This window comes from Triticum urartu, chromosome 3 (assembly GCF_003073215.2).
Source record: "Triticum urartu cultivar G1812 chromosome 3, Tu2.1, whole genome shotgun sequence".
Taxonomy (NCBI): Eukaryota; Viridiplantae; Streptophyta; class Magnoliopsida; order Poales; family Poaceae; genus Triticum; species Triticum urartu.
In genome coordinates, this window is record NC_053024.1 from 486,555,442 (window position 1) to 486,627,174 (window position 71,733).

Consider the following 71,733-nt stretch of genomic DNA (forward strand, 5'->3'; position numbering starts at 1 on the left):
CCAATAGGATATGCTGATTTGCCAGGTACTACACCGTGGAACACCGTATTAGACGGTTTGAGATTTTTATCTGTTAGTCCCATACGACGGAAGGTCTCATAGTACAAGATATTAATGTTGCTCCCCCCATCCATGAGCACTTTGGTGAACTTGTAACCTCCCACCTGAGGCGCCACCACCAGAGCCAACTGACCCGGATTATCAACCTGGGGAGGGTGATCCTCTTTGCTCCATATGATTGGCTGTTCAGACCAGCGTAGATAACGGGGCACGGCTGGTTCAACAGAGTTGACCGCCTGCCTTTGAACCTTCCGGTCTCGCTTGTCCAAGCTAGTGGTGAAGACATGGTACTGCCCACTATTCAACTGCTTTGGGTTGCTCTGGTAACCTGACTGTTGCTGCTGTTGGTTGTAGCCACTCTGGTTGTTCTGACTATTTTGATTATTATGTCCGCCCGGATTACTGTTAAATCCTGAACCAGAATTTCCTCCACCGTAACCCGGCCTGGACCCTGAGCCACCGCCGGAGCCGTGATCATACCGGAAAGCATTAGAATTCTTGAACTCCTGCATAATGAAGCAATCCTTCCAAAGGTGGTTTGCTGGCGCCTCCTTCGTCCCATGTCTTGGACAGGGCTGGCTCAGTAGATAGTTTAGGCGGTCCGGGTTAGGGTTGGGTGCCCCATTGCGATTTTTCGGTTTACCCTTGCGTCGCTGGCCATTGTCCTGCGTGTTGGTATTAGCCACAAAGTCCATGTTACCATCCGCTTTACGCTTGCCTCCACCACCATTGCCTGCCCAGTGATGCTGCTGACCTTTGGAGTTGTTGTTCCTCTTTCCCTTCCCTGCCTTGTCATCATTAGATTCGGGATCCTTGGTACTATCAGAATCAGCATACTTTACCAAAGCAGCCATGAGGGTCCCCATGTCAGTGCAATGACGCTTCATCCGTCCCAGCTTTAGCTTTAGGGGCCCAAACCGGCAGTTGCCTTCTAAGGTTAATACAGCGGTGTCAGCGTTGATGCGGTCTGATGAATGCAACACTTGTGAAACCCGACGCACCCAATGAGTCGTCGATTCTCCTTCCTCCTGGACGCAGGCTGCTAAGTCCACTATTGACATAGGCTGTTTACATGTATCCTTAAAATTGCTGATAAACCGGGCTCGTAATTGGGCCCATGAACTGATAGAATTAGCCGGCAAGCTTTTTAACCAAGTACGGGCCGTTCCTTCAAGCATCGTGGTGAAGTATTTCGCACACGCCGCGTCATCCACATCAAGCATCTCCATGGCCATCTCATAGCTCTCCACCCATGTCTCTAGAGGTTGATCCGCCGTGTAATTTGGTACTTTACGCGGGCCTTTGAAATCCTTGGGCAGGCGCACATTGCGTAAAGCGGGGATAAGGCAAGGCACCCCCAAAGAACTAGAAGTAACACCAGGTTCGATCGAGATAGTTGGACGAACCAGCGTGAGCTGCCGAGCCTGATGCTGTGCGGCTAACTCAGACTCCTTGCGCGCTCGGGCCCGGTCCACCACTTCCTGAGCGTTATCAGCACCACCTGCCGGGTTGTTGCCACGGGGTGCTCCACGTCGTTCATTACTCAACACTGCCAGTTCATCCATATGTCTGCTATAGCTCCGGCTTGGACGGGGGGTTGAGTGGATCCGGTCATGGCTGTACGAGTATGCTTCCTGTTGGACCAAAGCTGTCCTCAGAAGCTCCTTGACCCATCGCGTTTCTACTGCCTGCGGCGAGTCACCTTCAATTGGAATGGCCTCCAACAGTGCAGCAGCGGCGACGAGATTGTCCATTGGGTTGGAGTAGTGACCCGGAGGTGTTAAAACAGCCTGAGGTATAACGGTGTTTTGACGAGGCGGGTCCATCCGACGAGGCTGAACCGGTGCTCCGGTCCCAGGATCTTCCGCCCGGTTTCCCTCCAGCGGATTACTGGTTCCTGCTCCTGGGGTGTTGAAAAGGTCTCTGGCCTCGAAAACCGGAGGCAAACGGGATCGATACTTCCTCCTCATGACTTCCTGCGACGCGCTCTGGTCCAACATGAGCCTGTAGGCTTGTGCGTCTAGAGCGGCCCGCTCTGTGGCCATCCTGGTGTCCTCAGCTGCCAGATCCGCCTTAGCCTGGGTGATATGTTCCTTTATCTTTGCAATCTCCGCGTTGTGGACGTCCTGATCCGCCGGATTAGCTTCCGCCATAAGCACAGCCAATGCATCAAATAGCTCTGATAGAACTTGAGCCGGCGGGCGCACAGGGCCTCCTGCCCCGGCAGCCGTCGCCGCTACTGAACCGGAGGTTGTTGCCGCAGCGGTCGAAGAATGAAGCGCTGCTTGTGTGCCGGCCATGAATATTCCAACTCGGTTGGGCAGATCAGAGGGGTCCGGAATACTGTCGCCATCGGAACAGCCCCCAATCTGGCCATCTTGTAGCCGATAAAGAGATTCGGTTTCTCCGGTCGATGACTCGTCATTGGAACAAACGACGGTCTCGCTGCGAGATTCTGATCCATCCTCATAACTTCCTCCATGGATGACTCCTACGAAGGCACGCTTCATGGCCGGTTTAACCCGGGCGGATCGCGCACGCTGAGCCGTCTCGACGAGGTCGGTGCAGATGTCCGGCTCAGGGGCCGGTTCACCGATCTTGCCAATGAAAACGTGAATGCCACCAAAGGGGACCCGGTACCCATACTCAACTGAGACGGCCTCGGGGCCCCAGCCTGCGTCGTCGATGTAGAGCTTGCCGCGACGACTCTTAGTCATTCGGCCTATAACGTAGCCCTCGAGTCCTTCAAAGCGGCCCTCCAAGAACCTGAAACCATCGTGCGATAGCCCCACGGTGGGCGCCAACTGTCGTGGTTTTGTCACGGCAGATGTCCTAGAGAAAGGACTTAGTCGTGGAGCCATCGCGACGGGTTAGCTTGAAGGGGTTAAAGCAGACACAGGGATGCAAGAGAGTTTATACTAGTTCGGCCCCTTCGATGAAGGTAAAAGCCTACGTCTAGTTGTGATGGAATTGATGGGGTTTCGATGACTAGGGAGCAAACAAGCTTCGCCTATGTCTCGAGTTGTTGTCTGCCCTTGAACCGCCGCCGGGTCGTCCCCTTATATACACGGGTGACGCCCGTCGGTTCACAGAGTCCCAACACCGGTCCATATTCGTATCCGGGTTGGTCTCTCCTTATTCCTAACTTACAATACAAGTTTGTATACAAATGCCGGTTTACAGCTACAAGTCTAAAACCGACCACGGGCCTTAGGCCCTTGTCTGTCTTCTTGGGCTTTAGCACTCTTGAACTACTGATGAAGTTGACCCAGCCCAGATAGGCCGGTTTACGCCCAGCGGTAATATCCCCAACAGGATCCAAGTGAGCAAGAGGGTGAGAAAATCTTACTTTCCGGACTGCTTGGCGGATTTTTTGTGTTGGCAGAGGGTCTGAACCGGAGGAAAGGATAATTACCTCTGTATCGTCAGCTTGGCTGCCCTCTGCGTCCTCCTGATAAATATCAATGTCAATGAGGTGCATGAAAAATGAACCAAGACAATCAAGTTCTACCTCTGCTTCCGGTTCATCAGGGTCGTCATCAAGCTCTAAACCGATGGGTTCAGTTGCCCTCCTCTTCGCAGTTTTGTTGACAGCTTTCGTTTTAGGTCGAGAAGGTTTCACCGCTTTCTCCTGTGATTTCTTTTTCCAGAAAGGATCATCACCCTGTTTAAAGGATGGGCAGAGGATATTAAGAGTTGAACAATTCAAGGAATACCAGATATAAAGTGAAAGAAAAGCAATTCTTACAGCGGACGGTTTGTTCCGTGTATAGAAGGGACTTAGCCCGGTTTTACTGCAGACAGCTTCCGGTTCATTCAGCATTTTCTTGACGGACTCAGTGACTTTATCATCTTTTAGCTGAATGTTAATATGACGTTGAGAGTCTTTTAGGTCACCAGTGTACTCGCACATTAAACTGGAGTGGCGACTTAATGGCAAGATACTCCAGGTCAGCCAGCAACGAACAAAGTCCACACCAGTCAAACCATCGGCCATGAAAGCTCTAAGCTTGGCGAGTTGTGCTGCATACGAGGCATGTTCCCTGGCAGTTAGCCGTTGCGGAAGTGGATGTGTATTGGTAAGCCGGTGAGCACGATAGCCCGGCAGAGGATTCTCATCTTCGGGGGAAGTGTCCTTACAATAGAACCAAGTTTGATTCCAATCCTTTGGGTGGTTGTGAAGTTTGGCGTGAGGAAAGCTAACATCCTTCCTTTTCTGAATAGAGACGCCACCAAGTTCAGTGTTGGGTCCGTCTACGAATTCAGTGCGACGGTTGAAGTGAAAGAAATCCCGGAACAGCTCGACAGTCGGTTCTTCTTGTAGATAGGCCTCACAAAACACCTGAAAGTTGCAGATATTGGATACATAGTTGAGTCCAATATCTTGAGGGTGGATCTGAAAGCTGTCAAGTACATCACGGAAGAACTTGGATCCAGGCGGTTTAAAACCACGGCCCATGTGATCAGCAAACACTACTACTTCGCCGTCTTTGGGAGTAGGAGGGCATTCAGGACCAGGAACTCGCCAATGGATTTCATCCTTCTTCGGCAAGGTGCCAATTTTGACACATCCATCCAGTTGTTCCTCGGTAACCCGGGAAGGGACCCAGTTACAGGAATAGAATTGTTTGGCCATTGCAAGTGAAGAGCTGGAAAAGATTACTGCCGGTTTATGATTCATAATGACAATGCATAAAGTACAACAGGTTGAGGAAAAAGGAATTTAAGCATGTAAAATTGATAAACCGGAGGAAGTTATAAATCGCCTACGACAGAGTGTTTATAAATGGTAAAACGATGGATGGTTTACAAGGGGACTAATGGCATATGACAGATTACTTTCTACAAGGATAAACCGCCTATGCAGGTAAGGAAGACACAGATCTAAGGCAGAAATGACTAAGTGAGGAAAAACAGGTTTCATAAGTTTGCATTGGAATTTTGGATCTACCGTGAGTCAGGAAAAGAAAAAATATCTAGACCTAAAAAAAGTTTAGTCCTAAAGCAGTTCACAAAAGGTCCATATCAAGTTCTTATGTGCTTAAAGTTTGGTTCGATGGCGGAGATAAGGAATATCAAAGTTACTGCACAAAACGTATCAAGCCTGAGGTCTGCTATCTAGGGACTGACAAAGAACACGGAGAGAGCGCCATGAACTCGTACGAACCCTAAGTGGATCTACAGAGGAGAGAAGGGAGAGACTTACAGCGGCTGTTGAAGTAGCGGAGGGGCGCCGCGTTTCTCTAGTGCGATCAGGTCGATGCAGCGGCCGATGGTGATGTAGAGATGAAGCTCGACGACGACGGCGGCGCTCGGGTGCGGGAGCGTCGCAAGGAGGAAGAAGAGATGGAGAGGCGAAGGAAAGAAAGGGAAAGGGATCCTCCACCTCTATTTATAAGGGTAAAGAGATAAGCGACAGGCGTGGGAATCGAGGAGCCCAAATAAATGGATATCTAACGAGGTTGTCGTTTCAATTGTTGGATGTTCATAAATGAAAGGGTATTTTTTTTACTTTAAATGAACAGATGACGTCACGGCGGTTTACTGCAAATCCGGAGGATGACGTCAGGGCGGTTTACAAGATCTATGCGAAGGTGCAAGGGGAGGAATTTTTCTAAGTGTTGGAGATTGACATGAATAAGTTCAAATCAATCTGGAGCCTAATGTTGGGGATATTATTACTGGACATAAACCGGCCAGGAGTGGACGGGTTAACTCTATGATGATTAGAAGCCCGGGAAGACAAAGGATGGTGGCGCTTTATGAAGGCCCGAGGCCCAAAGGCGGGTTAAGGCCTGTAGACATAAACCAACATTATAATGTAACTTGTATTGTAAGATAGAAGAAATAGAGACCGAGTTGGACACGATGATGATCCGGCTTGGGACTCTGTAAACCGGCGGGCATCGACCTATGTATATAAAGGGGCGACCCGGCGGCAGTTTAAGGAGGACACACAACAACTCGAGAATTCGGAAAAGCGGATTCGCTCCCTGGTCATCGAAACCCAAGCAATTCCATCACAACTGGAGTAGGCTTTTACCTTCATCATAAGGGGCCGAACCAGTATAAAACTCTCGCGTCCTTTGTCCGCTTTAACCCCTTTAAGCTAACCCGTAGCGATGGCTCCACCACTAAATCCTTTCACAAGGACATCTGCCGTGGCAAAACCACGACAGGAACAAACACAAATCCGTGGTGTGTTTGCCATGACAGTGTGGATTTAATCGCCATCTTCGTGGGCAACCTGGAAGTGCAATTATTTGGGACAGAAGGAGGAGAAAGAGGAGGAGGTTGGAGATCGACATGTTGGCTCGTCGTGCGTTTTCCGTCGATCGAGAGGGGGGTGGGGGCGCTAGAGATCTGGTCTGGCAACTAGAGAAGGAAGACGATGGAGATAGGTGATCGAGGGATAGGAGACGACGGCGGCAAGTCGCACTGGGGTTCGAAGGCAGATAGAGACGATGGGCACGTTAGGTTGTGCGGGAAGCGGGGTCGTTCGTCCGGACGTGTGGACGATTGTGCGACACACCGGACATGCGAGTTGTGGCTGGGTGCGCCCGGACGCCGTCGTGCGGGCAGGGTTGTCTCCGTGTCACACAGGGCATGCGGCACAACCCCTAAATGCCGCACCTGTGTCAGTTATCGTCGTCAAAACTAAATTAGCAAAGTGTCCGAACAGTGATAACTAACAACGCGGCTTTATCACCCTGTACTGTAAAATGCACTCCGGCCCACGACCATCCCCATCACCGGCGCCCGGTGCGCCCCCGTCGTCGTCCGCAATGAATAACGGGTGATGCAAGGTCGGATCATCGTGCAACCGCGCACTGCCGCGTGCTCCGTGGAGGATCGAAATTTGCACATCCAGTCGACGCACCTGTCGTCCCCGCCTAACACCCTCACTTGACTCTCACGCGCTACGATCGCGCCAGCTTAGTCGGCGCGACTCCACCCAGCCCCCCACCTCCCCTTCTTGCTCATCCGCACCGCCGCGATGCCTGCCCTCCTCCTCCTCCTCCTCGCCGTCCTGCTCCTCTTCGCCGCGGCCAACGGGTACCCACCCACCTGCGGCAACGCCACCTGCGGCGGCCTGACCATCGCCTACCCGTTCTGGCTGAACTCCTCCTCGGCCTCCAACTGCGGCTACCGCGGCCTCGGCCTTGCCTGCGAGGGCAACACCACGCTGATCCTCCCCGCCCAGTCCCACCACCGGTACAGAGTCTCGGGCATCGACTACGACACGCACTCCGTCTTCCTCGTCGACGACGTCGAGGCCGAAGCCCTCAACACGGCCAGCTGCCCGCACCTCCACTTCAACTTCACCATCGACGCCGGCTCGGCGCTGCAGCTCACGCAGTCGGACTCCAACATCACCTTCTTCTACAACTGCAAGAGGAACGCCTCATGGCCCTCTGCCGTGGAACTGACCGGCTGTCCCGACTACAACGGGAGTTCGTACGCGTTCGCGGGCGATGGCTACACGGACGAAGCGAGCGAGTACGGGTGCGAGGCGGCGGTGGTGGCGCCGGTGCTGGACGCTCATAAGAAGGCCATGATGGAGGCGCCTCCTGCGGCAAGATACGTCGAGGTGCTCAAGGGCGGGTTCGAGCTGAACTACAGCCCGCACTCGGAGCAGTGCGGCGCATGCGAGCGCTCCGGCGGATGGTGCGGCTACCGGCACAACCAGACGCACGGCGGGGTGGGGTTCGCCTGCTTCTGCGACGGCGGGCCCACGGCGGATCAGTGCGGTACGTATGATGCTTTCTCTCCTCCCGCGCGCATTACCTCTTCCACTGTTGCTTGCTTGGGTTTCCAAAATATGCGTTCCCTTTTTTGTTGCCAATGTCTAGAACGGATAAGATGATCCTGAACATTCACGCTATCTGATCTTCGAGCAGAATCAAACTTCCGGAGCTAGCCGTCCATAGCAATCTATTGCGCGCTCGTACTAGTTGCCTAAAGCCCTGAAGGATTCGAGTCTCTGCCAAAGCTTCTCTTCTCATAGAAACCAGAAGCAACAGGATCGTCGAAGTCAATCATTAACGCACCGCAATCTAATCAAGTCCTTCTTTATGAGCTTCCCGGTAGGTGTTTCCCGGTGGTCCGTTAGAACAGCAACAAGCGTTCAAGTCCACAAGTTGCAGCGACGGAGGCAGCAGTGTGAGTCACGCACAGACACACGACCTGACAGGCGACTCCCGAGGTTGGGTTCACAACCCGACGGTAGCTGGGGAGGGGGGCCCTGTTCGCGGATCGACGTCGATAGCTCAGCCCAGTGGTGACCGTCGACTGCTCCGCGTGGAATTGATCGCTCGCCGGTTGCTTCTTACGCTTCGCCCCGACTTCCGTGGACGATCGAGGAGTTGCGTTGCGTTGCGTGGGACGGTTGGCCAGGATTGCCTCCCGTCTTTCGATCTTCTGCGGCCAATTTGGAAAGTTTGGTTGGGTTGGTGCCGGCATCCTCGAGGGTTTTTCTCGCGTTCATACTTCGCACTGACATCGCGTGCGCCGGTAATGTGGCGCGTGTCGCTGTGCAGTAGTACGACTGTATAATTGTAATTGTACCTTGGGCAGTGACCACGCATCAACAGACGACGGACATCAGCGTCTCGTACCTACTGGGCTACTGCTGCTACTACAGTAGGACTACCAGTTAGGTTGCACCCCGCTGTCAACGAAATAAGTTTTGCAACTTCCATCCTCCAAAATCATACGAGGGGAGAGAAGCTAATCTCAGGGTGCGAAAAATATGTTTTAAAAAGCTGAACGGCCGTTGGATTTCGGATGGATGCTTCGGATTGGCCGTACCTAGCTGGTGATGGTGAGGCCTCTGTTCATTTTTTTGAAAACCCATTGGCTAACACCTAAACTCAGAACAGGTCCCTTCACCAGCCCCCACTCAGCAAATCTGGAGCATCCGTCCGAGATTGAACGCTCTGCATTAGGTTTTTCTATTTTTGCACCATAAGGTTGTTGCTTCTATTGCATTATTATTTTTTCTGAAAAAACTTCCGGTCTATTCATCAAACATCATGGCAGTATAAATAACATAAGGAGCAATAAAATTACATAATCTGACTAAAAGTTTGGTACTATTGTCACCCTATCTATACAAGAGAATGTTTCCTTCGACAACCCGCGGACCTTTTGATTAACAACAACATGGATTAACCAACTAGATAAGTTTTTCTTTTTCAAAACCGATACATCTTGCACAGACATCAACTTTGAGGCCACGTCCCTACCGAGCTACCGATTTTTCCACCCCAGTGACAAGAGTTATCACTCTATACAAGATGAAGGTTTTTACATTTTCGGAACCGCCGCTCCGGCTTCGTACCTTCGCAGTACAAGTGTGCGCACCTACGAATGGGCACCGCCCGATGGAGGAGTTCATGCCCCAAAGGTAGCCCAATCTTCATAGTGTAGGATCAAATACAAGAGGGTGACTCGTTACAAGAAGCAAGGGTACTAGTTGAAGCTTTCTAATGTGCGATGCGACCAAAACGATGGGTGAAACGGTCCAAAGTTGCAACAACTTCAACCCGTTGTTCGACGCAAAACCACAAACCGGAACTAACCCACATAAAATAGTCGGGGCCATAAATCATGAATTATGGTAAACTGGAGGTTTCCTCTCACAAATCTAGGTAACTAACGAGAGTAATGGTGGTAAGAATCTTATGTGGTCTTGATGCATAAGGTTGTAGCTAGATGATTTTGACAAAAAGGTTTCTAAAAGGATGGAGTAGGGAGGTATTCCAAAAGGATGAATAGAAGGGGGTTTTATAACCATGGGCAAACTTCCCCACCACCCCCTAGCTAGGAGTGAAAAGAATCCCTTGGCATGCACCTAAGTTCAGTTAAGAAGGAACAACCATGTCAATGGAATTATAAGACAAACTAAAGTTAAGGTTCACCTAACCACTTTTTTTGGCGTGCCTTCTTGTGATTGACCCAATTTTTTTTGGAGTCATGTTAGTGTAGATGATTGTCCTCGCCACGCGCACACATGTACTGAAAACACATACCATTCAAAATGACGATCTGCCAAAAAGAGACCAATGTCGGCACTCTACAACAAGATAATGGTTTATGGACTCTTTGACCTCACTTGCACATATGCATTGAAGTTGCGCACTAGTCGAATTGACAACTCTACCTCCCAAACAACCAATGCCAAGACCCTATAACACATCAACAACTTTTGAAACCACCACTTTGGCTTATATGTTGGCCATAGGACCACCTAAGCAGCCAAAGCTGACAAACCAACCAAATCATGGCAATTTGTAGAGACACCACTGCTGCTTTTTCTCGCCACACCGCCCGGGGTTAACTCCTCCATCACCCTCACTAGTAAGAGATCCTATTACAGTAGAATCTCGTCTGACTAGGTCAATATCTCTTAAGGTAGCACCTCCAAGGAGGAAGTGACGACGACGTTGTTACTGCCAGCTCTTGCAAAAACTATATATTTTGGCTTTTGCCCTAAAGATCCACAAAACATCGTGGCAGGAGATTTGGCAAAGAGGGCCCGCGATGAAGCCTCTAAGGAGGTGAACAATGCTCATGGTCGCCCTATTCACGAGTCTCAACGAAGGTTGATCAGTGTTTTCACTCAAAGTTCTAGCACTCACACAACCGATGCAATCCACACTGGTTATCGCCTAAGGACTTACCAAGTTGGTATACTACATAGGAAGGGATATTTGTTAAATAATTTCTATATTTATTATATTTAATGTGCACAAACACCTACCGTGGGAGTGTTATCATCATTACAGAGGTCATAAGGGTAGTACTAGGATACAAGTGAAGGAGACCGCTGCACAAGTTTTGAACATAATGTCGATAATCGTCCACCTAATGGCAATTATTAAGCCAGGGGTCTGCACTGAGGTTGAGATAGTTAAGGTTTGAGTGGATGGATCACTCTAAACCTTTGGAATGGGACGACCAATCTGAAAGGATCTAGATGTTGCCTAGAGGGGGTGAATACCCATTTTTATAGCAAGTATGAATTCAACTTAATTTCTAAGCTGGAATTGGACTAGCCTGATTATTTTCAAACACAGTATGTAAATATGATAGGCTCAAGTAAGTGCACCAATAAGCCATGTACAGACAAGATTTTCTTTAACAAAAACAAGCAAAAAGTTCAAACTTTACACAAGATATATCAATAGTAGCAAGTACGATTGGCCTACTTCTACACTTGATATATCGTATAGCCCCTTGAATGTTTTAATGGAACACGGTGTAATATTCATATTGCGGAATGGAAGTTGGGGGGGGGGGATAGACAACTCATGTATTTCCTAGGGTTCAAATATCCACTGATATTCCAGCCTTCATCGAGGTGCATGCGGGTTGATGACCCTCTCTTAGTTCACTCTCCTCTCGGGGGATTACTATTCAATATGCTATGGATAGTTGACAATCTCTACATCAACTTAACAAACAACTTGGGCTTCTCCACAAGCTTCACAAAGAGATCATCAAACCAATACTACATAAACATCTGGGAGGTGGTGTCCTCCAACTGAAACAAGCTCCCAGACTCTCACTAGAATCATTACACATGCAATGAGTGCAAAGCTAAGTGAAGGATTGATTGAAGTCTAGAGTGGTGAAATAACTAAAAAAACAAGCCCTAATCAATTTTTAAGTTGATGATAGATTTTAAGATTAGCTAGTACTCCCTCCGTCTGGAATTAATTGCCACTGAAATGAGTGTATCTACACACTGAAACGCGCCTAGATACACTCATTTCATCTAGTTAATTCGAGACGAAGGTTGTAGTTTCCTAGAACATCCTACACATGCAAGTCTTGAAAGAGTAAAGAGTGGAAGCTGAACTTGCAAGAATGTAAAGGGATTCATGAAAGGAATTGCAAACACTGATCATCGCAGATAATTGGCATTATCCTACTCCTTGTTGGTGGAGATTCGGATGCAAAGTCCTAAGACTTGGTACCACAAAGGTCAAAGCATTGGCAACATCACTCATAAAAAGCACACTAAGTGTTTGCGCACCTATTCCACCATGGGTCGATACCACTAAGATCAAAGTCTCACTCCGGGCTCGATCTTCACACAAAGCGGGCAATCTCTAGCCTTCGCAAACTTATTGGTTTCTTCACACCTTGAAGGCCCCCAAGCACTCCTAGTCAATCTAGGAGGCGCAAACCCACTAAAAGTAACAAGATAGAGGTTGCTTGGTGATGAATACCTCTCTTGTGCTTCAAAAGGTAATATCCTCTACACTCAAACCTCACAGAATGAATACATAGGGTTGGGCGGTTGGTTGTTTTAAAGATAAGCTTGGAAAACAAAGAGAAGGGAACAAAATAATATAGCATTAGGGTTGATGTAGAATGCCCTTTCAAATTCAACACAAGACTTGATAGATACTGAGTGGAATGATGGGGTGGGTGCTGGCACTACATATAGGTTGGACCAAGAAATGTGACCATCAGACGAGTTTTTGCACAGCTTAGGGGTTTCAATTTCACTCGGAGGTACCAAAAATAACTAAAAGTGGCATCTTTACATAGGCCCGGAGTGTCCGGCCGGAATGTTCCCGGAGGCACTGAATGGAAATGAAACAGAGGAAACAATTATTGTATGTTGTTCAGAGGATTCATCCAGCGGTGGTTCAGAGGTTTCGAACGACATATATAACTCGTTTTTCACTGCTTCGAATGATCCAGATGAAAAGTGATTAGAGGGTCTCATTGGCCCACAGAACAAAGGAATTAACTCGCTAAAAGAGCCAAATGCTCCTGATGAAAAGTGGTTGGAGGGTTCAAAGAAATGAATAATGTAGAGAGGTGGGCAAAGGAAATATGGGACTTTTGAGGGGTGGAGTTTGGTCTCTAAGCACTTTGCAACAGAAGTTTCACCTTACTAGAAAACCAGTATCCTCTTTTTCATAGTATCAACATACCTAAGGACTCAATGGGATCTTAGACACTAAAGGCTATGAAATGCCCTTAATCTTGTTAACACTTGTCCATGGAGAAAAGAGGGGTCAAACCATCTTCCTAACTTGTCTCTTGTGGCACCTAAGGTGGTCACCACTTAAAATAAATATTACTCCTTCTGTTCCTTTATATAAGGTGTATTAGTTCTTTCCAGAAATTTCACAATGTAAGGTGTATTTCTCTTTTCCTCGTAGTTTCCTATGTGTGCCCTTCCACCATCTATTACATCCCTTGGATAAAAAGTACTACGTAGTTCCCAATAGAAAGGTAGTAAAAGAAAGAATCTCTCTCTCCCTGATTTCATGCACTCACATCTCTCTCCCATCCCACCGATTGATTTTATTCTGGTGCAGCGAATTTAGTTGCCTTTTATTAGGCCGCTGGTTATTTAGTTGCCGCTAATTAACCTACTAACTGCCTAATTAGCTGAGGGTATTTTTGTCCAAAATTCCCCTCAATTCTATTCCTTGGTCACCATGCCCAAAAAAATGCACCTTATATAAAGGAATGGAAGGAGTACTCCATTTAATCAACTTATCATAGATCATAAAAACACTAGGGGCAATGGATGCACTTCCACAAAAAGCAACTTATGATGTAACCTCACACTATGTAGCTCATGCAATGGGTTGATTGCTAAAACAAAGGGGGGAATTCACATCAACCCCCCCCCCCCGGCCGAAGGAAGACATAAATAAGGGCCCAGATTTATGCCTATCGAGGTGTCTATATGCATTCTAAAGGCTTCGGAGGACCGAAGTTCCGGCGATGTCCATAAGTTTCTGGACTCGCCTGGAGTCCCAGCAAAAATCCATCCAGAGGTTCTAGAGAACTAGAATGACCAACACAAAAACGCCATAACTTTCTCATACGATATTGTTTTTAAAGATCTTGGCCTTGAGCCACCATGACCCACATTGGCGGGATCGAACCCTAGACAGGGCCGCTCCACTGGACCGAGCATGCAGTCGCATTGTGGCAACAATGCGTTAACTTGATGGTGGCCACCACTTAAGGATACCGCTCATGATCAGAGTTGGATCTACGCCCCTAAGGGCCAGATCAGGTTCACCCCTAGCTACCGGCATAGCTACCGGCAGGGATGACCCACCACCTTTTGCAACGTCATCCGGGTCGAGCGTCTGGACAGGGTCCCCCATTCCGCGACCTTGGTAGTACACCATCATGCCATGTATGGCATTGGCTCATGAACATAGCCTCGTAGATCCCTGTGTCCTTATTCCCGGTGGCGCGAACCGTTTCTGCTCCATCCCAAGTCGTGTGTTGCGGAAACGGTGGCCAGTGCAGTGCTAGCTAGCTACCGGCCCCGATATGGAGGGGCAGTGGACTTACCCTCACCCGCCTACATCTACAAGGGGAGGCAAACATAAGCACGTGAAAGGATGCCAGGGACGTGATCACCGACGACATGTTGGTCTGCCTATGGCGACATCCGCAGAATCAGTGGCAGGGGAGTGGCTCCCACCAGCACGACCACCCCTCCCTTGAACTAGTGGCGGGGAGGCGGCCAACATGATGCCAGCAACTCAGGAGGACGGGGCGTGATAGTGTCGTCGCCATCGCCATGGGAGATGGAGACGATCACCCTGACTTTTCCGATCAATTGGTTTCGCTATCTATCTTGGATTGAGGGATCTTTTCATCCAATGAATAGAATCCAAATTAATGAGAATTTCCCCGCAAAAAATGAGAATTTTTACCATTAGAATCATCATCCAATATAATTCCATATGATATATATTTGTTAATGTGAAAAGTTTAGGTTGTTTACAATGAACTTGGTTAAACTTTACAAAACTTGACCTAGGCCAAAGCTAATAAGCAGAGCATATAAAAACGGAGAGAGTATATCCGAGAATGTAATAACGCACGCTTGACGCGTTTTCAGTAGGTAGCAAAAATGCCTTGTGCAGAAAGGCACATAAAAAAAATATCATACTCAAGTCTCAAGTAGTACTACGATCGGGCTGGAGGTCAAGTCAACTAGTGAAGCCATGGCATGACGCGGGAGGCAGCCCATCATGATCCATTCATTCATTTTGGCTTTTCTCTCAACAGCAAAGTGACCCAAGACGAGGAGACCGACTTTGCTTCGGTCTTCCGCGAATCAGCTCCACGCTAGTCCTAGCGGCACACCAACCAAGCAAAATTTCCACCAGACCCGGTCGCGCCCGCGATTTAAATACGGCGTCGCTCGCCGGAGCCTGTGGCGTGCAGGACCGAGCAGAAAACAGCCAGCCAGATTCGTCTTCCTCCTCTCGCCAATGGCTCACCTACCACCACACTCGCTCTTCCTCCTCCTCCTCGCCGTCCATGTCTTCCTCGCCTCCCATGGCTCCCCTCTTCCGCCGTCCAGCACCTACGATGATTCCATTTGCTCGGAGTCGTCCAGGTGTGGCGGCGTTGACATCACATATCCATTCTATCTGTCAAACGCCACTGGAGCAACCCCTGATTACACACCCTACTCATGCGGCTACACCGATTTGAAGATCTTCTGCCAAGGCGAGGGGAAGACCGCGATCGCAACCCTTCAACTCGGCCGAGACAAGTTACACAACTACACCGTCCAGAACATCTTCTACGAAAATCACGCCATCATTCTGAGGGACACTGAAGCCTTTATTAGCGGCGGCAAGTGTCCCACGGTCACCCACAACGTGACATTCGACAGGGAGTGGCTAAACTACACCGAGTCCTTGGAGGAGCTCACCTTCTTCTTCGGCTGCCACTCCACGGAGAGCGATCAGCCGGCTCCTGATCCTCCGCTAGACAAGTTCCAGATCGACTGCAAAGGGTTCAGTCCGCCTCCAGGCAGTGGAGACGGTTTTTCCTTCGTCTTCAGCTCTGAGGAAGGCAACGTTTCTCGGGAGCACGAACTGGCTGAGTACTGTAGGCAGAAGGTCATCGCGCCGGTACTCCAGAAAGATGCTGTGAGAAGTGGTCTGCTCGTGTTGCCGAGGGAATATGGCGTCGTGCTTGGACAGGGCTTCGAGTTGGAATGGAAGCAGAGCAAGGATCGGCAATGCGAGCTGTGCGAGAAATCTTATGGACGCTGCGCCTACAACGAGAAGAAGGAATTCCTTTCTTGCTTGTGCTCCGGCGGGATCTGCAAGAGCAATCCAAACCCTCCATCATCAGGTAAGTCCTTCACAACCGGTCCTTCAATTTCATTGCCGTTTGAAAACAAAAATGCCCGAAAAACGAAACCGAGAGCGTGTCTGTCGGTTTCGAAAACAGAATAGCGCGTGAGAAGCAGTAATATTTGCTCGCCATTTCGTCAGTGGACAAGGACGGTTCCCGACCTTTTCCACGCCCCTTGTTCCCTACCATGTATCGAAACGCGCCAGCTCGTGACTGCGGGGTTCATTATCATCAGGCGGACCGCTGCCTCCAGTGGAGCTTTTCTTCTTTTTCTTCTCTGAGTTTTCCGGGTTAAAGCATCTCGAGCCGTTGGAGCCCCCAGGACAATCGCCGGACCAAAAATAGCACGTCCTAAGAGGCAAAATATTTTCGCTGGATGAAATGCGAGTACGTTTTTCCAGTCGTTGGTGCCCCCAAGACAATCGTCGGGCAAAAAGTGATTAGGTGGGTTAGAAAAAAGGAGGAGTGGGGGAATAGGATTGGCTGTTACTTCCGCCGGCGCCCTCAAGAGAGGCCAGTGCGTTGTGTTTGGTCTGGGTTTGCCGGCGCTAATTTGAGGTCTTGGGAGGGAGGGGGGGGGGGCTTCGGGGGCACGGCCGGGCCGTTTTTTGTCCTTTTACATCACCGGTGCAAAGAAAATGGTCTGGAGGGGCGGCTCGAGATGCTCTTATGTTAGACAAACACGTAGTACCTTCATCTGCAGTAGGTCTTCGGAAGAGTTTTGACGTGGTCCTTATTCTTTCTTGGGTTTGGCTACGGCACATCTAAATACATCTAGATATGGTACGTCTAGATGTGCTGTTCTTTTTGTAGCTGGGAGGGATCCAGCTTGGATCACCACCAACACCAGGTGCACTGTTTTTACAGAGACTATTAAGAGAACTTAGCGATTCCCAAATTTTAAAAACCTGCTGTGGAAGACAAAAGGGTACATGGGCGACTAGCTAGAAGCCTTTCTTCGACGCGGCTGGGCCAATAAACTGAATAAAGTATACCACACCAGTCTCCACGGAACAACGACGGGAGGTAGCAGTACAGCAGACGACTTGCGTGGCACACTCGCGTTATGTGTGCGCGAGACCGGACTGGTCAAAGGTTTGAGCAAGAGGGGCCTTCCAAGCCAGCCAGCCGCCGGAGAAACTCGCAAGGCCTCCGCCACTTATAAACGCGGAGGAGGAGGAGCGGCAAGAAACAAACGGCCCGGTGCAGACAGCCACCAAACCAGAGGGGAAGAAAAAAGAGGCCCTCGTTCGCCTAACTCCATTAGCCCATAGCCATGCCTCTCTTGATATGCCACCGGCTGCTGCTGCTTCTCCTCCTCTGGGTCGCCGCCTCCCATGGCGATTCATCGGATGATGGAGCTTACGACCCCTCCATGTGCCTGAATCAAACTTACACATGCGGGGACGTGAGGATCAGCTACCCGTTCTATCTCGTCGGGAAGACAAAAGATCTCAGGGGCAACGACAACTCCTACTGCGGCTACCCTGGCCTGGGGATCCTCTGCGACGACGACAAGCCCATCCTGCAGCTTAGCGGCATCATCAACTACACCATCAAGAGCGTCGACGGCGCAACCGCAACCGTCTCCCTAGCCGACCCAGCGGTGGACGACGACCGCAACACCTGCCCGAGACCAAGAATCGACCGCAACATCACTTTGCAACAGGGATCGTTGCCGTACTTCTCTGACAGCACGGTCGATTACCTTATCTTCTTCATCAACTGCACCTTCTACCCACCGAGCGACATCCACCCGATCGGCTGCCAAAGCTTTTACGGTGGTCTTGGTCTTGGACCCTCGTTCGTGCTACCGGATGATGCAGTGCCTTCCGGCAACAACTGGGCACAAGCGTGCAGCCAAGTCATAGAACTGCCTGTGCACAAAAGCCCGCCGATTAACCATACTGATCCTGCATGGACAAACGGTGGATATGCCAAACTTCTTCGTCAGGAATTCCAGCTGGGATGGAACGAGATCGGGAAGCCCACTGCATGTACCCAGTGCGAGGGAGCCAATTCCAAGGGACGGTGCGGTCACAACCGGACCGGGGATTTCATAGGCTGCTTGTGCCCTGACGGCCGAGTACACTCCGTTTGCAATAGCACCGATGTCACCGGTAAGTTCTTTTTGAACAGGCAACTTTTTCCTTGTACAAGTTGCGTGGTTCTACTAACATGTAACGGATTTCCTAAATCTCATATCTATCTAGTCTAGATGAGAAATAGCAAAGTTTGATCTAACTCCTACACATAATTTGAGTAATAGAAAAAAAAACCGCACGAATCTTCACAAAAATCAAGTGGCGTAGGAGTTAGATGTGAATTGGTTAAGTCTCATCTAGATGAGCCTTAAGTTAGTCAGTGCCTATTCTCTTCTTCTTAATTACTCCCTCCGTTCCTAAATATTTGTTTTTCTAGAGATTTCAACAAGTGACTATATCCGAAAAAAATGAGTGAATATACACTCTAAAATGTGTCTATATACATCCGTATGTAGTAGTTCATTTGAAATATCTAAAAAAACAAATATTTAGGAACGGAGGGAGTAATATATATAGTGAGGCTTTTGGACTCTGGTTTTGAAAGAGAAAAAGGGCATGTCCTCAATTTATATCGGCTCTCAGAGAAATACCTCACACACATACTCTCCCATCAAGATGGGATTTAAACCTAACTCCGTTAGTTTGTGAAATCACTTGGAATTTACAAAGGTTGGTCGCTGATGCTTGCATCTTTCCAGATGTCGCTCGCCATACGATTTCTCACCAACTAGAGGGTTGAGTGCAGAGCCTAAACATTTCTGATCGCTGCAAATCAAGCCTGTCAGATCCCACATAACTCTGAATCTTCAGTTTTGTCAGGTTTCTTCAGGTGTGAGAGAGCCCGAAACCATTCTTTTACATGAAAAAGCCTGAAACATTTTTACTTTTTTGCGGGGAGAGAGCCTGAAACTTGGACCAACTTGTTTTTTTCTTTTGGAAATTAACTTGGGCCAACTTGTTGCATATAAATGTTAGGAGTTTTTTTTGTGGCATGGTAATGATTCAGGTTGTGAGTAAACTGAAGCCTAGCCAGTTCTAACTCGTAGGCGAGTCCAATTCCCGCCCGATTTGGACGTGATTGCTTCATGTGAAGTAAACGCGTTCTATTTTACTCTTCTTTTATCTTGCGGGGAACGCATTACTGTTACTCGAATGACGAATAGGACTCTGCGCATGTTTTCCTCAGCTGTTGCCGGAAGGAATTAGATGTCATCTTAACCAATCCGCGGATAAGCCTTTGTTTTTTTTGTATGCAATTTCTTGATCGTTACTAAAATTTGTCTTGGTCGACCGAGGACATTTTTTTTCTTGATCAACCGAGTTGTTGACCAACTAGAATCTTAAGAAATCCATCTAGCGACACTGAAGAACGCGCCCACAGTGGGAACAAGCCGGGGCCCTCCACAATATCTCCACCTTTTATGTCTCATCCAATTCTGATTTCTTGCGGGGCCATGCGGCTCTAGGACTGGGTGCGACGCATGGGCGCGTCGTGGGAGGTATGAGGAGAAAGCGAGGGAGGCTTCGAGTTCAAGTAGGAGGTTGAGCAGGAGCAGAGGCAGGATTGGGTTTAAACTATGCCTAGGGTTCTCATGGTTATGGTTGATCTTTGGGTCATCTAGTGGTGGCGAAATTTAACATTGATACATCAAAATTAGGCCCATCTTGACGAGCCAATTTATGGTAACAGTGTTTGACTTATCTCGAATTTCAAACTTTTGATGAAGTTAGCACTAACCACTGACTTTTTGCCTGTCAGTGGTGTTCGTACCACTGATGGCTCATCAGGAGACGGTCACAAATGTTTGACTACTAATGTTGTGTTTTGTGGTAGTGACTCTTCACTAATGCAAGCACGCAACCAAACTAGTTGCCGTCTTTTTAGGGCATGGATCATAAAATAGGCAACCGAACATTAGACCTAGTGGACATTCGACCTTGCTTGGCTCCACGAGGCATGGGTGCCATAGTTTCCAAGAAGCGTTGCAGGCTTTGGTGGCGGCGCCTAAACTAGGTGGCGGATCTTCAAAAAGACCACGATGTCGAAGCGTTGCCATCACCTGATTTTATGAGTCGGGCCAGGGATTTTCAATCGGGTTCAAGGAGGAAGAAAGACCACAATGATGTCTCCGATGAGGGGCGTGATGTCCACAAAGGTCACTGTCATTGGAGCCCGTTATCAACCCGCCATAGCTTTCCCTTGGTCCACATATTCCCACGCCTAGCAGTTGCATCGCCTCCATTTTTGCGGAACCGCCATCGTAGAGGCCATCATTGGTCGGACCCAAAAAGGCTCTAGATTAAACCTAGCAGCTCGTCCGCCTCCCATTCTAGAGATCAACTCGCCCACCTTACAGCCGAGGAGAATGGCATCGTCCGTGAGCACCTCCTAGGATATGACAATTCATCAATCGCCAGACAAGGGCGCTGCCCTGGCTACCGTGACATCATTGTCGTCATAAGCCACCACGATGGGAGAACTATGAAAGCCCCATCGTTGTCATCCATCATAAGGCAAAGACTACAGCATCCCCTGACGGTGGCGGATGTGCTTAGATCCGACATACATACACCACAACAGGAGATTAGCGAGAGCTCCTGCCGTCGGCATCCACCGCGAGGCTTGGGGGAGGTGGAGGCGGCTAGCTACGGTTGGGAGAAAGAGCAGTGGTGACTAGCACTTGTCAATTGTATCGAATCAATTAGAAAGTTAAATGGAGGTTCACTTTGGAAGGTTATACACCGGATCATTTGAATTTTGAAGATTTTCGTAATCACTTCAGCTTTGCATTGCGTGTGAGAAAAGGGAAGATAGAAATGTCAGGGGAGCGGTTGGGATGTCCACGTGGCCGGCCGAAGAGAGTGTGTGCATACCCACCGTCATAGACGTGCAGGTGCAGAATCGTCCCGAAAGACAACCAAGTCTTTCTAGATAAAACGCCAAAAAAGAAACCACTGTCGAGTCGCGGCTCAGCTACGGGGAGGAGACTTGGCACAGCCGAGGCAAGCTGGCCCGTCGCAACTGCCACAGCACAGGCGTCCCATCAACTGTCACGGTGCCGTACGTCCCGCACCGCCCACCCAACCGGCCAACCCCCTCACCCGAACCCCGCCCAGCCATGCTCAGCGCGCGGCTTATAACCAGGAGGCAGGCAACCAACCGCGCAGAAACCGGCCCAGCTCGTGCCAACCAGAGAAGAATTCGAGAAACTGGCCATGTCTCCCCTCCACCGCCACCGCCTCGGCCATGTCATCGTCGTCCTGCTCGTCGTCCTCCTCGCCGCCGCTTCCCATGGCGGTCCAGCCGACCTCCCGACGTGCCAGCTCGAGCCTCTCACCTGCGGCGATCTCACTGTCCGCTACCCGTTCCGTCTCTACAACGGGACGGAGGACGCAGTGCCGGCGTACGGCGGGCCGCAGTCGTCGTCGTACTGCGGCTACCCCGGCCTGGGCATCGTCTGCGACGACGACAAGCCCACCCTCCTCCTCGGGGGCCACGACTACACGGTGTCGGGCATCAACTACACCAGCCTCACCGTCTCCCTCGCCGACGCCGACGCCCTCGACGATGGCACCAGCTGTCCCATGGTCGATCACAACGTGACCGTCCCGAAGCAGTTCCATCTGCCCACCTCCACCGTCGCCTACCTCTTCTTCTTCCTCAACTGCACCTTCCCGCCGGAAGCCGATTTCCCTCCCAATCCCAAGCCATTGCGCAAGCCGCCGAGCATCAAGCCGGTCACCTGCGGGAGCTCCGGAGAAGAGCCTGCCACCATGTCCTTCGTGCTGCCGGAGCGCGAGATCCCTCCCAAGGACTGGTGGCAGGCGTGCCGGTCAGTCTACGCAGCGCCCGTGCTCAAGGACGCCCTCCCGGCCGACGCAAAGGACCCCGGGTGGAGGGAGGACGGGTACGCGAAGGCTCTCCGCGGCGGGTTCCAGGTGGGCTGGGACCGGAGCTCCGGCCCGTGCGACCCGTGCGAGCAATCCGGCGGCAAGTGCGGGTACAACCGCACCGCGGGCTTCCTGGGCTGCTTCTGCGCCAACGGCGCCCTGGTAGTTGGCAACGCCGCCGGCTGCAGCAAGATATCTGACACCACCGCGCCATTGCCCGGTAAGCCCACCGTTCCGATCAAACTGCTGCAGCACTTCTGTGACCGAGCACCGTACACACCATCTAATCTTGGTGCTGAGAATCCTCATTTGCCTTATAGCCCGTCCTTCACTCACAACCAACAATCCGGACACTCTGGGTAGCTTCGCTTGGCAGTCACTAGTAGTAATTTGCATGCCATAACTGAAGTCATCATAGGCTCATGGTACTCGCTAGCTTCATCCACACTCATAACCTGACGGGTGCATAGGCCACCTGAGCAACTTAGAATTTTCAGCGTAGAAGAAAGAGAAATATCAGCGTGTGAAAGGAACCAAAGCTCTCCCTGGAAAAAGAAAGGAAATGAAGCTCAATAAATCACACCCGTACCATTCGTCCTCCCATGCCTTCTTTTTCCATCCGACAATGATGCCTCCGATTTTCCTCCCCATGGCCCAACCGTCATTGCGTTGCGTCGAGAGGAGTTAATACTCTTTCCGGAACATCCATGTCCAGCAAATCACGTCGATCGCGTATGCTTCACCATACGGCTACTCGGGGAAGAAAAAATTAATGCACATCGACACAACTCCATCCATGGACTCGGTCCTTCCGAGCTCCAAAATCGTCTCCGGTTACGCGCAACTCCATCCAGCGACCGCGGGGTCAGTTCAAAACTGGGACACTTGTTATGGATCGGAGGTGGCAGTAGCACTTTTTCATGCCCCGTCTGCCGTCTTGGCTGCTGCGGCAGCTTCCCGGCAAGAGCTAACCAGCGAATTGATGGTTCAGTAGGTGATCGGTCGCAAAGTTGATGTGCACCAGGCCTTTGCCCTGTTTACTTGAAGGGTCGACATCCTTTCACACTTTGTAATAACAGACAGAAGAAGGGAGGCACATTCATTCGACCGCTGGTCGTTGTTGCCCTGCATCGCTGGTGTTCACACCGCATGATCCACACAGGGCAGGTGAAGCAACCTGAGATCTGGGCCGCCTCCAAAATCTGTGCAAATCTTCTATCATATGGCTACAGAAACATTACTTTGGACCATCAACGTCTGATTTGAACAATTTGGGGGCGTGTTATTCAGCTTTTTTATCTTTAGACCTAACCTAGACTGGTTCAGATAGTGTGAGTTGGTGGCTCAAAATTTGCTCCGTCTTTTCCAAGGAATTAAAAATCGAGCCCTAAAGCAAAAACATTGAAGTTCATTGTGAAGTATAAAACCCAAGACTTTCCAGGCCATTAGTCTTTGATTTTGAATGCTTTTTCAGACGTCATGGTCAGATAATATTTTCATTTTTTATATGAGGGAAAACTTTTCAGTGTTTCAGCTGTCTTGAGCATGTAGTTTTCAGTTTTCCTGCCTTTATGACTTCTTCAAATTTCTTTCCTGATGCCGATGCCCTACCTATAGGTATCTTTAATGTTCCCCTAAAATACTACTACTTGCCATGCCTATATATACTCTCTGAAGTTCATTGTAAAGTATGTTAACAAATACTCTGAGGACTAAAGCCCACCGCAAAATGCAAACTTGTATGCTTTGCTACAACTTTATCCAGAGTCATAGTATTTTAGTTTTGCTGTCATGATGCACCATTTCTTGAAAACAAAATGTTAATTCTTCGACAAGCATAGTATTTTCGTTTTACTGTCATGATGCACCATTTGTTGGAAACAAAATGTTAATTCTTAAACAAAACTAAGAAAAGATGAATGCAAAAATCCATAGGTGTGAGTTGGTGGCTCAAAATTTAGTCCCTCTTGTAGGGAATAAATTGAGCCCTAATGCAAAAGCACTGAAGTTCATTGTTAAGTATAAAAACCAAGACTTTCTAGTAGTATTAATCTTTCATTTTGAAAGCTTTTCCAGACGCTCTAACGTCATGGTAAAATAATATTTTCACTTTTTTACAAGGGAAATTTTTCAGGATTTCAACTGGCTTGAGCATGCATTTTTTGCGTGCCTTTATGAATTCTTCACTTATCTTTCCTGATGCTGAAACCCTACATATAGATATATATAGTGTCCCCTAAAATAGTACTCCCTCCGTCCAAAAAAACTTGTCCCTCAAATGGATGTATCTGGCACCAAGTTAGTGTTAGATACATTCATTTGAGGGACAAGCCTGGGACAAGTTTTTTCGGACGGAGGGAGTACTATCTGTCATGCATGCCTATGCATATGTTAATTGTGATTTTAAGGACTAAGCCCTCATAAATGTGAGCAAAGTCTTGTATTTTTCATCTTGCTGTCATGATGCACCATTTCTTGAACACAAAATGTCAATTCTTCAACAAAACAAAGAAAAGATGAATGCAAAGATGCTGCATCTGCTTTTATCTTCTAATAACCTAACCTAGACAAGTTCAGATGGTGTGAGTTGGTGGCTCAAAATTTAGTCCCTCTCTCTTTTGTGGGGAATAAATTGACCCCTAATGCAAAATACTGAAGCTTATTGTTAAGTATAAAAACCAAGACTTTTAAGACTAGTAGTCTTTGAATGCTTTTTCCAAACTCTCTGATACCAATGGTCAGATATTCGTATGGCTATTTCAGCTGTCTTGAGCATACGTGTTTTCCTGCCTTTATAGTTTTCAATAAGCAGTCAGAATTAATGACAGGAAACAATATATTACTCATCATTTGGTTGTCCTGTAATTTTGAGACTTTATTGCTGACTTTTTTGTGTGTTTGTTATTGTCATGCAGGTTCGAACAAGAAAAGGAGTGTCACTATAGCAGGTACTACACATGCATATGTCCCGTGTCACTTATCAATACTCGTGCAGTTATTTTCTTTCCTTGTTAATGTTTGGATGCCGCACAAGACCTGTTTAAGCTATTTCAGCAGCTACGATTGATCGGTGATTCAGCATATATGAAATATGAACTTGCACTCTGCTGACACTTGTAGTTTAACTGCGCTTTTGATTTAGTTCTTTCAGTAACAGAGATTTGTGTCAATCTTACCATCGCATCGACCTGATACTATCTGTACATTCCTCTGAGTTGTACAACTAGCTGATACAATGCCAGTGGTTAATATGTTCGATCTTCATAAAAAAAATCAGGTGTGGTGGCCGGTGTCGGAGGTGCATTGCTTGTTGCTGCTGTCATGGTCTTTCTGTTCATTTGCAAGAGAAGGCAGAGGAAGGTGGTGAACTCGTCTTCGAAGCTCCTCAAGTACAGGTACAGCGGCTCGGGCGGGACCCCGACGCGCTCCAGGGGCGGCGACATGGAGTCCGGCAGCTCCCAGGACATGGGCAACCGGTTCAGCTACGAGGAGCTCGAGGAGGCCACCGATTCCTTCAACGAGAACAGAGAGCTCGGCGACGGCGGCTTCGGCACCGTCTACAAAGGTACTACAACACGTGAAATGCACTTGTGCAACAATCTACCTACGTAGCTCCGTTGGTGGAGACCTGAACTTGATCATGGGTTGCAGGTTACCTTGGGGACGGGCGGGTGGTGGCGGTGAAGCGGCTGTACAACAACAGCTACCGGCGCGTGGAGCAGTTCGTGAACGAGGCGGCGATCCTGGCCCGGCTGCGGCACCCGAACCTGGTCATGTTCTACGGGTGCACCTCCAAGGAGAGCCGCGAGCTGCTCCTGGTCTACGAGTTCGTCCAGAACGGCACGGTGGCCGACCACCTGCACGGGCCCCGCGCGGCGGAGCGCGCCCTGCCGTGGCCGCTCCGGCTCAGCATCGCCGTGGAGTCCGCGGCGGCGCTGACCTACCTCCACGCCATCGAGCCGCCCATCGTGCACCGCGACGTCAAGACCAACAACATCCTCCTCGACACCGACTTCCACGTCAAGGTCGCCGACTTCGGCCTCTCCCGCCTCTTCCCGCTCGACGCCACCCACGTCTCCACCGCCCCCCAGGGCACCCCAGGGTACGCACCCACGCCGCTCCTGTCCATGGCATATATTGTGCAGACACAGACAGGAGCATGTAACTGACGGATCATTTTGTTGATGGCAGGTACGTGGACCCGGAGTACCACCAGTGCTACCAGCTGACGGACAAGAGCGACGTGTACAGCTTCGGCGTGGTGCTGGTGGAGCTCATCTCGTCCAAGCCCGCCGTGGACATCACCCGGCAGAGGAACGAGATCAACCTGGCCGGCATGGCCATCAGCAAGATCCAGAAGTGCCGGCTGGAGGAGCTGGTGGACGTGGAGCTCGGCTACGAGTCGGACCCGGCGGCGAGGAAGATGATGACCATGGTGGCGGAGCTGGCGTTCCGGTGCCTGCAGCAGAACGGCGAGATGCGCCCGCCGATCAGGGAGGTGCTGGACGTGCTCAGGGCCATCCAGGATGACTGCCTGGGTCACAAAGACGGTGGAGGCAAAGGCAAGAAGGACTTCGCCGAGCCCTTCTCTCCCAACACGGTGCACGCTCCCTGGGACAGCAGGAACACCACCCCTAACACCAGCCAGTAGTAGATTAGTAGATCAGTGTTTGCGGCCGGCCGAGTTTTTATTTTATCACTATTGAGAGATTTGCTTGCCGTGTATGAGCGATCCGACGATTCCTTTTTTTCCCCTTCCAGGTGATGTAAATATGTGCTTGTTTTTTTAAACTGCCACGGTAGAGACAGTACTGTACATACTACATACGTACACTGGAGAGGTGTGCTGAACTGGTTATATGATGCATATGATTACATAGGTTTTTACCATTTGGGATTCACCTGATCTTGAGTTATGTCTATTCTGCAGCCCCAACAGTCAGATTCTAAGTAACATACAGTACAGTGTACACACATGAAGTGCAGAAAGACGCAACGAATGGAAAGTTCTTTTCAAGCCACAAAACATATGAACACTATATTTGCATATCCAGACTAGAATATGTTGCTTCTTGTGATTGCTCCAAGACTTTAGACCGCGCCACAAAGTGGCCGCAAATGTTCTATCCTTGTCCCTCGTGATTACAGACAATAACACGGTACACTTTTACATGATGGAAATCCTACCGCCACCAGGGGTTGCAATACAGGTTAATTAACCGAGAAAGTTACCATGTTGAGACGTACCCTCTTTGATAAATAACAGCTTATTCACCAGCGTCATCATTCTTCTTCTCCCACATTTAAACACAGCTATTATCCCTCTACTGCGGGAACTGTCGGCGTTGTTCCTCGCTATACAGTATGACACAGTTGCTTGATTCAATCCCATTCCATGGTGTTTGGAAACTACTCCGTGAACTGTGCAGACATCATATCATAGATCACCAAACCAAGCATCTTCTCCTCCTAAACTTGTCAACGTCATCTGAGCTCATTCGTGGCTTTTCAGGAACATCCACCGTTTTGGATTTCCCAACTCTACTATCTAAGCTCTTCCGCGAGATCTGTCGGCACTTTGCAGCTTCTTGGGGTTTGTCCGAGGACACAGATTCTGCGTCTTTGCGAGATGTGTCTTCTGTTGCTGGTAACTCTTTCAAGTCAGGTTTCGTTGATTTTTTGCCAAGGCTCGACACAAACTTCTTCAAGTGCCTGATGTAGTCAGGATACAGCTCAAGGTTGCAGTGCCCACCGCCACTTAGCCACAAAGGCGAATGTTTCACCTTGCAAAGCTCCCATAGCTGCTTTCCATGGGACCAATCAACAACATCATCTGACGTGCCCTGGCATAAGTATTATAATTGTTTCAGTTATGGGCTTATGGCAACTGAAGCACCAAAATTGTAAAGTAGAAACTCTAGTGTTAGATTATCACCCCAGCAACTTTGACATCTGATTGTTCATTTGATTCATTTTTGTTTTATTTTTACATACTTGGCTTGGTGAGCATTTACAAATGAATCATCTATTGTCAGCTTCTCAATCCATTATCCCACCAGAGAGGCAATGCAAGAGGCAGACAGTATTGAAAAAGAAGAGGGTAGGGTAAACTAATAGAACTTACATGAATGACAAGAACTGGACAATTCACCAGGCTGATTTTGTCGACATTCTACAAAATGGAGGAAAATTTTATCAGCCATTTATCATCAACAACTCTGGGGAGGGGGGGGGAATCGAATTAACCTTGTAAATGTCAAACCAAAAAGTTTTTTTGACTGGATATAGCACTCTCAGTCCAGATAAAATAGGACTGTGAAGAACCACAGCTCGCAAATTTGGCAACCGTGAAGCAAGATCAATGGTTGGACCACTTCCAACAGATTGTCCATACAAAATTATATCCTCATCTGGCACACCATATTTTTCCTTGAGGCAGTTATATGCTGCTTCAATGTCTGCATATGTATTATACTCAGTGGGCTGTTCAATGGAAGAATAAATTGTCCATTAAGATATGCTTGCATAGAAGATTGGCATTGCTATGTAAGTTAAAGATGAAACAGCGCAAACACAAATATACCTTCCCTGTAGACCTCCCATAACCAGCATAATCATACCTGCAACACGTAGGGGGGGTCTATTAAGATGGATGTCAGGGGGGAAACATATTCTTTTGTAGGGTACTAACTTTGAACATAAATCAAGCGAGTGTGTGGGTGGTGTGGGGGGAGGGGTCTTGGGATCCATGTCTGCATAATTCCAATCATCAGGTACATTGGTGATCCACTAGACAGACCCACTAATTATGCCTCGAAATACAACATACCCTCTCCTCATCATTCGAAAAGTTTCTTGTGTCAGATCCAAGCTACCTCCACAAAATACATTATCTTATTTCTTTAGCACCCCCACAATGTCGGGTACAGTACCATGGCCCCATTCTTACCGTATAACGGTGTAACTAACAAGAGATGGCCTGGAACTGGAACTATATTAAACTTAAGTTACAGAGTTTCTGCTGTAGCATATACAGCACATTACTAGGCAACCGCCTGTTTTCTTAAATCCATCTAATCCTAGAAATAAGGTCGAGGTTTTCTAAACTAATTGACTGATATGGTGTGTCCCTTAACACCAAAAGCAAGAACCAAATATACATTGAGGGTCTCGCCGTGTTGGACAGCAATATAAAGATAATTTTCATGGCTGGACAGATTACATAGTGCTAAACACTAACTAACTGGAACGGGGAAACGTGGCAGCTAATACAGCTGAATTTCATCCGCAGCTAATACTAGCAACAAGGTTCTTTTTCCTTATCTTGTGTGCAATTCAAACATTTGAGAGGAAGAGGATCTGCAGCAGTGAAGTGGTACTACCTAAATAAGATGATCTTTCGCCAATTTACTCCGAAAAAATAGAGAAAAACCCCTCTTGCAAAATTGCAGCAACCATTCATAAATAGGCACACGGAATCTAATACTGCTAATAAATGCACAACGCATATCCATATACTCCTACTACTACTACCCAGTACGCACCTTTCCCAAACGTCTCCCGGAAGTTTCCCCTAATGGAAACCTTCTCAGCCGCAAGCAACTCCGGCTTCGAAGAAGTAAGAATGAAGCGAAGTGAGGCGGGGGGAGGGGAGCATTACCCGAAAATGTTGACGCGGAGGCGGCGGCTGAGCTCGACGAAGAGGCCGTACATCTGGCCGAGGTCGGCGGCGTTGCCGTGGGAGTAGAGCAGCGTGGCGGAGGCCCGCGCGTGGCGCACGTAGACGGCGACGATCTCGTTCCCGCGGCGCGTGCGGAGGCGCACCACCTCCGTGGCGTCCTCCTCCTCGGCTGCTGCGGCGGCACCTGAGGAGGAGTCCCCGCCGCCGTCCCGCCTCCGGCGGCGCGCGGGGGGCCGGGAGATCTCGGGGATGAGGAGGCGGCCGGTGGCCGCGTCGGCGACGAGCGTGTAGGAGGGCGGCGTGGGCGGGAAGAAGGCGAAGCGCGCGGCGATGGTGGACGTGACCCCGCCCATGCCGGCGGGCTCCGGGAGCGGCGGTGGGAAGGGGTCAGCTGCGCCGCCGCCTCGGGGGGCGCGGCCGCATGCGAGGTGAGAGAGGGTTTGGATCGGAGGGTTTGGTGGTGGGAGCAGAGAGGAGGGGAGGGAGGGAGGTGGGAGCTCACTCGCTGGTGCGTACTTTCCGTGGCGAGCGTGTTTAATTCTAGCGTTGGATTTAGCTCGGGGTTTCCTTTACTTTAGATTTAGCGAAAGGAGCGAAGCGGTTGGACTCACCCGGACTAGCGGAATGTGGCGGATCGGCTGAGGCCGCCAGCTGCCGTCGTCGTCTATGGTGGGTGGCCAACTAGTGAAATATTTCTCCCATTCTTTCTCTTTTTACTACTCAGAATGGATTTGCCTCAACAACAAAAAGAACCAATTAAAATGGATCGTCGGAGATGTAAATGGTTGGCTAGAGATGGTTTAGGCTAGGCGAAGAGAACTAGGAGTGCGTTGAAGGAGAGAACGTGGCGAGGTCGGCTCCCTTTTTAGTTTCCCGATAAAAGAAAAGGCTCTCTTTAGGATGGGGGGTGTAAAGGTGTGACGATTGCAGCATACCAGTACATGACAAGCTGTATGGCTCCTTTTGTAAAGAACCCGTCGGTCTTTCCCGCTTTATTTATCTGCGCTTCATCGGTGCGGGTCATGTACTCGACTCGAGCTTGGAGTGTCTCCTACACTTTAATTAGCACAGCTCCAGCAAAAGTAAACCTACACACATATACGGAACGAACGAGCAGACACGACGCCCCCCGCGCGAGCCCAGGCACACACACACGTCGCGCCGACGGGTGAACCCGTCCGGTCCCAGAGCGCGCCGGACGCAAAGATCGATCTTTTCCCTCCTGCCGGTTGGATAGGGATCGGCGGGGAAAGTCCAATCGGTGGACGGGGGTCTCTCTCTCCGTCCGTTTCCTCCTTGTTCGCTTTTGATTTGATCCATGTGCACAGCCAGCAAACAGGAGATGTGGCATCATATCGCGGGACGGCGTGACGGGCATGGGAGACCAGGTCACGAGGAGCAGGAGCTCCTTTGACCAACGAGCTTGCTGGGAAGAATCACACATCTGCCGCGCCTTCTACGCGCGATTCTCCCGTCAAAATACTACAAGTGCACTAATATTTTGTACTATACTGGAGCTCCTTTGTGTTACAGTCCGCCCGTGGGCACGAAACAAGAAACTCCGGGTTTATATCAAGCCAACTCTCGGTCCAATCAAGTGAGTAGGCTATACGTGCACACTGATGGGCCAGAACATTTGTAGCAACTAGTTAACGAGCGCTCCTTCGGGAGCCTCGCAACGATCAGCGCCACTTGACGCGCTCTCAGTCATTCGTCACGTGTCGCGTTCTGGACGCTTCCATTGAATTTTATTTTTTTATTTTTTCGTATGCGTTTTTGGCTTTTTAAACGGATTTTTTTCCGGGTTTTTTTTGACGTTTTGGTTTCCCCGGTCTTCCTTAGCTTTTCGATCAAAAAAATTGAGAATTTTTTTTACGCGAAAGAACGTGTTTTCTTTTTTTCCCTTTCGAGAAAGTTACGGTTTTTTTCACGAGAGGCACGCTTGTGCTTTAGCGAGAGTCATGGCCGTGCCTTTCGGAAACGGAAATAAACGCGTTTTCTGTTTTTTTTTCTTTCACGAGAGTCACGGTTTTGCTTCCGCCACGGTTGTGCTTTCGCGAGAGTCATGGCCGTGCCTCTCGAAAAAGGACAAAACACGTTTTCTGCTTTTTTTTCTTTCGCAAGAGTCATGGTTTTGCTTCCGCAAGAGTCACGGTTGTGCCTCTTGGAAAGGAAAAAAATAAGCGTTTTCTGTTTTTTTTTCTTTCGTGAGAGTCACGGTTTTGCTTCCGCGAGAGGCACGGTTGTGCTTTCATGAGAGTCATGGTCGTGCCTCTCGGAAACGAAAAAAAAACGTGTTTTTTGTTTTTTTCCTTCCACGAGAGTCACGGTTTTGCTTCCACGAGAGGCACGGGTGTGATTTCGCGAGAGGCACGGGTGTGCCTCTTTCGAAAAGGGAAAAAACCGTTCTCCCGGTTCGGTTTTTTCACCTGGTTTTTTTCGTCTGGTTTTTTTCGTGAAAAAAAAGTTCGTTAAAATCTATCAACATGGGATCTAGTTTTGAAGATCTTGACGCGAGGAATCCAATGACGAAAACGGTTCGAGATTTGGACGCACAGTTTAAAAGATAAAGCATTTTGAATAAACGAATCTACGAAAAAAGGGAAAACTTCCAAGTTGCGACAAGTGGCGCGCTGCATGTGCACCACTTGTCGCGACCTGGGAAAGTGGAGTGTTCTTTGCAACGAGTACTCCTTCATTAATGATCTCAACATTTGTATCCCTACTGACATGAGCGACTCTGCGGCGATTGTGGGCGACTCCGCGGCGGCGGCGATCGACCCCGCGGCGACTACGGGCAGTGTGCTTGGTCCTCGCGCCGCCGCGGCAGCGGGCCCTCGCCTTCGGGGGATTCGTGAGGTTTCAGGCAACAAATCAGGCGGAGGGCTTCCCACCTTCGAGGAGATTCCGGTGGAGGGGGGACCGTGGAGGGAAGATGGCCGGTCCTCTGCATCTCCAATCTCCTCGCGGCTGGACTACTCTGTTATCAGAGAGGTTTCATCCTCGTTCAAGGTACGATACGTAGATTACTGTTACTCGACGAGGCGGGGCGACTGGTGGACAACAAAGGTATACGAGACGGCGGGCGAATTTCATGGCGATCGAAGATTTTGTTCCCATGTCACATGGTACATGTTGGGTACACGATCGAGTGTGAGGTCGAGGGACGCGGGGGGGAGGGGGGAGCCCGAGGCGAACGACCGCCATGAATGCGAGCGCGAGGAGGACAATAACCCCCCCCCCCCCCGCTCGGTGGTAGGACGACGCATCTCACTTCGGCTTCCTCCACCCACCGCACCGCCCAACGACCCAATCCGGAGAGAGAGCTGTAGGAAATATGCCCTAGAGGCAATAATAAAATGGTTATTATTATATTTCCTTGTTCATGATAATTGTCTATTGTTCATGCTATAATTGTATTAACCGGAAATCGTGATACATGTGTGAATACATAGACCACAACATGTCCCTAGTGAGCCTCTAGTTGACTAGCTCGTTGATCAACATATGGTCATGGTTTCCTGACTATGGACATTGGATGTCATTGATAACGGGATCACATCATTAAGGGAAAGATGTGATGGACAAGACCCAATCCTAAGCATAGCACAAGATCGTGTAGTTCGTCTGCTAGAGCTTTTCTAATGTCAAGTATCTTTTCCTTAGACCATGAGATTGTGCAACTCCCGGATACTGTAGGAATACTTTGGGTGTGCCAAACGTCACAACGTAACTGGGTGGCTATAAAGGTGCACTACGGGTATCTCCGAAAGTGTCTGTTGGGTTGGCACGAATCGAGTCTGGGATTTGTCACTCTGTATGACGGAGAGGTATCTTTGGGCCCACTCGGTAAGACATCATTGTAATGAGCTCAATGTGACTAAAGGGTTGGTCACGGGATGGTGTGTTATAGAACGAGTAAAGTGACTTGCCGGTAACGAGATTGAACGAGGTATTGGGATACCGACGATCGAATCTCGGGCAAGTAATGTACCGATTGACAAAGGGAATTGTATACGAGATTGCTTGAATCCTCGACATCGTGGTTCATCCGATGAGATCATCATGGAACATGTGGGAGCCAACATGGGTATCCAGATCCCGCTGTTGGTTATTTGCCGGAGAGTTGTCTCGGTCATGTCTGCATGGTTCTCGAACCCGTAGGGTCTACACACTTAAGGTTCGATGACGCTAGGGTTATTAGGAAGATTCGTATGTGATTACCGAATGTTGTTCGGAGTCCCGGATGAGATCCCAGACGTCACGAGGATTTCCGGAATAGTCCGGAGGTGAAGATTTATATATGGGAAGTCATCATACGGTCACCGGAAATATTCAGGGGTATGCCGGTATTGTACCGAGACCACCAGAGGGGTTGCGGGGGTCCACCTGCCCTGGAGGGCCTTATGGGCTGTAGGTGGAAGGGAACCAGCCCCAGTGGGCTGGGCACCATCCCACCCTAGGGCCCATGCGCCTAGGGTTTGGGGGGAACCCTAAAGGGGGGCGCCACCCTTGCTTGGGGGGGGAAGCCCCCTCCCCCTTGGCCGCCGCCCCCCTCTAGATCTCATCTAGAGGGGCCGGCCCCCTTTCCCCTTGTCCCTATAAATAGAGGGGCAAGGGGAGGGCTGCAGCACCACATCCAAGGCGCAGCCCCTCGCCTCCCCAACACCTCTCCTCCTCCGCGTGAGCTTGGCGAAGCCCTGCCGGGGAAGTGCCACTCCATCACCACCACGCCGTCGTGCTGCTGTTGGAGCCTTCTTCCTCAACCTCTCCCTCCTCCTTGCTGGATCAAGGCGCGGGAGACGTCACCGGGCTGCACATGTGTTGAACGCGGAGGCGCCGTTGTTCGGTGCTTAGATCGGATTCGGCCGCGATATGAATCGCTACGTGTACGACTCCTCCAACCGCGTTCTTGCAACGCTTTCGACTCGCGATCTTCAAGGGTATGAAGATGCACTCCCTTCTCTCTCGTTGCTAGTTACTCCATAGATTGGTCTTGGTGATGCGTAGGAAAATTTTAATTTTTGCAATGATACCCAACAGTGGCATCATGAGCTAGGTATATGTGTAGTTTCTATGCACGAGTAGAACACAAGTTGTTGTGGGCGTCGATTTTGTCAATTTACTTGTCGTTACTAGTCTTATCTTGATTCGGCGGCATCGTGGGATGAAGCGGCCCGGACCGACCTTACACGTACGCTTACGTGAGACTGGTTCCATCGGCTGACATGCACTAGTTGCATAAGGTGGCTAGCGGGTGTCTGTCTCTCCCACTTTAGTCGGATCGGATTCGATGAAAAGGGTCCTTATGAAGGGTAAATAGAAATTGGCATATCACATTGTGGTTTTGGCGTAGGTAAGAAACGTTCTTGCTAGAAACCTATAGCAGCCACGTAAAAACTTGCAACAACAATTAGAGGACGTCTAACTTGTTCTTGCAGCATATGTCGTGTGATGTGATATGGCCAAAAGGATGTGATGAATGATATATGTGATGTATGAGATTGATCATGTTCTTGTAATAGGAATCACGACTTGCATGTCGATGAGTATGACAACCGGCAGGAGCCATAGGAGTTGTCTTAATTTATTTATGACCTGCATGTCAACATAAATGTCATGTAATTACTTTACTTTATCGCTAACCGTTAGCCATAGTAGTAGAAGTAATAGTTGGCAAGACAACTTCATGAAGACATGATGATGGAGATCATGATGATGGAGGTCATGGTGTCATGCCGGTGACAATGATGATCATGACGCCCCGAAGATGGAGATCAAAAGGAGCAAAATGATATTGGCCATATCATGTCACTATTTGATTGCATGTGATGTTTATCATGTTTTACATCTTATTTGCTTAGAACGACGGTAGCATAAATAAGATGATCCCTTGCAATAATTTCAAGAAAGTGTTCCCCCTAACTGTGCACCGTTGCTAAGGTCCGTTGTTCCGAAGCACCACGTGATGGTCGGGTGTGATAGGTTCTAACGTTCGCATACAACGGGTGTAAGCCAGATTTACACACGCAATACACTTAGGTTGACTTGACGAGCCTAGCATGTACAGACAGGGCCTCGGAACACGGAAGACCGAAAGGTCGAACATGAGTCGTATAGAAGATACGATCAACATGAAGATGTTCATCGATGATAAGTAGTCCGTCTCACGTGATGATCGGACACGGCCTAGTTGACTCGGATCATGTATCACTTAGATGACTAGAGGGATGTCTATCTGAGTGGGAGTTCATTAAATAATTTGATTAGATGAACTTAATTATCACGAACATAGTCTAAAAATCTTTGCATTATGTCTTGTAGATCAAATGGCCCATGCTAATGTTGCCCTCAACTTCAACGCGTTCCTAGAGAAAACCAAGCTGAAAAACGATGGCAGCAACTACACGGACTGGGTCCGTAACCTGAGGATTATCCTCATAGCTGCCAAGAAAGCATATGTCCTTGATGCACCGCTAGGTGAAGCACCTGTTTTCCCAGCAGATCAAGACGTTATGAACGCCTGGCAGACGCGCAGTGATGATTACTCCCTGGTTCAGTGCGGCATGCTTTACAGCTTAGAACCGGGGCTCCAAAAGCGTTTTGAGCAACACGGAGCATATGAGATGTTCCAAGAGCTGAAAATGGTTTTCCAAGCTCATGCCCGGGTTGAGAGATATGAAGTCTCCGACAAGTTCTACAGTTGTAAGATGGAGGAGAATAGTTCCGTCAGCGAGCACATACTCAAAATGTCTGGGTTGCACAACCTCTTGTCTCAGCTGGGAGTTAACCTCCCGGATGATGCGGTCGTTGACAGAATCCTTCAGTCGCTCCCACCTAGCTACAAGAGCTTTGTGATGAACTTCAATATGCAGGGGATGGAAAAGACCATTCCTGAGGTATATTCAATGCTGAAATCAGCGGAGGTGGAAATCAAAAAGGAACATCAAGTGTTGATGGTGAATAAAACCACTAAGTTCAAGAAAGGCAAGGGTAAAAGGAACTTCAAGAAGGACGGCAAGGGAGTTGCCGCGCCCGGTAAGCAAGCTGCCGGGAAGAAGACAAAGAATGGACCCAAGCCTGAGACTGAGTGCTTTTATTACAAGGGAAACGGTCACTGGAAGCGGAACTGCCCCAAGTACTTAGCGGATAAGAAGGGTGGCAATGTCAAAGGTATATGTGATATACATGTTATTGATGTGTACCTAAACGACGCTCGTAGTACCTCCTGGGTATTTGATACCGGTGCGGTTGCTCATATTTGTAACTCGAAACAAGAGCTGCAGAATAAACAGAGACTGGCGAAGGCCGAGGTGATGATGCGCGTCGGGAATGGTTCCAAGGTCGATGTGATCGCCGTCGGCACACTACCTCTACATTTACCTACGGGATTAGTTTTGAACCTCAATAATTTTTATTTAGTACTAGCTTTGAGCATGAACATTGTATCTGGATCTTGTTTAATGCGAGATGGCTACTCATTTAAATCTGAGAATAATGGTTGTTCTATTTATATGAGTGACATGTTTTATGGTCATGCCCCGCTAGTCAATGGTTTATTCTTATTTAATCTCAAACGTCATGTTACACATATTCATAGTGTGAATGCCAAAAGATGTAAGGTTGATAATGATAGTCCCACATACTTGTGGCACTGCCGCCTTGGTCACATTGGTGTCAAACGCATGAAGAAACTCCATGCAGATGGACTTTTGGAGTCTCTTGATTATGAATCATTTGACACGTGCGAACCATGCCTCATGGGCAAAATGACCAAGACTCCGTTCTCCGGAACAATGGAGCAAGCAACCAACTTATTGGAAATCATACATACTGATGTGTGCGGTCCAATGAGTGTTGAGGCTCGCGGAGGCTATCGTTATGTTCTCACCCTCACTGATGACTTGAGTAGATATGGGTATGTCTACTTAATGAAACACAAGTCTGAGACCTTTGAAAAGTTCAAGGAATTTCAGAGTGAGGTTGAGAATCAACGTGACAGGAAAATGAAGTTCTTACGATCAGATCGTGGGGGAGAATATTTGAGTCATGAATTTGGCACGCACTTAAGGAAATGTGGAATTGTTTCACAACTCACGCTGCCTGGAACACCTCAGCGTAATGGTGTGTCCGAACGTCGTAATTGCACTCTATTGGATATGGTACGATCTATGATGTCTCTTACCGATCTACCGCTGTCATTTTGGGGTTATGCTATAGAGACTGCCGCATTCACTTTAAATAGGGCTCCGTCAAAACCCGTTGAGACGACACCGTATGAATTGTGGTTTGGTAAGAAACCTAAGCTGTCGTTTCTAAAAGTTTGGGGATGCGATGCTTATGTCAAGAAACTTCAACCTGAAAAGCTTGAACCCAAATCGGAAAAATGTGTCTTCATAGGATACCCTAAGGAAACTATTGGGTATACCTTCTACCTTAGATCCGAAGGCAAGGTCTTTGTTGCCAAGAATGAATCCTTTCTAGAGAAAGAGTTTATCTCGAAAGAAGTAAGTGGGAGGAAAGTAGAACTTGATGAAGTATTGCCTCTTGAACCGGAGAGTAGCGCAGCTCAAGAAAATGTTTCTGAGGTGCCTGCACCGACTAGAGAGGAAGTTAATGATGATGATCATGAAACTTCAGATCAAGTTGCTACTGAACTTCGTAGGTCCACAAGGACACGTTCCGCACCAGAGTGGTACGGCAACCCTGTCCTGGAAATCATGTTGTTAGACAATGGTGAACCTTCGAACTATGAAGAAGCAATGGTGGGCCCATATTCCGACAAATGGCTGGAAGCCATGAAATCCGAGATAGGATCCATGTATGAAAACGAAGTATGGACTTTGACTGACTTGCCCGATGATCGGTGATCCATAAAAAATAAATGGATCTTTAAGAAGAAGACAGACGCGGATGGTAATGTGACCATCTATAAGGCTCGGCTTGTCGCTAAAGGTTATCGACAAGTTCAAGGGGTTGATTACAATGAGACTTTCTCACCCGTAGCGAAGCTGAAGTCTGTCCGAATCATGTTAGCAATTGCCGCATTCTATGATTATGAGATATGGAAAATGGACGTCAAAACGACTTTCCTTAATGGTTTCCTTAAGGAAGAATTGTATATGATGCATCCAGAAGGTTTTGTCGATCCTAAGAATGCTGACAAGGTGTGCAAGCTCCAACGCTCAATCTATGGGCTGATGCAAGAATCTCGGAGTTGGAACATTCGATTTGATGAGATGATCAAAGCGTTTGGGTTTACGCAGACTTATGGAGAAGCCTGTGTTTACAAGAAAGTGAGTGGGAGCTCTGTAGCATTTCTCATATTATATGTGGATGACATACTATTGATGGGAAATGATATAGAATTCTTGGAAAGCATAAAGGCCTACTTGAACAAGTGTTTTTCAATGAAGGATCTTGGAGAAGTTGCTTATCTATTAGGCATCAAGATCTATAGAGATAGACCGAGACGCCTCATTGGTCTTTCACAAAGTACGTACCTTGACAAGATATTGAAAAAGTTCAATATGGATCAGTCTAAGAAGGGGTTCTTGCCTGTATTGCAAGGTATGAGATTGAGCACGGCTCAATGCCCAACCACGGCAGAAGATAGAGAAAAGATGAGTGTCGTCCCCTATGCCTCGGCCATAGGGTCTATTATGTATGCCATGCTGTGTACCAGACCTGATGTAAACCTTGCCGTAAGTTTGGTAGGAAGGTACCAAAGTAATCCCAGCATGGAACACTGGACAGCGGTCAAGAATATCCTGAAGTACCTGAAAAGGACTAAGGATATGTTTCTTGTTTATGGAGGTGACGAAGAGCTCGTCGTAAAGGGTTACGTTGATGCTAGCTTCGACACAGATCTGGATGACTCCAAGTCACAAACCGGATACATGTATATTTTGAATGGTGGGTGTCGGTGTCAAAACCAGCGGATCTCGGGTAGGGGGTCCCGAACTGTGCGTCTAGGCCGGATGGTAACAGGAGGCAAGGGACACGAAGTTTTACCCAGGTTCGGGCCCTCTTGATGGAGGTAAAACCCTACGTCCTGCTTGATTAATATTGATGATATGGGTAGTACAAGAGTAGATCTACCACGAGATCAGAGAGGCTAAACCCTAGAAGCTAGCCTATGGTATGATTGTTGAATGAATGTGTTGTCCTACGGACTAAAACCCTCTGGTTTATATAGACACCGGATAGGGTTAGGGTTACATAGAGTCGGTTACAATGGTAGGAGATCTGCATATCCATATCGCCAAGCTTGCCTTCCACGCCAAGGAAAGTCCCTTCCGGACACGGGACAAAGTCTTCAATCTTGTATCTTCATAGTCCAGGAGTCCGGCTGAAGGTATAGTCCGGCCATCCGGACACCCCCTAATCCAGGACTCCCTCAGTAGCCCCTGAACCAGGCTTCAATGACAATGAGTCCGGCGCGCAGATTGTCTTCGGCATTGCAAGGTGGGTTCCTCCTCCAAGTACTTCATAGAAGATTCTGAACACAAAGATAGTGTCCGGCTCTGCAAAATAAGTTTCCACATATTGCCATATAGAGAATAATATTTACACAAATCTAATCTGCCGATGTATTCCGTAGTGTGACATCACACCACGACCAAGCCTTTATTCGAATCGTTTTATTGTCCCACCTCAACGTGTTATGCGAGGCGGTTTCCTTGGCACGTCTTGTTAAAGCAGAGATCGTGTCCCCTTATTCCGGGATTCTTATCAATACGGGCGTGGGTAACCCAACCGCACCATTGATTACGGCGCTTGGGAGATAAGCGAGTTTTACCAGGCTGGTGGGGACGCATACTTGCGTCCGCCCATATAAGGGGATAAGGATCCACCTTTTCACCTACGCCTTCTTCCTCCTTTGCCTATCCATTTTCGCGCACTCGAGCTCCAGCGCCCAAGTCCGCACTCCCCATCTCAACCTTCTCCAGCTATGTCCGGAGCAGGAGGCAAGTGGATGGCCTCCTCCATTACGGAGGGGCACATCAAAAGACTAAGGAAGGCCGGATATTTGTCCAACAACATTGCGCACCGGCTTCCCGAAGAGGGGTAGCTCATCCCCACCCCTAGGCCCCATGAGAGGGTGGTGTTCCTCCCCCATTTCCTCCGCGGACTGGGCTTCCCTCTCCACCCATTTGTCCGGGGGCTCATGTTCTACTATGGCCTGGATTTCCACGATCTGGCCCCGAACTTTGTCCTCAAAATCTCGGCATTTATCGTCGTGTGCGAGGCCTTCCTCCGCATTCGCCCCCATTTCGGCCTATGGCTCAAGACTTTCAATGTCAAGCCAAAGGTGGTGCGCGGCAACCAGGCGGAGTGCGGAGGCGCCATGGTGGGCAAGATGCCCAACGTCTTATGGCTCGAGGGCTCCTTTGTGGAGACCCTGAAGGGGTGGCAATCGGGGTGGTTTTACATCACTGAGCCGCGCGACCCTGAATGGGTCGCAGCCCCCGAGTTCCGATCCGGACCCCCTATGCGGCTCACCTCCTGGAAAGAGACGGGCCTGTCGTGGGGTAAAAAAGGAGAGCTGACCGGACTCCAAACATGCGTCCAAACCCCGGTGGACAAGCAGCTCAGGCTTGTCAACGTAGTCCAGGTTATGCTCATCCGCCGGATCCTCCCGTGTCAACAACGGGCTTTCAACCTGTGGGAGTTCGACCCGGCGCGGCACCGAACTCTGAGCAGGCTCTTTGACACGACGTACGAAGATGCCTGGAAGGTGCTTTTCAAAGGCGCCGAGGCCCCCGCATCCGCTACCGAGGATCGCGGATTCAGCACGCAGCGTCATGCTCGTGCGGTAAGCTATTTTTACCTTTTACAGGGTATTAGTTTTTCATAGTTTGACTCCATGCGGGATCTAAGCTCCCTTACCTTTGACAGGATTGGCAGGAGACGTCTGGACAAATCAACTGTCCGGCTCCTTTGCCCGAAGGCCCAGCGGACGCTCGTTTGGCGAAGCTGCTGGTTCCGGCACCCTATGTGGTGCCGGAGAAGAAGGCCAAGAAGAGGGCCACGGGGACTCGAAAGAGTGCCCGGCGCCCGGAGGTGTCGGATTCATCATCCGATGACTCCAAGACGCACTCCTCCCATGAAGACGAGGAGGAGGAAGAAGAGACCTCTCCCCCTCCAGCGGGGGAAGGGAAGAAAAGGAAGGCCGCCCCAACTGGGGAGGCCGAAGGGTCCAAGAAGGGGAAAACCCTTCCTCCGGACTACTCCACCAACGCCGACGACGGCGAAGAGGAGTGGCCGCCCAGGGCCAAGCCCCTGGCGAAATCGTAAGTATCCGGATACCAGAGTAACTCGTAGTATTCCTTTATTGCACAGCTTTCCCTTATGTCGAATATGATTATGCAGCCCACCCAAAGACTGGCTCGACGCGTCGTCGAGCGGTTCACTGGACTCGTCGGATGTGAATTCGCTTCCGACGGCTTCCTCCCCCCGCCCTGCGAACGACACCGAAGTGCTGTCCCCACAGGTTCCAGGCTAGGAGGAGGTGGTCCTGGAGGCGCCGCAAGGCGACCTCCCGGACTCCAGGAGTAAAGGGGATAAAACCCCCCAGGGCTCCAAGTCTGGCTCTAGGCCGGACACCGCTCCGGAACCTTCAAAGGTTCCAGAGTCCGGCGGGTGACCTCCTTCCAAGAGGAGCAGGTCCTCCGTGCCAGTGACCCCCGTCCAACCGGAGGCGCGAGACAATCTGTTGGAGGCGCTCAAAGGCGCTACCATCGACGAGGGGCATCGCACCATTATGAGTGCGGTGGTCCAGAAGGTTCAGTCCGCCAGGAGCGGACTGACTGAAGCTTGTACCACTACAAGAAACCGGTTAATCCATGATGGATTTCCCATGACAAATTCGAAAACTGTCATGGATGACCTGGTACAGCCTTGCAAGCCCGCTAAAGCCCGCTCAAGCCCGCTCAAGCCCGCCTAAGCATTCCCCATATAAAAAATGCAAACCCTAAAACTTCTCCTCAGCCCACTCCCTCCCCCCTCCTCCATAGCCTTTCCTCTCTCCCGAGCCCCCTCTCTCCCACACATGACTCCTCGCGCAGCCACCCGATTCCGACGACTTCCCGCGGTATGGCCGGTGCGCAGCACACCCTCATCTTCCTCCCACCCCGCTCCTTTCTCCCCTGTAGCTAGATTCACAGCTCCCGGCCACCAGCGGTCGCTGGCAGGCCCTCCCCATGGCTAGGGTTTCGGCGACGGGGCAGCTCCGATGGATCCTCTCCGTCGCCTATCGCCTGCTAGATGGTGCTCCTAGAACATGGCAGCGCGGATGCCCTCCTCCCACAGGATGTGCTGAGGCGATGCAACCTGCAGCGGCATACTCGGGACGAGTGCGGGGGCCACGGCCTTGTCTCGCTCGAAGATGGTGGCGGCGAACGCCGGTAGTCCTTCTCGTCCTCTACCTCCAATGACACGTTTCGATACAACTCAGGCACCTCTGCCCCTGAAGCCTGTCCTCCCATCCGGTGATGTATAGATCATCCTCGCGTGCGTCGATCTGCCTCCTCCTCGATGCGACACCTACAACCTGGATGTGGATGTGGTAATCTCTCTCTCTCCCTCCCTGTACCCAAAATCTGGATCACACTTGTATCTGTAGTCACTTGCATCTGTACATAGATACACATGAATAAGTTTCTCATTAATTTGTGAGTACATTCTACTTAACCTAATTGTACTTGCTGCCCTATAAGCGATGAGAAGGAATTGTTTCATGAAAAGGGCCAAACACAATGATAACGACCCTTGCATTAGTTGAAGGGGTCAAAGAAATAGCATCAAAATATATTGAACTGAAATGTACTAATATATTGAAGTGAAAGTTACTATGCACATAATTTTGCAAAGCTAAATGTATTGCGGCTATCCTACCATGATTGCATATATTGAAGTGCAAAAGGATTTGGATGTGAGATGTAGGCACGTCCATTCTTTTAACTGGTAGTTTTTACCGTGTGTCAATATATTTTATATTCTTGTTTTCTTATGATACATTTTCATACATTTTTTGTATTTCGTAGGCCGGTTTGAGTGCATTCACATTCTATTTCTCCGAGCTGGTTCAATACAACCACACACAAGTTACAATATTGCTGACCTAGAACAAAGGTAGCCTCTATGTTCTTATTCATTATCAGTCTGCAAGAATTCAGTTAGTGGAGTAAGACATTTTGGAAGGCATAATTCTTTTAAGATTTTGGTTCTGTTTAGATAACATTTACATGCTAGTATTAGTGAAATGAAACTGCATATCTGATTTTCAAACCAATTTCTTTGGTCTGGACAATATAGTCGGTACACCTCTGCTTGGTCGCCACCGACAATATAGCAGTAGTAGTACAGTTTTAAGTTTTGGTTTTGTTAAGATGTAGTCTTGGCCTTGCATCTTCAATGAAGAGTATTTGCTTGCTTTCACATTAGCTTTATTGGTGGGCTGCTTGCTGAACGTAAGATTGCTCTGTACTTATTTCCTCTGCTTACAACCTACTAGCATCAGTATTTTAACTGCTTAAAGCCATTTGCTCTTGTTATTCATGATGTTGCAAATTTCTGTAAGGAATTCGAAAATAGTTCAAGAGTTACTCATTTGCATCACAAAGAACCAAAAGATGCCAGAGTGGCGTTCACACTTATTTTGATACGTACGAGCATATTTTCAAGCCGCTAAAGCTGCAAGTTATAAACAGAATTTACATAATGTTGCTTCTATTCCGCACACTAAAAAGGCAGCTTGTAGTTAGAGCTGAATGGAAATATTCTGTAATTTTTGTTTGATAAGTTTTTCCATTCCATTGATCCAGGTTTGGGTCTTCTCATTCAGTACACAATGTAGCTGAGCTTGAGGCATCAACCAAGGAGCTTGAGGCGTTGCTTGTTGAAAATAATAATCAAGAAACACATGTAAGTACTGTGGTGCAGCAGTTCCATTGTTTTCTGTTCCATGGCATATGGGATGAATCAGTAATGCTCTGTCTATGCAACAAGGAACATGATTTCTTACATGGTATTCTTCTCCTTGACCGATGTGTAAAATTGTGATGTATTGTTGTATTATGCCCTCTTCTGTGCTCCTTGCTATATTGTAACCAGTGAGTACCCTCACCCATATCAGTATCACACACGTTGGGAATTCTTCTTTGGGAGCTTGCAGATTCTATTAGTCGTCAGCTTAACTCGTTCAGAGAGGAAATTCAGTTTAAGGACATGTATTAAATGCAAGTAAATGTAAGTGGGCAACCCCTAGCCTTGATCATATATAATCGTTATGCAAAGTAGTACTTCAATAATTATAACAATTTAGGTTTCTAATTTTTTTCGGCGGATTTATATGGCCTCAACTTTTGCTGCTACAATACTTGAGTTCTCTGATGTATAATTTGTTATGTTGACACTTATAGGTCATCTCTAGAAATGTCTAATGTTTGTTATAATTTTGCACAGATCATGTTATTCCTACCTTGTGCAGCCTATCACATATGCCATGGACATTGTAGCTGTGAACAAGAGGGCCAACGACAAGAAGTTGAATAATAATCTTTTTTATATGTTTTTGATGTAAACTCTCATATTGTCAATTGATGTTGTAAATTGTCTATTCACGGAGGATTTTGTAAACTGCTATGTTGTATATATAGGTGGATGGCTTCATAATACATGTTCTCTGTACTGTAAGACACTTGGGAAATACTTTGTCTTGGGCCAGAGTTGGCATTATGATTGTGTAAATGCTAAAATAATGTACTGGCTCAAAATATCATGGAGGCAAATGGGTTAATTGGCTGGATATAAAATTTAAAATTTACATAAATCCATGACGTTTTCTATGACGAAAACCAGTATCCATGTAGGCAGCCAACGTCATTAATAGGTCAATCCAAAATGCTTACGGTGGCAACTTGTCTGTGATGGCCTATTCTGTCACAAATGCTCGCCTAGTTTGGCTGTGCGGGCCTGGGGGTAGACCTGTGACGGTCAAGTACGTCATGGAACGGTGTGGGCGTGAAATTATGACGCGATATTACATGACGGATCTGAATCCGTCATGCCTGACCAATCTTGACAGATTTTCACTGCGCTGTGACGGATTTGGAACGTCATGTATTAACATATTTCTTGTAGTGTACTAGCCTTTTAACAGGCTTTGAGGTAAGTAAAGAATGTGTAAATAATATTACCGCATAGACAGTAGCCCCTGATGCTCTGTTTGGCGTTCGGGAAGAAAAGCCGAATAGAGGATCAAATAAAATTCGCAGGAGTCTAACAAAAAGGAGTCAATATGCGTATGCAGGCTTCTCTGCTGGCGTCCGCCATACTGACTGCGGGACTAGACACGCTAAAGCAGAACCTTGAGCAGTCCGAGCAAGAGCTCGGACGTGCCAAGAAGCAGCTCGAGGACAAGGAAGGTAAGAAATACCTTGTTTAAATATATATATAAAAAGTGCAATTGCAAAAAATGACAGGATTATCATGGCTATTGTAGGGGCCACGTCTGAGGTGGCAACCCTTAAGCAAGCGCTGCTCGAGGCCGAGAAGATGGCGACCACGGAGCGCACCGAGCAGGAGAAGTATGAGGCCGAGGTTGGCAAGGTGCGGCAAGAGCTCCGAGCTCTCATGGAGAAACATGAGAGTTTGGAGCTTGACTCAAAGACGCGAGCGTCCGAGCTCGCGGTGGCTATTGAAAATGCCAAGTCTGCCAAGGCCGAATCCCAGAAGACCCTCCAGGAGTTGGATGAGGCGAAAAAGATAGCGGCGGGTAAGGCATTCTTTATGCAAAGCAAACACATAAACGTGAGTTACTTGTTACTTACCCGAATCCAGAGCTCTCCAGGAGCGTTCGCAGATCTTCCCCGTAGCGTGTCCGATGCCGCCGCATTCTATCGAGCCGAGGAGGGCAGCTCGACAGAGAAGGTGTTCTGGTCTCAGTATGCTGAGGCCAGACACCCCGTGCCCCTGAGCGACCAGCTGAAGCAACTGGTCGAGCTCCACAAGGCGGCCGAACAGGCCATGAAGGGCTTCATAGTTCGGCTGTGGCCTGGGGAGGCTCTGCCTGGGAGCTATTTCGGGCTGGTGCGGCGGCTGGTGGAGGCCTGTCCAAGGCTCGAAGTCATCAAGCGCTCCGTCTGCATTGAAGGTGCCCGTAGGGCCCTTGCTCATGCTAAGGTGCACTGGGGCAAGCTGGATGCTGAGAAGCTTGTGAAGGACGGGCCACCGCCGGGGAAAGAGCATCGCAAGCCCGAGAATTATTATAAGATGTTCTGAAGGGTGCCCGCCTTATGGCGGATGAATGTTCCAGGGATGTAATTTTTGAGTAAAACTCGCTCGTTTTGTCCTGTGCGCTGAAAACTTGTTCATATGCGCTAAGCAATGCTGTTGGAATTTAAAATATTACCTTCTGTGCGGCTGTTTATCAATTCTGAGAGATGGCGAGTCGTCGGCTTATGCCCCCGTGCCGCTAGTGCTGGGGTGTTCGGGGATAAACCTGAGCGCTCTTTTTCCCATGTTTGGGTCCTTCGAGGGAGGCGCTCAGCACAACGAACAAGGCAATCAGACTATAATGCTTGAACACTCTCACTTAGCCATAGAATTCTATAATTTTAAATCTCGGCGAAGCCCCTGGTATTCGGAAGACCAAGTTCGGGGCACTATCCACGCCTTGGCCAGACAGAGCCGACTTCTCGCTCTAAGCGGCATAAGTCTTTAGGGACTCGGAAAACCTCTCGAATAGTGACCAGCTCTCGCTTCATCATGACAGTCAGTTTTAGCTTTCTCTACTGAGGTGCTCGACCTAGCTTAACTGGGGCACAATCGCAGTAGTTCTCCTAGTGCTACCTTAGCCGATATAGCGGAACGTAAGGCACCAAAACATAGGAGCCGGGCAAACCCAACTATTGACCCAAGACATGATTCAGAGCCGATGCATATAATGCTATAAGTTCGGGGTGCCGCACTTGTTAAAGTGTTCGGACTTCTCACACCATATTGAGGGGTACTAAAGCCCCTGTCGTATTTTGGCCGTACCAAAGTGTACGGGTGCAGTATGTCGTTAAGGAACATATATTTGTAAAAAAAGAGTAATACAAAAATAGATAAAAACTATGCATTGTTTACTAAAAAGGGCTGCGATCAAAGCAGAACGATACAAATAATGCGATAAGCAAAAGGTTGGACTATTTAACATGTCTGTTCCAGGGGCCGACTGCGGAATGATATGCGAAACAGGTATACTGCTCGTGATAGAGACCACCTGGGAGTTCCGTAATGCGGCATGGCTTGTCTGCTTCCCTGGTTCTTGCATCATTTGTGCGGCAATTGAACTGCCGAACAGGCCTTCCGAAGAATGGAGTCCTGAAAGTAAGAGAAAATTAAAGAATCGGCAGCCCCTGGTGCGGTTCAAGTCGTGTTTCGGGCGTGCCGTGATGGTGCCCCTCCCCCTATACCCATGGTATTTGTAGAACGTAGTTATGTACGCGAAGCACTAGTGTCGCATTTTTGCGAGGGCTGGGGTTGGGGCCGCATTGCTACGCCTGCTCGGAACGTGCCAGGCGGTCTTGTCGTAGGTTACTCCGGGCGCGCTTGATGGTGTCCGGACGTTTAATGACCGGACTGGAGAATTGTCTGGAGAGGCTGCTTTGTGCTTCCGCTGCAAGGGCCGCCGTGTGCTCCTCCGTTCGGAGGGAGCGTTCGGTGTTTCCATTGACCGTAATTACTCCTCGAGGGCCTGGCATCTTGAGCTTAAGGTATGCGTAGTGCGGTACCGCATTGAACTTGGCGAATGCGGTTCGCCCGAGCAGTGCGTGATAGCCACTGCGGAATGGGACTATGTCGAAGATTAACTCCTCACTTCGGAAATTATCCGGAGATCCGAAGACCACTTCAAGTGTGACTGAGCCTGTACAGTTGGCCTCTACACCTGGTATTACGCCTCTAAAGGTCGTTTTGGTGGGCTTAATCCTTGAGGGATCTATGCCCATTTTTCGCACTGTATCCTGGTAAAGCAGGTTCAGGCTGCTGCCGCCGTCCATAAGGACTCTAGTGAGATGAAATCCGTCAATAATTGGGTCTAGAACCAATGCGGCGAATCCGCCATGACGGGTGCTAGTGGGATGGTCCCTTCGATCAAAGGTGATCGGGCAGGAGGACCATGGGTTGAACTTTGGGGCGACTGGCTCTACCGCGTATACATCCCTTAACGCGCGCTTCCGCTCCCTCTTGGGGATGTGGGTTGCGTATATCATGTTCACTGTCCGCACTTGTGGGGGAAAACCCTTCGGTCCACTGTTGTTCGGCGGCCGGGGCTCTTCATTGTCATTGCTATGCAGCCCCTTGTCTTTATTTTCGGCATTTAACTAGCCTGCCTTCTTGAACACCCAACAATCCCTGTTGGTGTGACTCGCCGGCTTTTCGGGGGTGCCATGTATCTGGCACAAGCGGTCGAGTATTCGATCCAAACTGGACGGGCCCCTAGGATTTCTGTTGAATGCCTTTTTCCGCTGACCGGATTTATAGCCTCTGAATCCGGCATTAACTGCCGTATCCTCAGCATTGTCGCCGTTAATGCGGCGCTTCTGCTTGTTGTGACGCGACCTGCCACTACTGTCCCTGGTATCCGAATTACCAGGGTTTTTGGTCATATTGTTGCTACAAGCAAGCCATCTGTCTTCTCCCGCGCAAAAGCGGGTCATGAGTGTCGTGAGTGCTGCCATAGATTTCGGCTTTTCCTGTCCAAGGTGTCGGGCATGCCACTCGTCACGGATATTGTGCTTGAAGGCTGCTAGGGCCTCTGCGTCCAGACAGTCGACTATTTGATTTTTCTTTGTTAGGAACCGTGTCCAGAATTGCCTGGTCGATTCCTCTGGCTGCTGAATTACGTGGCTTAGGTCATCGGCGTCTGGTGGTCGCACATAAGTGCCCTGGAAATTGTCGAGGAATGCGGCTTCCAGGTCCTCCCAACAACTGATTGATCCTTCTGGCAAGCTGTTAAGCCAATGCCGAGCTGGTCCTTTAAGCTTGAGTGGGAGGTATTTGATGGCGTGGAGATCATCGCCGCGAGCCATGTGCATATGAAGGAGATAATCCTCGATCCATACCGCAAGATCTGTTGTGCCATCATATGATTCGATGTTTACGGGTTTGAAACCCTAGGGGATTTGATGATCCATTACTTCGTCTGTGAAGCATAGTGGGTGTGCGGCGCCTCTGTACTGGGCTATATCACGACGTAGCTCCAATGAGCTTTGTCTACTGTGTTTGGCCCTACCGGATTTGTGTCCGGCGTGACGGTTATCGTCTCGAGTCGTGGGGCGCCCACGCGATCCGTAGATCGATCTTGTTTACCTTGCCTTGTCCTCCAACATATCTCGCAGGTCTGGCGCATTTTCCCGTGCCTTGGTATGGGGTGCGGCTTGAGTGGAGGGCCAAAAGGCCTCTTTGTCGCGGCCACGAGGTGGCCGGTCGGCCGTATCAAGTGCTGGTGATGTAGGTTTAAGTGCTTCCTCCTCTAATCGGGGTAGCAACCTGCGCTTTGGGTAGCTCTTGGAGGGGCGTTCGAGTTTATGCTCTTCGGCCGCAAGGACTTCAATCCATCTGTCGACTAGCAAATCTTGATCAGCTCTAAGCTATTGCTGCTTTTTCTTGAGGCTTCTTGCCGTGGCCATAAGCCTGCGTTGAAAACGCTCTTGCTCGACGGGATCCTCTGGCACGACGGATTCGTCGTCGTCGAGCTTGCCTCGTCTTCGGAGGGAGGCGTATAGTTATCTCCTCGTCCTCTCTGTCTGCCGCTCTCTCATGAGGGCTGGCTTCTCCATCCTCCTGTGCTGAATCTTGCTGGAGGGGGTTTTCTTCGGCACTCTCCGGAGTATTATTATCTCCCGTGCTGGAATCACCGTATTTGCTTTGGCGGGATTTTGAGCGGCGCCGCTGACGCCGACGCTTAGGCTGTTTCTTGGAGGGGTCATCCTCCGCTGTTCCATCGCAATCTCCTTCTTTTGGAGTGTCCACCATGTATATGTCGTATGACGAGGTGGATTTCCAGGGCCCAATAGGCGCTGGTTCTTCATCATCTTCTGCATCGGCGTCCATACCGTCGATGTCTTCGAAGTCGAAGTCGAGCATGTCGGTTAAATCGTCGACAGTGGCTACAAAGTGGGTGGTGGGTGGGATTTGAATTTCTTCATCGTCCGTATCCCAACCTTGCTGACCGTAGTTCGGCCAGGGCTCTCCTGATAAAGAGAGAGACTTTAGTGTCTTCAGAATATCATCGAAAGGCGAGTGCTGAAAGATATCCGCGGCAGTAAACTCCATGATCGGCGCCTAATCGGATTTGATCGGCAGGGGCGTGGAGGGTTCGGAGTCCGGAGAGGAGTCCGGCTCCTTGGAGTCACGAGTCTCGTGGAGTGTGGGGCTGGTGTTCGGCTCGACCGCCGTTGGGATCGCAGCCCCTGAGGCGGCGTCCAACCACCCATCCTCGATCAGCGTAGTAGGCTCTGAATTAAGGGTCGAAGCCGATGCGGGTGCGGCCTCCAGGGCACTGTTCGGCGGCAGAGCTAGATCGTGCTCGTCGTGATAGTGCGGCGCGCTCGGCAGTGGCTCGAATCCGTCGAAGATCAAGTCCCCGCGGATGTCAGCCGTGTAGTTTAAACTTCCAAATCTGACCTGACGGCCAGGGGCATAGCTTTCGATCTGCTCCAGATAGCCAAGTGAATTGGCCCGCAGTGCGAAGCTGCCGAAGACGAAGATCTATCCGGGGAGGAAGGTCTCACCCTGGACTGCATCACTATTGATGATCGTAGGAGCCATCAAGCCTAATGGCGACAACATAGAGGAACTCTCAATGAAAGCACCAATGTCGGTGTCAAAACCGGCGGATCTCGGGTAGTGGGTCCCAAACTGTGCGTCTAGGCCGGATGATAACAGGAGGCAAGGGACATGAAGTTTTACCCAGGTTCGGGCCCACTTGATGGAGGTAAAACCCTACGTCCTGCTTGATTAATATTGATGATATGGGTAGTACAAGAGTAGATCTACCACGAGATCAGAGAGACTAAACCCTAGAAGCTAGCCTATGGTATGATTGTTGTGTATGAATGTGTTGTCCTACGGACTAAAACCCTCCGGTTTATATAGACACCGGATAGGATTAGGGTTACATAGAGTCGGTTACAATGGTAGGAGATCTGCATATCCATATCGCCAAGCTTGCCTTCCACGCCAAGGAAAGTCCCTTTCGGACATGGGACAAAGTCTTCAATCTTGTATCTTCATAGTCCAGGAGTCCGGCTGAAGGAATAGTCCGGCCATCCGGACACCCCCTAATCCAGGACTCCCTCAGTGGGGCAGTCAGCTGGTGTAGTTGCAAGCAAAGCGTCATGGCAGGATCTACATGTGAAGCGGAGTACATGGCAGCCTCGGAGGCAGCACAAGAAGCAATCTGGAGGAAGGAGTTCATTACTGACCTAGGAGTTATTCCCAATGCGTGGGGCCCGATGACTCTCTTCTGTGACTACACTGGAGCTATTGCCCTTGCCAAGCAGCCCAGTTTTCACAGGAAGACCAGGCATATCAATCGTCGCTTCAACTCCATTCGTGAAAATGTTCAAAATGGAGACATTGATATTTGTAAAGTGCATACGGACCTGAATGTCGCAGATCCGTTGACTAAATCTCTTCCTCGAGCAAAACATGATCAACACCAGAACTCTATGGGTGTTCGATTCATCACAATGTAACTAGATTATTGACTCTAGTGCAAGTGGGAGACTGTTGGAAATATGCCCTAGAGGCAATAATAAAATGGTTATTACTATATTTCCTTGTTCATGATAATTGTCTATTGTTCATGCTATAATTGTATTATCCGGAAATCGTGATACATGTGTGAATACATAGACCACAACATGTCCCTAGTGAGCCTCTAGTTGACTAGCTCATTGATCAACAGATGGTCATGGTTTCCTGACTATGGACATTGGATGTCATTATAACGGGATCACATCATTAAGGGAAAGATGTGATGGACAAGACCCAATCCTAAGCATAGCACAAGATCGTGTAGTTCGTCTGCTAGAGCTTTTCTAATGTCAAGTATCTTTTCCTTAGACCATGAGATTGTGCAACTCTCGGATACTGTAGGAATACTTTGGGTGTGCCAAACGTCACAACATAACTGGGTAGCTATAAAGGTGCACTACGGGTATCTCCGAAAGTGTCTGTTGGGTTGGCACGAATCGAGACTAGGATTTGTCACTCCGTATGATGGAGAGGTATCTCTGGGCCCACTCGGTAAGACATCATCGTAATGAGCTCAATGTGACTAAAGGGTTGGTCACGGGATGATGTGTTACAGAACGAGTAAAGTGACTTGCCAGTAAAAAGATTGAACAAGGTATTGGGATACCGACGATCGAATCTCGGGCAAGTAACGTACCGATTGACAAAGGGAATTTTATACGGGATTGCTTGAATCCTTGACATCATGGTTCATCCGATGAGATCATCATGGAACATGTGGGAGCCAACATGGGTATCCAGATCCCGCTGTTGGTTATTGGCCCGAGAGTTGTCTCGGTCGTGTATGCATGGTTCGCGAACCCGTAGGGTCTACACACTTAAGGTTCGATGACGCTAGGGTTATTAGGAAGATTTGTATGTGATTACCGAATGTTGTTCGGAGTCCCGGATGAAATTCCGGACGTCACGAGGAGTTCCGGAATAGTCCGGAGGTGAAGATTTATATATGGGAAGTCATCATACGGTCACCGGAAATATTCGGGGGTATGCCGGTATTGTACCGGGACCACCGGAGGGGATCCAGGGGTCCACCGGGAGGGTCCACCTGCCCCGGAGGGCCTTATGGGCTGTAGGTGGAAGGGAACCAGCCCAGTGGGCTGGGCGCCATCCCACCCTAGGGCCCATGCGCCTAGGGTTTGGGGGGAACCCTAAAGGGGGGCACCACCCTTGCTTGGGGGGCAAGCCCCCTCCCCCTTGGCCGCCGCCCCCCTCTAGATCTCATCTAGAGGGGCTGGCCCCCTTTCCCCTTGTCCCTATAAATAGAGGGGCGAGGGGAGGGCTGCAGCACCACATCCAAGGCGCAACCCCTCCCCTCCCCAACACCTCTCCTCCTCCGCGTGAGCTTGGCGAAGCCCTGCCGGAGAACTGCCACTCCATCACCACCACGCCGTCATGCTGCTGTTGGAGCCTTCTTCCTCAACCTCTCCCTCCTCCTTGGTGGATCAAGGTGCAGGAGATGTCACCGAGCTGCACGTGTGTTGAACGCGGAGGCGCCGTTGTTCGGTGCTTAGATCGGATTCGGCCGTGATCTGAATCGCTACGTGTACGACTCCTCCAACCGCATTCTTGCAACGCTTCCGACTCGCGATCTTAAAGGGTATGAAGATGCACTCCCTTCTCTCTTGTTGCTAGTTACTCCATAGATTGATCTTGGTGATGTGTAGAAATTTTTTAATTTCTGCAATGATACCCAACAAGAGCGAGTCGAATCTGACGACGATGGCAGACTGGAGGATGAGGATGGAACTTGCCATAGTGGAGCTGGCGAGCGGCGACGAGGAGAAGCTCGAGAGGGCACGAGAGATCATGTCCTGGTTTTCCACTAGGAAGGAGATGAGGCGCGCGACGAAGGAGGTGTTCAGAAACCTCATAGTGGAGGAGGATGAGAGGCTCATGCCCAACGGGATGACCACTCCTTCGGGAGCGCCGGTGAGCTCCCTCGCGGCGCTGGTCTAGGCCATGGAAGAGACAGAGTTTGGGGATCCAGTGCAGAAGCAAAAGTGATGGGGATTCCACTCCCGCCGCCGCTTTCCGGCAGGGCCAAAGGAGTTTGTGGTGGGGGCGGTGATGGCTGACGATGCCATTAACCTAGGGTAGGGTCATGGGCCTGACCTAGACGCCCTACCTAAGGTCACTACCCTAGAGTCAAGAACATTCAATATACAACAGAAGAAACCAACTGAGTTCACCCTGGAGTGCAACCCACTCGACCATCTACTTCACTCGGATACCCCAATTCCATTCGACCAAGATAAGAGTCACTCGACTACATGAAGAATCACTCGGAGGCAGAAGGCCTAAAGCCCCTCAGGATGGCAATGGTCAGGCATTCACTCTGCAGTCTTTAAGATCATTTACAGCTCTTTATAGCTGGCGTTACCAGTAACGCCCTGTCTTAATGTACATTGAACCCTGTGTAACGTGGGATGGCTGGGGTCCTGGCGCACTCTATATAAGACACCCCCTCCTCTAGCACAAGGGTTTGCACCCCCTGTAACTCTCATGCATAATCCAATCGACCAAGCCTCCGAGCACCGAGACGTAGGGCTGTTACTTCCTCCGAGAAGGGCCTGAACTCGTATAACTTTCGTGCACAACCTCATCATAGCTAGAATCTTGCCTCCTCCTTCGTACCCCTTATTCTATTGTCAGACTTACTCCCACGAAAGTTTGTGCCCACCGTGGGGAAGGTGTCTTAGCGACTTTCGGTGAGGTTGCAATTTTTCCGATCTCCATCAACATGGTTTCTTGCGGTGGTTTGGCTTTAGCCCGCAAGATCCGACTCGGCGCGCTCATCTTCATCATCGATGACTCCGCCTGGATCCAAGAGGCCCCCCTCGATGTTGAGGCCCTTCCCATCCGTGGGGGGCGGCGCACTTCCGTGCGAGTGCCTGCGGCGTCCTCCTGCAGCAACCATCGACCCAGTATCGGTCGGCTCCCGCGTCGTCCATCTTTCCAGTTGTACGACGTCGCAAGAGATCTGGTCGATCCCGGCTTCAGTGCTGGGTGAAGCATGCGGTGGCCCGCCAGTCGGCCACCCCTCAAGTCGCGGCAATCGGGCTCGATGAATCTCTCTACGGACTATTCGACTGGTTCCGGTGAGACTCTATCCGAGTGCGGGAGCCGCGACCCGGCGGCGGCGGGAGCCTGGTTTTCGCCGCAATGGCGGCGGCGATGGTGGCGGCGGTCCATCGCGCGGTCATGACGAGTATCATCCCGAAGCCCTCACATCGGAGCGGAGGGAAGAGTTGCATCATCACAACGTGGATGCCCTCCACACCCCCATCATCAGGAAACCTCTGAGGCTCGGGCCTTGGAGGCTGCGCGCCTGACCACCTTCGCTGAGCGCGCACGTCTGGAGAATCTCCAACATTCACTCGACGAACGCGCTCGTCGGCAGATCCCTGAATCCAGTCAACGTCATTGACAATTGTTTCCACCTGAACCTCTGGTATATCGCACACCAGTCCAGAATCTTGCAGCTGCAACCCGTATAGAGGAGTCGATTCGGCCATATCGTTCAGAGACTGGTAGAGGTTTGATCCAGATTCGAGCATTGCTTTGGGCAGCCGGGGAACAAAACCCAACAATTTCTCAGTTGCGCAACAGGATCCACAGCAGGTCTGTGGTGGCGGACACAGTCCAGTCGGCTCACAGCCTAAGATCGCCTCCGCGGCGTGAGGGTCGTGGGCACCGCCAGGAGCAGTACCTGGGTCGGAACCACGAGCAGTATGATCATCGACTCGGCCGTGATGACCGCCGTCGAGTGCCTACGCCCCCTCCGAGAGGCTGATCGTATGTGCCCCGGCAGTACGATGACAGGCGCCCATATGGCGATGAGCGAAGGGCCCAAGTCGACCCAAGAGAGCCCGGGTTTGATGCAAGATCAGTTCTTGTGCAAGGTCTAGTCGACAGAGGCCGGGCACACAGAGAAGGACAAGACAGAGATCATCTGATTGGAAGCAGAGTGCATGTTTCTGGACCTGAATGTTTCAGTAGAACCATCAGAGCTGCTGAGATCCCTCCCAACTTCAGGTTGGTGATGGGAGTGCGTAAGTTCACCGATGAATCGAAGCCAGACACTTGGCTAGAGGATTACCGAGTGGTTGTGCAGATTGGTGGTGGCAATGATGATGTAGCCATGAAACACCTCCCCTTGATGCTGGAGGGTTCAACCAGAGCTTGGTTGAATCAATTGACTCCTGGCAGTATCTTCAGTTGGGAAGAATTGACCCGAGTGTTTGTTAGGACATTCGAGGGCACTTGCAAATGACCTGCAGGGCTAACTGGACTACAACATTGTGTCCAGAAACCGAATGAGACTTTGAGAGATTACATCCAGAGGTGGACCATTCTTCATCATACCGTGGAGAACGTGTCGGAACATCAGGCAGTTTGCGCCTTCAAGGAGGGCGTTCGGTACAGAGAGCTTAACCTGAAATTCGGTCGGACAGGAGACATGTCCCTGGCTCAGATGATGGAAATAGCCACTCGGTACGCTAACGGCGAGGAAGAAGACCGACTCCGCAGTTGCAAGAACAAACCAGTTGCCCAGGACACCGGAGGAGGAAATTCCAGTTGGAAGCAGAAGTGAAAAGCCGAACCCGCAGGTCCTGGTGAGGCTGTAGTTTTGATCCAAGGGAAATTCAAAGGAAAGCCTAAGGGGCAATGGATCCCCAAGAAAGTGAAAGATCAAGTGGGAAATGATGTGCTATATTTGCCATGTCACATACACACCAAGAAAGATGAAGAGGGAAACCTGATTTACCCCAAGCATACCACTCGACAGTGTCGACTCCTGATTCAGAGCTTCTGAGAGGGTCAGCCAAGTGAAAAGGAGAAGGAATCTGGTAAGGACGAAGACAAAGAAGAAGATGATGGTTATCCCAATGCCAATGCCACTTTAGTGATTTTTGCTGATGTTGAGAGCAAAATTCGACTGAAAGTTATCAATCAGGAAGTGAACATGGTTGCTTCGGCAACTATGACATACTTGAAGTGGTCAAAAACTCCCATTACATTTGACCAGTCCGACCACCCAGCACACGTTGCTACCCCCGGGCGGCAAGCGTTGGTGGTCGACCCAGTCATTGGGGGCACTCGACTGACCAAGGTCTTGATGGACGGTGGCAGTGGTTTGAACATTCTGTATGCTGAGACCCTCCAGGGGATGGGCATCCCGGTGTCCAAGCTCAGCGAAAGCAACATGCGATTCCACGGAGTCATCCTAGGAAAGAAAGCCGATTCACTCGGTCAGATCACTCTTGATGTGGTTTTCGGCGAGTCAAACAATTACCGCAAGGAAAAGCTGACATTTGAGGTCGTGGATTTTCACAGTGCCTATCATGCTATTTTGGGTAGGCCTGCATATGCTCGTTTCATGGCTCGACCATGTTACGTATACCTTAAGTTGAAGATGCCTGGCCCCAGAGGTGTGATCACAATCACTGGGAATCGGCAAAGAGCAGAAGAGTGCCTCTAGAAGGGTTCAAAAATTGCCGATGAACAGATGGCAGCAGTAGAAATGGAAGAGTACAAGAAGACTATAGATCCGAGTGATTTGTTACGCGCTAAGAAGCCTGGTTCAGAGTCTGCATTTCAGTCTTCCGGTGAAACAAAGCCTGTTCACATTCACCCGAACGATTCCAATGCTGCTCCGACTCATATATCAACAACACTCAATGGCAAATAGGAAGAAGTGCTCATCCAGTTCCTCTGTGAGAACTGGGACATCTTCGCATGGAAACCATCTGACATGCCAGGTGTACCCAGGGGACTGGCTGAGCACCGTTTGCGAGTCGACCCAAAAGAAAAACCCGTTAAAGAGCATCTTCGTCGGTCCACCGTGGAGAAGAGGAAGGCAATTGGCGAAGAGGTGGTTCAGCTTCTGGCTGCTGAGTTCATCTGCGAGATATACCACTCCGAGTGGCTCGCCAATGTTGTCATGGTCCCCAAGAAAGATGATTGACTCCGTATGTGCATTGATTTCAAACACATCAATCGGGGCTGCCCAAAAGATCATTTCCCTCTCCCCCGCATCGACCAAATTGTCGACTCGACTGCGGGATGTGAGCGTTTGTCCTTTTTGTACGCATATCCCGGGTACCATCAGATCCGACTGTATGGGCCCGATGAAATAAAAACAGCCTTCATCACCCCATTCGGGTGTTTTTGCTATGTTACCGTGCCTTTTCGTCTCAAGAATGCTGGCGCCACTTTCATGCGCATGATTTAGAAGTTCTTGCTCACTCAAGCCAGTCGGAATGTGGAAGCATACATGGATGCCATCATGGTCAAGTCACGTAAAGGTTTTGACCTACTGACCGACCTTGCTGAAACCTTTGCCAACTTGAGAAGATATGATATCAAGATCAACCTGTCGAAATGCACATTCGGAGTTCCAGGTGGAAAGTTACTCGGTTTCCTAGTTTCCGAACGAGGGATCGACACAAACCCGAAAAAGGTTGGAGCAATCCTCCGAATGAAATGCCCCGTGCATGTGCACGACGTTCAGAAGCTTACTGGTTGTTTGGACGCATTGAGCCGATTCATCTCTCGTCTCGGTGAAAAGGCATTGCCTCTTTACTGACTGATGAAGAAGTCTGACAAATTCGAGTGGACTCCTGAAGCCAAAGCAGCGTTTGTAGAGCTCAAAGCCCTGCTTTCCACCCAGCTGGTGCTTGCTGCCCCAATCAGCAAAGAGCCTCTACTACTGTACATCGCAGCCACTGGACAAGTTGTCAGCACAGTGCTCACGGTCGAGCGGGAAGAAGAAGGTAAAGCCTACAAAGTTCAACGCCCAGTGTACTATATTTTTTAAGTCTTGACTCCATCCAAGTAGAGATATCCGCATTATCAGAAGCTTGTTTATGGAATTTACTTGACCACGAAGAAAGTTGCACACTACTTCTCAGACCACTCAGTTTCAGTCGTCAGCGACGCTCCATTATTAGAAATTCTGAACATCAGGGACGCAACTGGTCGAGTGGCAAAGTGGGCGATTGATCTCCTTCCGTTGGATATCAAGTTTGAGGCAAAGAAGGCAATTAAGTCCCAAGCAATAGCAGATTTCCTCGCCGAGTGGATTGAACAACAACAACAACAACCAACTCAGATTCACTCGGAGCATTGGACTATGTTCTTTGATGGATCCAAGATGTTGAATGGCTCTGGTGCTGGAGTAGTCCTGGTGTCCCCCATAGGAGACATGCTCAGCTATTTCCTCCAAATTCACTTTGATTCTTCAAACAATGAAGCTGAGTATGAGGCATTTTTGTATGGGTTGCGAATGGCCATTTCACTCGGTGTCCGTCGCCTGATGGTTTACGGCGACTCAGACTTGGTGGTCAATCAAGTGATGAAGGAATGGGATATCAGGAGTCCAACAATGACTGGTTATTGAAACGCAGTAAGGAAACTAGAGAAAAGTTTGAGGGGTTAGAACTCCACCACATACCCCGAATCAAGAATCAAGCTGTTGATGATGTGGCAAAGTTAGGTTCCACTCAGAAACCTATACCCAGCAATGTGTTCTTGGAGCATCTCCATACCCCGCCAGTCTAAGAAGATCCTTTCACAGAGGAGCCCCCGCAACCGAAAAGTTCAACTGATCCGACTGAAATCAAAGTCCCAGCTGTAGTCAACTTGATCATGGAGGTCCTGGTGATCACCCCGACTGGACGGTGCCATATATCACATACTTGCTCAGGAGAGAACTCCCAGAGGATGAAGATGAGGCCCGCCAGATCGTCCATCGATCCAAAGTATTCACCGTGATAAGCGGAGAACTTTATAGAGAAAGCGTTACCAGAGTCGCTCAGTGTTGTATTTCTCCAGAAGAAGGTCGAATGATTCTAAATGAGATCCACTCGGGGACCTGTGGTCACCATGCGTCCTCTTGGACCATCATTGCCAAAGCATACCGAGCAGGGTTCTACTGGCCACGTGCAAATGAGATGGCTAAGGATATAGTCGACAAGTGTGAAGGCTGCCAGTTTTACTCAAACCTGTATCTGCCTTGAAGACTATTCCACTCGTCTGGCCTTTTGCAGCTTGGGGATTGGACATGGTTGGACCTTTCAAGACCGGCAGAAGTGGTTTCACTCATTTGCTCCTAGAAGTCGACAAATTCACCAAATGGATCGAGGCCAAGCCTATCAAGAACCTTGATTCAAGCACTGCCATCAGTTTCATCAGGGAGCTGATATTCAGATATGAAGTCCCTCACAACATTATCACATATAACAGCTCCAACTTTGATTCTGGCACAAGGGTTCACACCCCCTGTAAATCTCACGCATAATCCAGTCGACCAAGCCTCCGGGCACCGAGACGTAGGGTTGTTACGTCCTCCGAGAAGGGCCTAACTCATAAAACTTGCGTGCACAACCTCATCGTAGCTAGGATCTTGCCTCCTCCTTCGTACCCCATATTCTATTCTCAGACTTACTCCCACGACAATGGCCATCCCCACCCCGGTGACACACTGGGTGCCGATCCCGAGCGAAGACAGTGAGGAGGAGGAGGAGATGGACACCGAAGCTCAGGTGGCAGCAGCGGATCTGGAGAGTGGTGGAGATGGGGGAAGAAAAAGCAGAATAACTACACCCCCCGTCGCTCCCCACACTTTCTCCGTCGCTCGCCGCGCCTTCTCAGCCTCTCTCGATCCGCGTCGACGGAATAGGTATCTCCCCCGCCGGCAACCGCTTCTAGTTGCTGGCTGGGGAAGACGCTGATGAGGGGGCTGGGATCTTGTCAGATGCTTTAGGTCAGCCTCGAAATGAAGATAGATCTTCTTATTACTTGCTCGAGGGAATTGGGAGGTGTGGTGATAATAAAAACATAATAGATAGAAAGAATGAGAAATTAAGAGAAGCTACTAGAAATGTTAACAACTCACCGACAAAAATCAATTGCAAGGATGAGATGGGAAAAAATAGTAAAAGAGAGAAAAATGACTCAGATGGGTGGATAGTTAAAGATAAAATGAATATGAACCCCAAAATACCTGATTATTGGTCAGGAATTGGGCATGAGGAGAATATTTTGTATATATCTGACTACATAGTGAAAGATTACACTAATAGATGAGAAAAAATTATCTCTGAAAATAATATTCTGGAAGAGTGGGCTGAAGAGCTGGCTAATTGGGAAGGCTTAAGGCCCAGCCCAAACAGGAAAGAAAGCCTTGGGGGAGGGGGAGAGCTCATGGGGTCCTTTGGCTATATATACCACACTCCCATTCCCCATCTAGGGTTCAATGCTTACAAAGAAGAAGTGCTAGGGTTACCCACCCCACCGCTAGAAGAAAAAGGTGAGATGGACATATTTTGGGGGTCGCTTTGGTGGAGGGGGAAGATTCAATAGGGGGGCAGAGAGAGTTTGCAATACAGGAAGAAGGAGGATGGAGGAGATGGGTTCAGAAACTACAACAATCAAGAGAGCAAGAAGGATTGGGGGCAAGGAAATGGTAGCAACAGCTCACAAGGGTTCCAGCAAGATCATAAATATCTGGAGGAAAAGGAGGAGCCGAGGAAGACAGATAAAGATAAAGAAAAACAAGATGCAGCTAAAAAAGGTACGAGAAACACTAATGAACCTAATGTGGGTAATCTAATGAGAGGAGCTGAGTTTGTGCAACAGCAGCGTTTGCTCTCAGAACTACTGACCCAACTTACCCAAGGGAATGCATCACTAGGAGGAGATAATGTCAATCTACAGAGTGGGGTTAATCTGATGCACCAAAACACAGGGAAAGAGATGGTCAAAGGAGAAAGCAGTTACATACAAGGAGATGGAAACCAGAGACAACAATGAAGTTATAGATCTGAAAAAATTTCTGACAAAGAGGGGCCATGGATGGAGGAAAGTCAGGGGAGAGATTTTGGAAGAGGAGGACAAATGAAAGATGGCAATAAGATAACTTGGGGGGGGGGGTTCTAACAGAGTGATGTGCAATAAATGCAAAGATACAAGACATGCTACAAAAGATTGCAAGCTGGACCATTGTGCAGTGTGTGAAAAGAGGAATCACATCACAGATGACTACACTTGGTTGAAGCAGATGAAGACAATCCCTAAATTTGTAGGATATGTTGCAAGAGGTTTGGGTGTGCTACTGGTGCAAAGCTCCAAGGATAATTTGGATCTTGAAAACCCCAATCCAATGGCCCTGGTGACAGTTAAATCTGGGGTGTTGAATGAAACTCAACTGCTGGAGGGATTCAACTATATGTTCAACTGGAACTGGCAATGGAGATGTAAGAAACAAGGAAGCAATGCTTTTTTGATGAGATTCCCAAACAAAGGCAGACTAGTGGAGCTGATCAACTGTGATGATTTCACTCTCCTAGGCACTGGAGCAGTGATAAACATAAGAAAATGGGCCTTTGACTCACAAGCGGTTGGAAAATTATAATCTTTCTGGGTTACATTTCATAAGGTCCCTGACTGTTTAGGCAATTTTTTGGCATGCGTGAAGTGGCGGCATCCTTAGGGCCAGTGCTGGAGATTTATATGGACACCATAACACATGAGAAAATCAGGGCAAAAGTGGGAGTAAGGGACTTTGAGAAAATACCAGGATATACTGAAATAACAGGCAGGGATTTGAACATCTACAGAGTTATGCCAACGTTGGTGAAGGTAGTTGAGATGGGCTGATATGGTGATCATAAGAGACATCATCTAGAAGAGGCTGGAATGGATTTTGTGGGGGATGAAGTTAGAAAGAGACAAAAAAGCACAAGCAACTCAGGAGATACCAGCAGAGAGGCTATTAACTTGGGCAGCTTGAGCTTGGTGCAATTTGAAGAAGTCAAAAAGAGAAGTGAAGCAATTCATTTGGCCCAACAGGAACAAAACAAGGAGAGAGAAGCAAGGAAGAAGGTGGAAGCAAGCCTAGAAGTACTCATGAGGAGGATGCAAGAAATCAAGGAGAAATCTAGACAGAAAGCTATCAGAGCTCAAGAGGAGAAAAGAATGGTGGAAATGGAGAAGGAAAGGGAAATCCTGATGGATCTGGTCCATAAACAACAGATTATGATTGCTAAGTGTGTGAAGAAAATTTAAAGATTGGAAGAAAGAGAAAAGGAAATAGAAACATCACTGAAACGGAACTGGAGAAGATGGAAGAGGAAAACAAAGATGAAGATAATGGCACATATGTTGAACTGTGGATTATGGGGCTAGTCAGGAATCAATTGACTCCTTTGCTACCAGGTTGGGCCTAAACCCTGAAGATCAAAAGGAAGGAGATGACATTGACAACAATGGGGGAGATGGAGTGAGAAGGTGTAACAGACTGATGGATAAGCAAGACGTGAAAATTGAGGAGCTGGCCAAGCAAAGAGCAGCAGACAAGAACAATTATGGTAAGACTCACAACTCAGATGAGGGGGAATCCTCTCTTCTTTTCATGGCTGATAAAATTGGTATAGATTTAGGATGTACCATTGATATGGTTAATCAAAATTTAGAGATCATTGAGAAAATGGAGCAAAGCAGAAAAGACTTTTACTGTGCAAGAAGAGATATTACTCATTGACACTGGGGACATCACTCTTAAAGAATTGTGCTCTGATGAGGATCACTCTAATGTTGAAATTGAAATGGACTACTATTCTCACCTGAAAAATATTTTCACTAGTGGAAAAAAGAACAATTTAGGTTCGCCTCGGATCACCAATGTGAAACCTACTATATATATTGGGGGAAAAAGAGGTAGAAAAAGAAAGAAAAGATGATAGGAATGATTTGGAATGTGAGGGGGATTGGGTTTCACATCAAAAAAACCTTTATTAGAGATTGTATCTGTGAGAAAAAATTGATTTCATTGGTCTTCAAGAGACCATAAAAAATGAGTTCACTAAAAATGAACTCCACAATCTGTGTGGGGGTAGAAACTTTAGCTAGAATTGGATATAACCTAGGGGGAAATCAGGGGGTATCCTGGTGGGTGTGAATAATGATTCGTTTGAAATTCTCAATGTTGAGAAAGGAGTTTACTGTATTAGAATGCTACTATTAGATAAAAAGACCAAATTTGAATGGAACCTTATAATTGTCTATGGTGATGCACAAAATGTGGGTAAAGCTGCTTATATTGCAGAAATATCCAGGATATATCATGATAATGCTGCTGTTCCCTATCTCATGGGGGGGGACTTTAACATCATTATAAAAAGTGAAGATAAAAATAAACCTGGTGGATGTGGCCACTGAGTTGCCTTTAAATGGTACAAAATTTACTTGGGCTAATAATCACCAGGACCCCACATATGAAAAATTAGACAGAATTCTCATATGCCCAGATTGGGAAGATCATTATCCCCTGACTGAGGTATATGCTTTGGAGAGGGAGCTATCTGATCATACTCCCCTAATTCTTGACACGGGGGAGAGGAAGTATACTCCACCCATTTTTAGATTTGAAAACTCTTGGATGTTGAGGGAGGGATTTAGAGAATTTATAAACAAAATTTGGTTGGCTTAGTACCATGAGGATACCATGGAACAGTGGCAGGCCAGAATGAGAATTTTTAGACAGGAAGTGAGAGGGTGGATTATAAACTCTGATGCATGGTATAGAAAAATAAAGAAAGAAATCTTGATGAAATTAGATATTTCAGATAAAAATGCAGAAACCATGGGGCTTACTGCTCAGGATAGAGAGGAGCAAAAAGTGGTTAGGTCCCAATTACATAGGTTGCTCCAACGAGAAGAGATGAAGTGGCTACAGAGGTATAAAGGTAGAGAGATTAAAGGTTGGGGTTGCAATACAAAATACTATCATGCCAAGGTGAATGGTAGAAGAAGGAAAAATAGAATATTCTCATTAGAACAAGAGGACAGGGTGATTGAGGGAGAAGAAAACCTCATTAAATACATTATTGATTTTTACAAAAAACTTTTTGGGCAACCAGAAATATCCACTATCAATCTTAATACTTGGGGGGGGGGCAGGGGATCACTAGGGACCAGGGAGAAATGCTGACTAAACCCTTCTCAATGGAAGAACTACATTCTGTGGTTTTTGGGATGGAAAAAAACAAAAGTCCTAGCCCAGATGGACTTCTTGTTGATTTTTATCAACATTTCTAGGAGGTAGTCAAGTGGGACCTCATGAAGTTATTAAATGAATTCTAGGTTGGGAAACTAGACATAACAAGATTAAACTATGGAATCATCACTTTGGTCCCAAAAATTGTTGATGCTAAACAAATACAAAAATGTGGACCAATTTGTTTATTAAATGCTAGCTTCAAATTATTACTAAGGTGTTGATGAACAGACTTAGTGTAGTAATTAAACCTATCATCCTACCAACACAGACTGCCTTTGTAAAAGGCAGATATATAATGGAAGGGATAGTAGTGCTGCATGAAACCCTCAACACTATACATCATAAGAAACAAAGTGTTGTGCTGTTCAAGGTGGATTTTGAAAAAGCATATGACAAGATTAAATAGCCTTTTATCTATAAAATGCTGAAGATGAAACAATTCCCAGATAAATGGTGTGATATGGTTATGCACACCATGATAGGTGGACAGGTCGGGAGTAAAGTTAATGACAGAATTGGTCCATATTTTAAAACTTACAAAGGATTAAGACAGGGGGATGCCATGTCTCCTCTATTGTTTGATATAGCTGCTGATGCTTTGGCAATTATTCTAGATAAAGCAAAATATGCAGGTTATGTTAAGGGGGTCTTGACTGAGTTAGGAGATGATGGGGTGAACATGTTGCAATATGCATATGACACAATCTTCTTGCTTAAAGATGATGAGGAGAGTGCAAAAAAAATCTAAAATTCATACTTACTACCTTCGAGCAAATGACTGGCTTGACCATCAACTTTCACAAAAGTGAGGTTTTTTTTAGAAATAAGAGTGAGATTTATTAGGAAATCTTCACTTGCAAGAGGGGGAAGTCCCTTTCAAATACTTGAGGCTGCGTGTGACTAATGTAAGGCTGTGAAACAAATTCTGGAAAGGTGTTACAGAGAAAATAGAGAAAGATGTGCATGCTGGCAGGGGAGGCTGCTTAATATGTCAGGGAGAGTTACCTTGTACAAGCATGTCTAACAAATATGCCAATGTACATGATGTCCTTTTATCCCCTGCCAGTGGGAGTGAGGGAAAAAGCTGATTTCTTTAGAGCTAGATTAGTCTGGTAGGAAAATGAAGATAAAAAGAAATACCACTTAGTAAAATGGAAAACTTGTTGTCTCCCAAAAGACTTGGGGGTTTGGGAATCTTAAATCTAGAACTAATGAATAAAGCTTTATTGGCCAAATGGCTGTGGAAACTAGAGAGGGATGGGATGTGGATTTTCTTCTTAATAAATATGTGAAGGGAAAATGTATTTCTGGGATAAAAAGAAGGCTGGAGACTCCCACTTCTAGGGGAGCCTCATACAGGTTAAAGAGATTTAGTTTAAAGAACGTGAAGAAGAAAACGGGAGATGGAAAAAGCACTCGATTCTGGGAATACTGGCAGGTGGGATCCAAACCATTAAAAGAGGCCTATCCAAGTATTTATTTTATTAACCAAAATCATGACATCTAGGTGGCTGAGGCCATTGATATGGGGTGGGCTGGATCCAAATTCAGAAGAAATCTCACTGGCGATAAGCAAACCTTGTGGGATAGTTTGAGGGACAAATGTGAGAGGGTCAGGATGCATGATGGCAAAGATCAGCCACAATGGATGCTGACAGCCGACAAACAATTCTCTGTTAGATCACTCTGCCACTCCCTAATGAAAGCTGATGTGGGATTCCCACACAAATATCTCTGGAAAATCAAAATGCCAGCAAAGATTAAAATGTTCCTCTGGCTTATTGCCAGAAAAAGTGTGTTGACTAAAGATAATCTTATCAAAAAAGGGTGGAGAGGGAAACAAGGGTGTGTCTACTCTGGTCAGGATGAAACCATTGATCATTTGTTTTTTACATGCTCAGCTGCTAAACTCCCGTGGAGCTTGATTAAATGCTCATTTAATTTGAAAACCTCTCCCAAGGGGGTAGATGACTGTCTGGGGCCTTGGGTTAGAAGCTTTGTTGATAGAGAGAAAAGACTAGTGCTAGTTGGAATCTCTGCTATCATGTGGGCGATTTGGAAATGCAGAAATGATATTACTTTTCGAGACAGAAAGATAAATGATCCCATGACTCTGATCAAACTAACATGCAATTGGCTTGTGGATTGGGCCGTTTTGCAAAAAAAACATAGCAAAACCTTCTAATGTTGGGGGCAAGGATAATCGAGCGAGTAGCAAGTGAGGTCTACAAGGCGTCGCAGCGGTGGAGAGCTGGGGTGCTGCGACCGAAGTCGTCTACCTAAAGTTTCTCTTATTTGTTGAGGCTGCTACCTCTTGTTCCTATGGCCGCTTGTGGCCCAATCGCTAAAACTGCTTGTTACTTGTTCTGCCATGAACTTCTTATCTTTTGGTAGTCTTTAGTGGGTTCTCTAGGTCTAGGAAGTGACGATACTTGAACTTGGTTCTGTGCGTTGGTTTCATTAATGAAATCGGAGGGGCGTTCCACCTCTTTTGCTAAAAAAACTGACATGAGTAACTGAAAGAGAGGCGAAGCTAGCACTGATCTCATCTAATTCATTCAATCTCCATAATCACATGTGAGAACCCATGAAATTGAGCAAAAATCATCCCATCACGAAGAGCTAGAAGTTCCGCGATGAAGAGATTGGTCACCCCGTATAAAGGTTTACTCCAGGCTCCAAGGAACGCAATTGTGATCAAGCCATGATACGTCTCCAACGTATCTACTTTTCCTAATGTTTTTCCTCTTGTTTTGGACTCTAATTTGTATGATTTGAATGAAACTAACCCGGACTGACGCTGTTTTTAGCAGAACTACCATGGTGTTATTTTTGTGTAGAAATAAAAGTTCTCGGAATGGAACGAAACTTTGCAAGGATTTTTTATATAATAAAAGAGAATTTCTGGAGCCAAGAACAACCGGAGGGGGGGGTACCTGGGTGGACACAATCCACCAGGACGCCCCCCTCCAGGCACACCCAGGTGGGTTGTCCCCACCTAGTGGCCCCGCAGACCCTGAAACCGATGCTATAAAATCCTATTTTTCCAGAAAAAATGAGGGGAAAGAATTATCGCGTTCCACGAGACGGAGCCACCCTCGTATCCTGTTCTTCATTAGGAGGCCAGATCTGGAGTCCATTTGGGGCTCCGAAGAGGGGGATCCTGGATCTTCGTCATCACCAACCCTTCTCCATCGCCAATTCCATGATGCTCCCCACCGGGAGTGAGCAATTACTTCATAGGCTCGATGGTCGGTGAGGAGTTGGATGAGATTCATCATGTAATCTAGTTAGTTTTGTTAGGGCTTGATCCCTAGTATCCACTATGTTCTGAGATTGATGTTGCTATGACTTTGCCATGCTAAATGCTTGTCACTTTGGGCCCGGGTGCCATGATTTCAGATCTGAACCGTTTATATTATCACCATTATATCTATGTTCTAGATCCTATCTTGCAAGTTATAGTCACCTACTATGTGTTATGATCTGGCAACCTTGGAGTGACAATAGTCGGGACCACTCCCGATGATGATCGTAGTTTGAGGAGTTCATGTATTCACCGTGTGTTAATGCTTTGTTCCGGTTCTCTATTAAAAAGAGGCCTTAATATCCCTTAGTTTCCGATAGGACCCCACTGCCACGGGAGGGTAGCACAAAATATGTCATGCAAGTTCTTTCCATAAGCATGTATGACTATTTACGGCATACATGCCTACATTATATTTATGAACTGGAGCTAGTACCGTATCGCCCTAGGTTATAACTATCACATGATGAATATCATCCAACAAATCACCGATCCAATGCCTACGATTTTCCTATATATTGTTCTTGCTAAGTTACTACTTCTATCGTTACTATTGCACTTGCTACAAAATCACCACTATCATCGTTACCGTTACTATTGGTGCTGCTGCTGCTACTATTATCAAAACTATCATACTAATTTGCTACTGATCACTTTGCTGCAGATAATTAATCTCTAGGTGTGGTTGATACGTCTCCAATGTATTTATAATTTTTTATTGTTCCATGTTGTTATATTATCATTCTTGGATGTTTTATAATCATTTTATAGTCATTTTATATCATTTGTTGGTACTAAACTATTGATATAGTGCCAAGTGCCAGTTGCTGTTTTCTGCATGTTTTTACACCGCAGGAAATCAATATCAAACAGAGTCCAAACGCAGCAAAACATTTTATGATTTTTTTGGACCAGAAGACATCCAATGGGCCAGAGAAGCGCCTAGGGAGTTCTCCGAGGGGAGCACAACCCACCAGGGCACACCTGGAGGCCCAGACGCACCCCGGTGGGTTGTGCCCACCTCGGGTGCCTCCCGAACCCACTCTTTGCTCTATAAATACCCCAATATTCCAGAAACCCTAGGGGAGTCGACGAAAATCAATTCCAGCCGCCGCAGAGTCCAAAACCACCAGATCCAATCTAGACACCATCACGGAGGGGTTCATCATGTCCATTGGTGCCTCTCCGATGATGCGTGAGTAGTCTTTTGTATACCTTCGGGTCCGTAGTTAGTAGCTAGATGGCTTCCTCTCTCTTTTTGATTCTCAATACAATGGTCTCTTGGAGATCCATATGATGTAACTCTTTTGCGGTGTGTTTGTTGGGATCCGATGAACTTTGAGTTTATGATCAGATCTATGTTTTTATCCATGAAGTTTATTTGAGTCTTCTTTGATCTCTTATATGCATGATTGCTTATAGCCTCGTATTTCTTCTTTGATATTTGGGTTTTGTTTGGCCAACTTGATCTATTTATCTTGCAATGGGAAGATGTGCTTTGTGGTGGGTTCGATCTTACGGTGCTTGACCCTAGTGATAGAAGGGGAACCGACATGTATGTATCATTGCTATTAAGGATAACAAGATGGGGTCTATTTCTACATAAATATATTGACAAAAGGGGAACCGACACGTATGTATCATTGCTATTAAGGATAACAGGATGGGGTCTATTTCTACATAAATAGATCTTGTCTACATCATGTCATCGTTCGTATTGCATTACTCCGTTTCTCCATGAACTTAATACACTAGATGCATGCTGGATAGCGGTCGATGTGTGAAGTAATAGTAGTAAATGTAGGTAGGAGTCGGTTTACTAATCTTGGACGTGATGCCTATATAATGATCAATGCCTGGATATCATCATGATTATTTGATGTTCTATCAATTGCCCAACAGTAATTCGTTTACCCACCGTTTGCTATTTTTCTTGAGAGAAGCCACTAGTGAGAACTACGACCCCCGGGCCTCTTCTTTATTATATTTGCCTTTGCGATCTATTTTCCTTTGCTTTTATTTTCAGTTCAACCAAAAATACAAAAATACCTTGCCGCAATTTATTTTATCCGAGATCTATTCATCCAATCTATCATATTTTTATCATGTCCGTTCGCCAATTTCTGACGCTGTTACCTGAAAGGGATTGACAACCCCTTTTACACATCGGGTTGCGAGTATTTGTTATTTGTGTGCAGGTGCTGTTTATGTAGTGTTGCTTGGTTCTCCTACTGGTTCGATAACCTTGGTCTCATCACTGAGGGAAATACCTACTGTCGTTGTGCTGCATCACCCCTTCTTCTTTGGGAAAATACCGATGTAGTCTAGCAGACATCAAAAGGAATTTTTGGCGCCGTTGCCGGGGAGACATCATCAACATCTACCAGGTTCCTAATCACAAATCTCATCTCCTCGCAATTTACATTATTTGCCTCTCATTTTCCTCTCCTCCACTTCACAAAAAATTGCCGTTTTATTCGCCCTCTTTTTCGTTCGTCGTTTTCTTGTCGGATCTGTTTTTTGCGTGCATTCTTGTTTGCGTAGTCATGATGTCTCAAAGAAAATATTATGATGTTCCTTACCCCAATATTTTGCTTGAAATTTAGAAAAGTACTGAGGAATATATGACTACACAATTTTGGCACAATAAATATTTTATCGAAGAACTTAAGGAACACTCTGTTGTGCTTGATGCTATAACAAAACAACTTGATGA

The 71,733-nt window shown here is 48.2% G+C and overlaps 2 protein-coding genes across 5 annotated transcripts; one reads left to right on the forward strand and one right to left on the reverse strand.

The window, feature by feature from the left end:
• Positions 1 to 6,956: 6,956 nt before the first annotated feature.
• On the forward strand, positions 6,957 to 27,055 carry LOC125544509 (LEAF RUST 10 DISEASE-RESISTANCE LOCUS RECEPTOR-LIKE PROTEIN KINASE-like 1.2). 4 transcript variants are annotated; one of them, XM_048708233.1, is made up of 5 exons: positions 6,957 to 7,811; positions 25,070 to 25,102; positions 25,432 to 25,719; positions 25,806 to 26,256; positions 26,346 to 27,055. In XM_048708233.1, the coding sequence occupies exons 1-5, from the start codon at positions 7,058 to 7,060 to the stop codon at positions 26,803 to 26,805; spliced, it is 1,986 nt and encodes a 661-aa protein (XP_048564190.1). In that variant the 5' UTR covers positions 6,957 to 7,057; the 3' UTR covers positions 26,806 to 27,055. The 4 variants fall into 4 exon arrangements, with proteins under 4 accessions (XP_048564190.1, XP_048564188.1, XP_048564189.1 ...); XM_048708231.1 differs by lacking the exon at positions 6,957 to 7,811 and adding an exon at positions 15,029 to 16,215; XM_048708232.1 differs by lacking the exon at positions 6,957 to 7,811 and adding an exon at positions 16,803 to 18,338.
• An 88-nt stretch (positions 27,056 to 27,143) lies between these two features.
• LOC125544510 (alpha/beta hydrolase domain-containing protein 17B-like) lies at positions 27,144 to 30,390 on the reverse strand. Its single transcript, XM_048708234.1, has 5 exons — positions 29,815 to 30,390; positions 28,738 to 28,774; positions 28,401 to 28,637; positions 28,279 to 28,326; positions 27,144 to 27,997 (listed from the first exon to the last, which is right to left on the reverse strand). Exons 1-5 carry the CDS (start codon positions 30,186 to 30,188, stop codon positions 27,599 to 27,601), a joined length of 1,095 nt encoding a protein of 364 aa, XP_048564191.1. The 5' UTR covers positions 30,189 to 30,390; the 3' UTR covers positions 27,144 to 27,598.
• Positions 30,391 to 71,733: the final 41,343 nt, after the last annotated feature.

Bases quoted from the DNA above. Each gene is read 5' to 3' on its own strand.
- LOC125544509 (XM_048708230.1), top strand. From the start codon at position 21,480: ATGTCTCCCCTCCACCGCCACCGCCTCGGCCATGTCATCGTCGTCCTG. The intron at 25,103-25,431 runs GTACTACACATG...AAAAAAAATCAG, and splicing joins AAGGAGTGTCACTATAGCAG to GTGTGGTGGCCGGTGTCGGA. The intron at 25,720-25,805 runs GTACTACAACAC...CATGGGTTGCAG, and splicing joins CTTCGGCACCGTCTACAAAG to GTTACCTTGGGGACGGGCGG.
- LOC125544510 (XM_048708234.1), bottom strand. From the start codon at position 30,188: ATGGGCGGGGTCACGTCCACCATCGCCGCGCGCTTCGCCTTCTTCCCG. The intron at 28,775-29,814 runs GTAATGCTCCCC...TACGTGTTGCAG, and splicing joins CTCCGCGTCAACATTTTCGG to GTATGATTATGCTGGTTATG. The intron at 28,638-28,737 runs GTATATTTGTGT...TCCATTGAACAG, and splicing joins ATGGGAGGTCTACAGGGAAG to CCCACTGAGTATAATACATA.